Below are 71,724 nucleotides of genomic sequence, written 5' to 3'. Positions count from 1 at the left end.
TTTCCACTGTTTTTCCATCTATTTCCCATGAAGTGATGGGACCAGATGCCATGATCTTTGTTTTCTGAATGTTGAGCTTCAAACCAACCTTTTCACTCTCCTTTTTCACTTTCAACAAGAGGCTTTTGAGTTCCTCTTCACTTTCTGCCATAAGGGTAGTGTCATCTGCATATCTGAGATTATTGATATTTCTCCCAGCAATCTTGATTACAGCTTGTGCTTCTTCCAGCCCAGCGTTCCTCATGATGTACTCTGCATATAAGTTAAATAAGCAAGGTGACAATATACAGCCTTGACGTACTCCTTTTCTTAATTTTTAGGCAGTATTTATTGGGTCTTTCTGGGGCTTCCCTGGTGACTCAGATGGTAAAGAATCTGCCTGCAATGCAGGAGACGTGGGTTCAATCCCTGAGTTGGGAAGATCCCCTGGAGAAGGGCATGGCAACCCATTCCAGTATTCTTGCCTGGAGAATCCCATGGACAGAGGAGCCTGGCGGGCTACAGTCCATGGGGTTGCAAAGAGTCGGATATGACTGAGCAACTCACACTCTAATTTTCATCGGGTCTTTCTACAATGGAAGATGATTTTTTCATCACTTTCTCTTCCTTACATCTTCATGATACATGTGTACTCAGTCACTCAGTTTTGTCTGACTCTTCGATCCCATGCACTGTAGGCTGCCAGGCTCCTCCATCCATGAAATTTTCCAGGCAAGAATACTGGAGTGAGTAACTATTCTTTTCTCCAGAGGATCTTCCTGACCCAGGGATAGAACCCGAGTCTCCTGTATCATAGGTAGATTCTTTACCTCTGTGCCACCTGGGAAGCCTTCCCAATATAGTTAAATCTATATTTAAAATTTTTTTCTATTTGGTTGCCCTGTGTGGCATGTGGTATCTTAATTCCCCAACCTGGGATGAAACCCAGGTCTGCTGCATTGGGAGCACCAAGGAACCACTGGACCACCAGGGAAATTCCATTAAGTCTTTCAGTTCAGTTCAGTTCAGTCGCTCAGTTGTGTTCGACTCTCCGCGACCCCATGAATCACAGCACGCCAGGCCTCCCTGTCCATCACCAACTCCCGGAGTTCACTCAAACTCATGTCCACAGAGTCGGTGATGCCATCCAGCCATCTCATTCTCCGTCGTCCCCTTCTCCTCCCGCCCCCAACCTTTCCCAGCATCAGAGTCTTTTCCAGTGAGTCAACTCGTTGCATGAGGTGGCCAAAGTATTGCAGTTTCAGCTTTAGCATTAAGTCTTTAGTCTTTGATTAAATCAATATTCTGGCTTTATATTATGATGACTATGTATATGCTATTTATGGCCAAGTTATTTAATGTATTTTGGTTTCTTTTTCTCTCTTGTATAGCTTTTTGTTTTCTTGACAATAAATACTTTTCTTTTCTTTGGTTCTGTTAGAGGTTATCCCTAATCCAGTCACCAGCCTCTGCCAGGTGTCTAAAAATCTCCTGTAGGTACATCCAGACACTCCAGGGGTTCCAACCAGTGTGTATCTGTCCATCTTACCTCCTATCATTCTGTCTTCTGTGGTCCCACTCCCCGAGGCCACCACCCCTCCCTCTTCCTGGTGTGGCAACCACACCAATTTCTTTGTTTTTCGGGTTTGAGCTTACCCTTCAAGCTGCAGCAGCTTGGTTTTCACACACCCCACGCCTCTGCAATGGCCTGCTTGTGTTTATGTTGCTAAATCCAATGGACATTCTTCTGTTTCCATCTCTATGTTTCAGCAGCATTTCACGTGGCAGACAGCTGGCTTCCTTGAAGCAGTTTCCTCATTCTTGCTTACCGTCTGTCTCTGCTTTGGCTTTTGTTCTCCCTGAAACAGATCCTGAGACAAGGACTTCAAGTATAAGGAGGGAAGTGCAGGTATCACTGATAGAAGGGTGGGGAGGAAAGGTGGCCGATAAAGAGTGTATTTAAATTTCTAATTTAATTTTACTTTACTTTTAATTTTATTTTTAATTTCTATTTTTGTTTTGTCCACACTCTGAGCAGAATCTTAGTTCCCCAACCTGGGATGGAACCCTGGCCCCCTTCAGTGAAAGTATGGAGTTCTAACCACTGGACCACCAGGGAATTTCCATTTTATTTCCTTTAACTTCATTTTGTTTATTGATGTACATTTGATTTACAATATTTTATTCATTTCAGATGTACGACAGAGATTCTTTTTATAGATTATATTCCATTTATAGTCATTATAAAATATTATTTTATTGGCTATTTTCCCTGTGCTGTACAATATGTCCTTGTAGTTTATTTACTTTATACATAGTAATTTATATAATTTATACTGCTTTCTCCCCGATCCCCTACTTTGCCCCTTCCCCCTTTCCTCTCCCCGGTGGTAACCACTAGTTTATTCTCCATATCTGTTGTCATAGAGTCTGGAGTTGCAAAACACTCCTTAGAGGATACTCAAGACAGTGGAGTACAGTTTATTATGCTAGCAGGTCCGAGGGGAATTGGTTCCCAGCAGGACCCCGATGATTTTGGAGGACTTGGTTTTTTATATCCTCTGCTACATGTTAGCAATTAGTTTTACAACATCCAGGTGCAGAAGAATTAACAATTACAACGTTCAGGTGCAGGCGATATCCTTAGTCTAACTGACAGAGACAACCTGACCTGACCATACAATCCAACCTTTGTATGCCATCTGTGAGGAGGGGGGTTTCCTGGTTTTTCTTTAACGATGGTTAACAGGGTTCAGGCCCAGTTCACATTCTTCGTTAAGATGGCTGACAGTCTTCAAGATGGAACCCCTCTTGAGCTCCTCCCAGTGGCTCCGACACTATGAGTCTATTTCTATTTTTTGCCCATGATTTTGTTTTATATTTTAGATTCCAGAAAGGATATTTTTTTTCATTTCCCCCCAGTTTTATTGAGGTATAATTGATAAATAAAAATTGTATATGTTTACAGGGTACAATGTGAAGTTTTGATATATGTATACACTTGATGAAAGTGAAAGAGGTGAGTGAAAAAGTTGGCTTAAAGCTCAACATTCAGAAAACTAAGATCATGACATGTTGTCCCATCACTTCATGGGAAATAGATGGGGAAACCGTGGAGATAGTGTCAGACTTTATTGTTTTTGGCTCCAAAATCACTGTAGATGGTGATTGCACTATGAAGTTAAAAGACGCTTACTCCTTGGAAGGAAAGTTATGACCAACCGAGACAGCATATTAAAAAGCAGAGATATTACTTTGCCAACAAAGGTCCATCTAATCAAGGCTATGGTTTTTCCAGTGATCATGTATGGATGTGAGAGCTGGACTGTGAAGAAAGCTGAGTGTCGAAGAATTGATGCTTTTGAACTGTGGTGTTGGAGAAGACTCTTGAGAGTCCCTTGGACTGCAAGGAGATCCAACCAGTCCATTCTAAAGGAGATCAGGCCTGGGTGTTCATTGGAAGGACTGATGTTGAAGCTGAAACTCCAATACTTTGGCCACCTCATGCGAAGAGTTGACCCATTCGAAAAGATTCTGATGCTGGAAGGGATTGGGGGCAGGAGGAGAAGGGGACAACAGAGAATGAGATGGCTGGATGGCATCACCGACTTGATGGACATGAGTTTGGGTAACCCCGGGAGTTGGTGATGGACAGGGAGGCCTGGAGTGCTGTGATTCATGGGGTCGCAAAGAGTCGGACACGACTGAGTAACTGAACTGAACTGATACACTGTGAAATGATTATAATTAAGCAGAGGATGAAATGATTACATATCATCACTGACTCAATGGACACAAATTTGAGCAAACTTTGGGAGATAGTGAAGGACAGGGAAGCCTGGCATGAGGTAGCCCATGGGGTCGCAGAATCGGACACGACTTAGCATCTAAACAACAACAACAATTATTAAGTCAGTCACCTTGGGGGAGTGACTGGATCTTAATCCAGAAGGAAAACTATGGGAAACAATAAAAAACACACACCTCAGAACAATTCCACCTTAGGTATAAGGGAGTTGGGGTATTTTTTTTTCCTTTTAAAATTAAACTTAAAGTTGTCCTTTTTTGTGTATGTTTATTTATTTAGAAGAACTATTAAAAAAAAAATCTTAATGACCCGGATAACCATGATGGGTGTGAAGTCAAGTGGGAAGTCCTGGAGTGTGAAGTCAAGTGGACCTTAGGAAGCATTACTATGAGCAAAGCTTGTGGAGGTGACAGAATTCCAGGTGGGCTATTTAAAATCCTAAAAGATTATGTTGTTAAAGTGTTACATTCAATATGTCAACAAATTTGGAAAATCCCCAAAGGTTACAAGACAGGGAAAGGTCATTTTTCATTTCAATCCCAAAGAAAGGCAAGGTCAAAGAATGTTCAAACTACAAACAATTGTGCTCATTTCACATGCTAGCAAGGTAATGCTCAAAATCCTATAAGCTAAGTCTATGACCCGACCAGTAACGCTGAAGAAGCTGAAGTTGAACAGTTCTATGAAGACCTACAAGACCTTATAGAACTAACACCCAAAAAAGATGTCCTTTTCATTATAGGGGACTGGAATGCAAAAGTAGGAAGTCAAGAAACACCTGGAATAACAGGCAAATTTGGCCTTGGAGTACAGAATGAAGCAGGGCAAAGGCTAATAGAGTTCTGCCAAGAGAAAGCACTGGTCATAGCAAACACCCTCTTCCAACAACACTAGAGAAGATTCTACACATGGACATCACCAGATGGTCAACACTGAAATCAGATTGATTATATTCTTTACAGCCAAAGATGGAGAAGCTCTATATAGTCAGCAAAAACAAGACTGGGAGCTGACTGTGGCTTGGATCATGAATTCTTTATTGCCAAATTCAGACTGAAATTGAAGAAAGTGGAGAAAACCACTAGACCATTCAGGTATGACCTATATCAAATCCCTTATGACTATACAGTGGAAGTGAGAAATAGATTTAAGGGACCAGATCTGATAGACAGAGAGCCTGAGGAACTATGGATGGAGGTTCACGACATTGTACAGGAGACAGGAATCAAGACCATCTCCAGGAAAAAGAAATGCCAAAAGCAAAATGGCTGTCTGAGGAGGCCTTACAAATAAATAGCTGTGAAAAGAAGGGAAGCGAAAAGCAAAGGAGAAAAGGAAAGATATACACATTTGAATGTAGAGCTCCAAAGAATAGCAAGGAGAGATAAGAAAGCCTTCCTCAGTGATCAATGCAAAGAAATAGAGGAAAACAATAGAATGGGAAAGACTAGAGATCTCTTGAAGAAAATTAGAGATACCAAGGGAACATTTCATGCAAAGATGGGCTTGATAGAGGACAGAAATGGTAGGGACCTAACAGAAGTAGACTATATTAAGAAGAGGTGGCAAGAATACACAGAAGAACTGTACAAAAAAGATCTTCATGACCCAGATAACCACGATGGTGTGATCACTCACCTAGAGCCAGACATCCTGGAATGTGAAGTCAAGTGAGCCTTAGGAAGCATCACTATGAACAAAGCTAGTGGAGGTGGTGGAATTCCAGTTGAGCTATTTCAAATCCTAAAAGACGATGCTGTGAAAGTACTGCACTCAATATGCCAGCAAATTTGGAAAACTCAGCAGTGGCCATAAGACTGGAAAAGGTCAGTTTTCTTTCCAATCCCAAAGAAAGGCCATGACAAAGAATGCTCAAACTACCACACAATTGCACTCATCTCACACGCTAGTAAAGTAATGCTTAAAATTCTCCAAGCCAGGCTTCAGCAATACGTGATCTGTGAACTTCAGATGTTCAACCTGGTTTTAGAAAAGGCAGAGGAACCAGAGATCAAATTGCCAACATCCGCTGGATCATTGATAAAGCAAGAGAGTTCCAGAAAAACATCTATTTCTGCTTTATTGACTATGCCAAAGCCTTTAACTGTGTGGATCACAATAAACTGTGGAAAATTCTGAAAGAGATGGGAATACCAGACCACCTGACCTGCCTCTTGAGAAACTATATGCAGATCAAGAAGCAACAGTTAGAACTGAACATGGAACAACAGACTGGTTCCAAATAAGAAAAGGAGTACATCAAGGCTGTATATTGTCATCCTGCTTATTTAACTTATATACAAAGTACATCATGAGAAATGCTGGGCTGGAGGAAGCACAAGCTGGAATCAATATTGCTAGGAGAAATATCAATAACCTCAGATATGCAGATGACACCACCCTTATGGCAGAAAGTGAAGAATAACTAAAGAGCCTCTTGATGAAAGTGAAAGAAGAGAGTGAAAAAGTTGGCTTAAAACTTAGCATTCAGAAAACTAAGATCATGGCATCCGGTCCCATCACTTCATGGGAAATAGATGCGGAAACAGTGGAAACAGTGGCTGACTTTATTTTTCTGGGCTCCAAAATCACTGCAGATGGTGACTGCAGCCATGAAATTAAAAGACGCTTACTCCTTGGAAGAAAAGTTATGACCAACCTAGACAACATATTAAAAAGCAGAGACATTACTTTGCCAACCAAGGTCTGTCTAGTCAAGGCTATAGTTTTTCCAGTGGTCATGTATGAATGTGAGAGTTGGACTGTGAAGAAAGCTGAGCGCTAAAGAATTGATGCTTTTGAACTGTGGTGTTGGAGAAGACTCTTGAGAGTCCCTTGGACTGCAAGGAGATCCATGCAGTCCATTCTAAAGGAGATCAATCCTGGGTGTTCATTGGAAGGACTGATGCTAAAGCTGAAACTCCAATATTTTGGCCACCTGATGCGAAGAGCTGACTCATTTGCAAAGACCCTGATGCTGGGAAAGATTGAGGGCAGGAGGCGAAGGGGATGACAGAGGATGAGATGGCTGGATGGCATCACCAACTCAAAGGACATGGGTTTGGGTGGACTCCAGGAGTTGGTGATGAACAGGCAGGCCTGGCATGCTGTGGTTCATGGGGTCACAAAGAGTCGGACACGATTGAGCGACTGAACTGAACTGTGACATAAAATTGGAATGGTTTTTTCAAAATGTGCTTTAGTGCTTAATAAAACTATTTCCTATTTCTGAAAGTTAATCCTCCACATACATTTATTATTGCTACCTTATCAGTTGTCTTGTTGCAGATTAATCACTTAAATCTTATATTTAGACTTCAATCTGAATTTGTTTTCCATTTCTACTTTCTAAATGTTGCCAAGATCCACCTTTCCATCCTATGTTCTAACTGGACACGATTCCAACATTTTCTCAAATTCCGATTTGCTTCTAGACTCAGTGTTTTACCTCTGAGATGTTTCTACCTCCTAAATAACCTTCATTATCAAAGATTCTGTAAAAAGACCCCCAGCCCCTGGCTTTTCTATCCCTACTGGTGGGCCCCCCTTCCAATCCCACTTCCTCTTGCTCTGTCTGTGAGCAGGAAGTGTCTGAAACCAGATGTTCCTCTTTTGTAGATGCTGTCAAGATCCAGCCTCCTTCCCTCCCCTGACCATGCCCTGACACTCAGCTTTTGACCACGCGATTGCTCCAGTTTTCTGTTGCAATGGTTCTTACACTTTTCTATCTTCAGAGTAATTATTTGAGAGTAAAAACCACTATGGAACCACCTGCTATAGTTTACCCCGGCTTCTTGGGCACATTTATGACCAGGAAAAGGAGTTTTCAGTATGAAATAAGGTGCTAGGAGCTAGACCAATCCTTCTATACTACCTTCTGTTCATCTCTCCACTATTTCCACTTATTCAATCTGATTTGCTAAACTCTGTTAATGTGGCACATACCAGGCACAGTCCTGGGAATATACATTTGTATAGTTCAAGACTGTTGCCTTCACAGGTTCATAGATCTAGGGGACAAGCTAGTGGTTACCAGTGGGGAGGAGGAGAGGGACAATATAGGGGAAGGAGAGTGGGAGGTACAAACTACTGGGTGTGAGATAGGCTATGGAGATGAATTGCACAACATGGTGAATCAAGCCAATATTTTATTATGGCTGTAAATGGAGTGTAACCTTTAAAATTTTATAAAAATAAAAAGTTAAAAAAATGCCTTCAATAAACAATAGTGGGAGAAATAACCTCTTAAACACTTAATGAGATCCCAGAGTGAGAACTATTTTTATTTTTTTTTAAATTTCTGGATGTCTATATTCTTTTTTAAAAAACTATTTATTTATTTATGGCTGCACTGGGTCTTCCTTGCTGTGTGCAGGCTTTCTCTAGTTGCAGTGAGTAGGGGTGACTCCCTGGTTACGGTGCTCAGGCTTCTTATTGTGATGGCTTCTCACGTTGCAGAGCACAGCCTCTAGGGCCCGTGGGTTCAGTAGTTGTGGCATATTGGCTTAGCTGTCCCCTGGCATGTGAAATCTTCCCGGACCGGGAGCGAACCTGTGTCCCCTGCGTTGGCAGGTGGATTCTTAACCACTGGACCACCAGGGAAGTCTGAGAACTGTTAATAGAGGTGTGTAAGAGAGTCTGGGTCTGGGTAAAAAATCAGGGTAGGCTTCTCAGAAGCAGTGACAGCTCGAGTTGGCTCTTGGAGAGCAAATAGGAGTTCCTAAGGATGACAAAAGTAGGAGAAGAAAAGCATTCTAGACGTGTTCAGTGGTAGGTTGAACTAGTTATATAAAGCAGCGTAACAAATGACCCCAGACTTAGTGGCTTAAAATAACAATAATCATTGCTGATGGAAATGCCAAATGGTGCAATAACTTTTTAAGACAGTTTGGTGATTTCTTACAAAACTAAACATACTCTTACTGAATGAATCCAGCAACCTTGCTTCTTGGTATTCACCCAAAGGAGTTGAAAACTTATGTCAACACAAAACCCTGCACATGGATGTTTATAGTAGTTTTATTCATAATTGCCAAAATCTGGATACAACCAAGATATTTTTCAGGAGATGGATGGACAAACTGTTCATCCAGACAATGGGATATTATTCAGGGCTAAAAGAAACGAGTTATCAAATCGTGAAAAGACATGAAGAAGCCTTGAATTCATATGTCTCAGTGAAAGAAATCAATCTGAAAGGGCTACGTACATATGATTCCAACTGTATGATTTTTTGGAAGAGGTAAAACTACAGAGACAGTAAAAACAGAGTAGAGCTGGTTGATGCTGGGGGAGGCTTTGCAAACATAGGGTTAGGAGATGTATGAGAAATCTTCATATCTTTCTCTCAATTTTGCTGTAAACTTAAAAATGCTCTAAAAAAATTAAAGACTTGGAAATTCCCTGGCAGTCCAGTACTTATGACTCAGAGCTTTCACCATGGTGGCCCAGGTAAATCCCTGATAGGGGAACTAAGGTCCTGCAAGCTTAAGGTCCTGTGTGGTGTGACCAAAACAAAAAAAACAAAACACCCAAACTTTATTAACTTCCACTCCCCACAACCCCCGCAAACCAACACTAATTATTCCTTATCGCCCCTGATTTCTGTGGATCAGGAAATTAGGGATGGCATGAACAGTTCTGACTCAGTCCCTCTCATGAGGTTTTGATCTGATGATGTCAACCAGGGCTATAGTCCTCTGAAGGCTTGACTAGTGTTGGAGGACCCGCTTCCAAAGTCACTCACTCACTCTGAGGGTGAGTTGGTCCTGGCTGTTGATGGACGGCCCCAGTTCCTCTTCATCACGGTCTCTCTACAGTATAATTTGAGTGTCCTCACAGCATGGTGGTTGGCTTCCTCCAGCCTCCATAGAGAGAGTCATTCAAGGGAGCAAGACCGAAGCTGAAATGCCTTGAGGATCACATACATTCAGTTCTGCTGTATTCTATTGGTCACCCAGGTCAGCCATGATTCTACATGGAAGGAGGACTACTAAAGGGTATGAATATTAGGATAGAAAGGTTGTTAGCGGCCATCTTGCATGTTGGCTACCATATAGGGCACACTAAGAGTAATGGTATATTGTGCTTGGGTTATAAATGATTAGAAATGGATCCAAAAGCTATTTATGGACTAAATTATTTGGGTCTATGACTTTGGGTTTAACTGTTGGTAGGAGGAAATTATTGAAAGGTTTTTAAGAAGGCACCAAACGGGTTGGACTGTCTCTTCTTAGCCATACTGGACTGCAGGAGCTCTCCAATATGTCCAAAAAAGCCCTCTGATGTTCTCTGCGTTTTTGCTTGGGCTGTTGCATACCTCATGTAGATCTACACACACTCTGCCTTTCAGTTTTGTCTTGGACTGCCTTGTAGAAACAGTCTGTATCATATATCTGCTTGGATATGCTTCCACTTCGTAAAACTTAAAAATCTCTGAATCAGTTAGGGTGCTTTTGGTTGCAAATGAAAAATTCAACTCCAAATGCCTGCATTAAAATAGTTCATTGGTTCATGCAACTGGAAAGTCCAGAGGCAGAGAGGATTTCAGGTGAGGTTTAATCCAGAGTTTCACATTTTCAAGAGGGATCTGGCTCCATTTCTGTGATGTGTTGATTCATCCTCAGGTGGATTTTTTTTTTTTAATAATAGTAAAAATGGCTGCAGTGGTTCCAAGTTTTATATTATGCTGGAAAGAGCAGAAACACTTTTTTACTCAGATCCACTTTGATTGATCTGGCTTAGATTACATTCCCATACTTAAGCCAATCATTGATGTCAAGGTCTAGAATAATCAGATTCTTAATTTAGTTCACATGCTTCACCTTTGAACCTGGGGGTAAAGTCAGTTGTCCCCAAATAACACAGTCCTTCAAACAGGAATTAAAACTTACTGAGAAGAGGGAAATAGGACACCAGGGAGGAAACCACAAGTGTTCAAACACGAAATTAAATTGTAATGTGGTTCATCCAAACATCATTTACTAAGCCCCAGTCAAAGGTAATACTGGGCCCTGGGACAGAGCCATGAATTGGACACAATCCCAACTACGTGTATCTTCAGAACTTGGAATAGCATTTGGCACATACTAGACATCAGGAGGAGAAGGGGACAACAGAGGATGAGATGGTTGGATGGCATCACCGACTCACTGGACATGAGTTTGAACAAGCTCCGGGAGTAGGTGATGCTGGCGTGCTGCAGTCCATGGGGTCGCAAAGAGTCAGACACGACTGAGCAACTGAACTGAACTGAACTATTTGTTAAATGAATAGTATCGGGGAAAGATAGATGTGTATGTAATTCATCATCTCCTGTAAGGTCTATTTCTTGGTCTAGGGACTTTGAGAGGCTGGGGCTATGATCTATTCTCTTCTTCCTTCTATTTTTCCTTCTTTGGATTGTAGCTCCTCCAGGGGGAGAGACTGGGAGGAAGAATTGGAGAGATGTCAGAGGGTTTCTTACGTGCCTGGCTGCTTATTTGTGGTTGGAGGTGCCCGTAATCTCACTCATGTGCAGGATGGGTTCATCTCTTGCTTATGGTCCTCAGGATTTGAGGTTCAGTGTATTCCTGGAGGTGATATTTAGCTTTACCATGGCCCCCTTCTCTGCTGAGGAGCCCCTTGGAGGCAGTAGTGCCTGTCTTGCTTGGCCTCTCCAGGCCTGTTTTCTAACCCTTGTGCTTCATTTGGAACCATGAAGTCCCCATTTCTTCCTGCTTCTTGATCTTATTTAAGCCACACGAAACTTTTCTAGAGGAAAGCTCTTATATTGATACATGCAGCCTTTATTCAAACACCAAGGCTTATAAAGTGCTGAATAAGGGGGGCCCTGAAGCTGGATGTGACAATAATGATACAACATCAGGTCAAGGATCAGGCCAGGATTTGATGAACTGGAGATGTTTCATACAGAGGATGCTTAGTGTAATGCTGAGCGCCGAAGAATTGATGCTTTTGAACTGTGGTGCTGGAGAAGACTCTTGAGAGTCCCTTGGACTGCAAGGAAATCCAAAGTCCATTCTAAAAGAGATCAATCCTGGGTGTTCATTGGAAGGACTTATGCTAAAGCTGAAACTCCAATACTTTGGCCACCTCATGCGACGAGTTGACTCACTAGAAAAGACTCTGATGCTGGGAATGATTGGGGGCAGGAGGAGAAGGGGACGACGGAGAATGAGATGGCTGGATGGCATCACCGACTCGATGGACATGAGTTTGAGTGAACTCCGGGAGTTGGTGATGGACAGGGAGGCCTGGCGTGCTGTGGTTCATGGGGTCGCAAAGAGTCGGACACGACTAAGCGACTGAACTGAACTGAACTGAATGATAGTGTGGGTGACTCAGTGGTAAAGAATCAGTCTGCCCGTGCAGGAGATGTGCATTCAACCCCTGGAGAAGGAAGATCCCCTGGAGAAGGAAATGACAACCCACTCCAGTATTCTCACCTGGAGAACCCCATGGACAGAGGAGCCTGGCAGGCAACAGTCCATGGGGTCGCAAAAGAGTCGGACTTGACTTTGTGACTGATAAAGTGGAACAGAGAGCTAATTGTCTCCTAGTATCTGTCTTTCTCTTTTTCCTTTACTAATTCAGTTCCAAATTTTAGCCAAGCATGTGGCTAAATCACACAGAATGAAGACCATATTTCCCAGCCTTCTTTGTCACTGTGTTTTGCCATGTGTCTGAGTTTTGGCCAATGAAACAGGAAGGGAAATGTCATGTGCAACTTTTGGGTCATACCCTTAAAAAGTCACGCCACATTCTCTGTTTTTCCTGCCAGCTGGAGGGTGGACATGGTGGTGGGCCATCTTTGATGGAGTGGATGAAGACAGTAGCTTGGGATAACATAGCAACTTGCTAGATGGAGCCTAAGTCTCCAATACTGTGGGGCCTCTCTATCTCCCTGGACTGTCAGCAGGACAGTCTGACTTAAGTCTCTGAGATTTTGGGTCTAATTACAGCAGTTGAGGGGCTTCCCAGATGGCTTTGACAGTAAAGAGTCTGCCCACAGTGGGGGTGACCCGGGTTCAATCCCTCAGTTGGGAAGAGCCCCTGAAAAAGGGAATGGTAACCCATTCCAGTATTCTTGTCTGGAGAATCCCATGGACAGAGGAGCCTGGAGGGCTACAGTCCATGGGGTTGAGAAGAGTTGGACACGACTGAGCAACTAACCCTTGGGCAGTTTCCACGTGCCTAAGCCCATGTGTGAGTGCTCTGGGGCCCACAAGTCACTACTACTGAGTCCCTGGGCAGGAACTACTGAAGCCCGTGTGCCTAGAGCCCATGCTCTGCAACAAGAGAAGCCACTGCAATGAGAAGCGTATGCATGGCAAGCCCCTGTTTGCTGCAACTAGAGAAAGCTGGCACACAGCAACAGAGACCCAGTGCAACCAAAAAAAAAAAAATTACTAAATAATTTTTTAAAATGTCCTATAGAGCTTGGAATGAACATACACACAATACTATATATAAGATAAGTAACCAATAAGGTGCTTTCCTTGTGGCTCAGCTGGTAAAGAATCCGCCTGCAATATGGGAGACCTGGGTTCAATCCCTGGGTTGGGAAGATCCCCTGGAGAAGGGAAAGGCTACCCACTCCAGTATTCTGGCCTGGAGAATTCCATGGTCTGTTTAGTCCATGGGAATGCAAAGAGTTGGACACGACTGAGCGACTTACTTTCACTTTCTTTCAACTAACAAGGACCTACTGTATAGCACAGCGAACTCTACTCAGTGTTCTGTGATAACCTATATGAGGAAAGAATCTAAAAATAATGAAAATATGTACATGTTTACTGAATCACTTTGCTGTACATATGAAACTAACACGGCATTGTAAATCAACTATACTCTACTAAAATTTTAAAAATAAAGTCCTCTAAAGCTCTATGAAACATTTGTGCTAAGATGTTATATGACAAAACCACAAAACGCAACCAAATCTATCCTATCATGACAAACTTGTAAACAGTATCTGTGCAGAAAAGCTGATATATTATTGTGCTGGGACTTTGTGTTATTTTTTCTCATTTTCTTTAATATTGTCACCATACTGTTTGCATAGTTCATACAACTTGGAGAAAGAAATACAATTATAGTGGCTTCCTAGGTGTTGTTCTGGGGTTGAACAGTCAGGTATCTTGGGACATAGCTGATGTGATCATGCTACAGAAAAGACCTGTCCTGGGACTTCCCTGGTGGTCCAGTGGTTAAGAATGGAGGGGATTCAAGTTTGATCCCTGGTCTGGGAATTAATATCCCACATGCTAGGGAGTAATTAAGCCAGCACATTGCAACTAAAGCGCCTGTGTGCCACAGCTTAAGATCCTGCATGATGCAAGGAAGTTCCTTCTTGCCACAATTAAGACCTGAGGCAGCCAAATAAATAAATATTAAAAAAAAAAAGAGACCTGTCCTTCTGGGTTGGGGAGGTCTTTGCCCTCTGACATTTGCCTCCACCTCCTTCACCCCTGGAAGCCAAAGAAGCCTCATAAAAGAGTTTCTAGTTCTTCTCCAGTGACTGAAGCACAACTTCCTTTCTGACCGATTCCAAGAACTAGTAGTTTTCACCTCTGTTTGCTCAGGTCAGGTCCTGAGCCACTTCTGCTTTCAAGGATGGAAAGGGTGGAGGAAGTATTTCAGGGATTGTGGCAGTGAACATCTGTCCCTGCCCTGCGATTGACCTCTGGCCAACTATGCTCTTAGTGTGATTTTGGTGGAAATGTTCAAGACTCTCATCAAGTCTATGGTAGGAATTTTTCTCAGAATCTGCCGACATTTGGCTTCCTGCTTGGACAACTGGGAGAGCAGGTAGAAAAGTCTAGAATGCTTTGAATTGGGCAATAGGCAACTCTGAGGCCAATATACCCTTTATGTGTCATTGGGGCCATGACAGCTACATCATGATCAACCCAAGACCCAGCGGGTAGAATAATCACAGCTCATATTGACTAAATATTCACTAGGTGCATATTGACATCTATTACCTTATTTAATCATCACAACAACCCCAAGGGGTGAGTACCATTATTACCATCATTTCCCAGTTGAGAGAGGACAGTGGAGTCCAGAGAATAACTTGCTCAAGGTCGCAGGCTTATAGACCTAGAATTTAACTCCCAGACTAGCCCCAGACATCAAAGGCTCAACCAACTTGTTGAGGATGATGTTCAAGTGGAACTTTCCTTGGCAATTCAGTGTAATGGAAAAGCAATATTCTTTTTTTAAAAAAACCTTTTTGTAGTTCTCATCTCTGTGAAGTTGCCATCTATTCTTTTTAAAAAAATTTACATTTATTTATTTGGCTGCACTGGGTCTCAGTTGCAGCACACAGGATCTTTAGATGCAGCATGCAAACTCTTAGTTGTGGCGTGGGGGATCTAGTTCCCTGACCAGGGATCAAACCTGGGCCCCAATGGGAGCACAGAGTCTTAGCCGCTGGATGGATCTCCAGGAAAGTCCCCCCACCAAACACAATATTCTGTTGTTGATTCTTGCCAGAACCTTCTTGGAAGGGTAGATCCTGTGAGGCCAGTTCCTTTGAATGTGGTATGTCAGGTAAATTGAAGGGGTTTCGACAGAGGTAAATTGTCTGAGTAGGTGAGGGAAGAGAGATTTGGAGGGACTAGTCTGAGAAGTTGTGTTGGGAAGGGAAGAGCCATGATCCTGGGTGCTTTGTGAGGCAACGGGAGATGGAGACCCTGCTATCTTCATTCTCTTAGGAGCAAAGCCAGAAAAGCTTGGGAGACAAAACATGGCTAAGAGGATTTGTAAAGTTGAGTATAGAGAGTCATGTGATACCAAACGCACTTGTTTGAAAGAGAATAGAGTGAGCCATGCAGATATCTGGGGGGAAGATTGTCCAATCAGAGGGAACAGCTAGTGTGTGGGTCTCGAGGTAGAAGTGTGTCTGGCGTGCTTGAAGAACAGCAAGGAGGCCACTGTGGCTGCAGTGGAGGGAGCAAGGGGTCAATGAAAAGGAGAGGAGCTTAGAGTGGTAAGAGGAGCGGCGCACTGGGACGACAGATGACTCAGGGCCTGGTAGGTAATGGAAAGGGCTGGCTTGGGCTACCAGGGAGGTGAGGAGCCTTTGTAAGCTTCGGAACAGAGGAATAATATATGCTTTTTAATATAATAATAATATACCTTTTTGAAAGGATCTCTCTAGCTGCGATGTTGAAAACTGACTTTGGGGTGTTGGGAGGAAGTGGAGAAGCAGTGGGAGAGAGACAAGGTCTCATGATACAGTGCAGATGGGATGGTGGTGGCTTCCACCGTTTTGGTAACAGTGAGCTGGTAAAAAGGGGTCATATTTTTTAACATGTTTGAAGGTAAACCCGTAGGATTTCCTTGTGATTTTCAGTCTGAGCAACCAGAAGTGTTACTGGGTAGACTTCTCAGTCTTCCCCAATCAACTGAGATTGAGAAGAGGCCAGTCAGGAAACTCAGGCGGCGCTTTACTGGGGCTCCTGTGGCCACAGGAGGGATCGAAAACAAGTGACAGTTTTCCCTGCTCGCTCCCTGAGTGGGCAGGTGAGCTGGTTTCTTATATGGGATGAGGGTAGGGGTGTGTCCAGGGGTCAGGCCAGAGGGGTGGCTTAGGTGTTTTGCCCACCCCTCTGGTGGTGTTGAGTGCAGGGGGCATGCGCAGTACCCTGCTTTCTTTTGCTCCCAACACTTCGTTTCTGCTCCTAGCTCTTCAGAAGTGGCAGTTGGGTTTTTTTGTTTTTTTGGTCTTTTGTTCAGAATTTGCCCCAGCCATGCAAGCAGTTATTTTTAGGCCTGTATAGATTCTTTGTATGTTGTTGCACAGGTGCAAGCACAGCAGCACTGCAGCAAAGGATGCCAGACCCCATCCTGTCTCAGAAGGACACTGCTGCTGTCGGTTGAACGTGCGGGAACAGCTCCACCATGGTGCCCCAGCCACCTGGTACTACCACATGGGCCACACAGGCAAAGGCTTGAACCATAGCTCATCTGAGTTTCTGCAGAACATCTGTGATCTTCCTGGAACAGAGGATAAGGAGCTGCTCTGCAGTCACATCCTGCCTGCCTCCTTTCCTCTCTTGGGCTCTCTGTCAAGTGGCATGACTCATGTCCCGGGTTGTGGCTACGGATGGGCTTTCTGCCTCACCCACCACCCCCTGTCTGCCAAGAGAGCCCTAGATTAAAACTTCTCTGTCTGTTAGTCTAGGATATAGTCGTCCTTGTTTTTGAAGTATCATCCTTTTGGATGTGTGGGACAGCAACCATGGAGTGATTGGTTTTTCTATCTGAAAGTGTTAGTTGCTTAGTCGTGTCCGACTCTTTGCAACTTCATGATCTAAAGCTTGCCAGGCTCCTCTGTTCATGGGATTTTCCAGTCAAGAATACTGGAGTGGGTTGCCTTTCCCTTCTCCAGGGGATCTTCCTGATCCAGGATCAAGTGCAGGTCTCCCACATTGCAGGCAGATTCTTTACTGTCTGAGCCACCAGGGAAGCCATATGTTTGCTGCCTATGTAAGTAATAAACTGTCTGAACCTAACAGTGGTTCATTGTATCTTTACTGGTGGCAATGGGCTGGCCTAGACTTGTCTTGTTTGCTGGAGGCTGAGATGGGCCCAGATGCAGAAGCATGATCGAGAGTGATCAGAAGTTCAGGTCTAGATGTACTTGTTTTACCGGACTTGTTAGACAGGGGTCAAGCAGTTGACTACCTGAGTCTGGAGTCCAGGAGAGGTCTGGGATGGAGACAGAAACATAGGAACATTGGCATATGATGATGTTTAGAGCTCTGAGCCCGCTTAAGGACACTGTGTGTTAGTTGCTCAGTGGTGTCTGACTCTTTTGGGACCCCATGGACTGTGGCCCGCCAGGTTCCTTTGTCCATGGGATTTCCCAGGCAAGAATACTGGAGTGAGTTGCCATTTCCATTTCCTCCTTCAGGGGATCTTCCCCACCCAGGGATCAAACCTGTGTCTCTTATGTCTTCTGCATTGGCAGGCAGGTTTTTTACCATTAGTGCCACCTGGGAAGCCCCCAGGGGATTCTTTACTGTCTGCGCCACCAGATGTGGCACTTAAGGACAGACTGTAGGTAAAAAAGAGACCCAAGGACTGAGCTCTGGAATCCTTCTACAAGGTTGGGGAGAGAAGGAGGGATTGGTCAAAGAACCTGGGAGGAGCGATGGAGGTGAAGGAAGAATGACAGGGCCCTAGAGGCCAATATGCAAATTAGTTCCTGGAAGGAGTGGTTGTTGTTCAGTCCCTTGATCCTGTCTGACTCTTTGTGACCTCATGGACTGCAGCACACCAGGCCTCCCTGTCCTTCACCATCTCCTGGAGCTTGCTCAAACTCATGTCCATTGAGTTGGTGACACCAGCCAACCATCTCGTCCTCTGTTGTCCCCTTCTCCTCCTGCCTTCAGTCTTTCCCAGCATCAGGGTCTTTTCTAATGAGTAAGCTTTTTGCATCAGGTGGCCAAAATATTGCAGCTTCAGCTTCAGCATCAATCCTTCCAATGAATATTCAGGACTGATTTCCTTTAGGATGCACTGGTTGGATCTCCTTGCAGTCCAAAGGACTCTCAAGAGTCTTCTCCAACACCCCACTTCAAAAGCATCAATTCTTTGGTACTCAGCCTTCTTTTATGGTCCAGCTCTCACATCCATGGAGAATGGAACGGCAAATCACTTCAGCATTCTTGCCTTGAGATCCCCATGAACAGTATGAAAAGGAAGGAGTGGGTGAAGCTCAAAAGCTGCTGCGGAATCCCTTCAGATGAAGATTGCAAACCCACTCCCTGAGTCAATCAGGTATCCTTGGTGTTGAAAACAGTTTTGGTGCCGTGAAAGATGGGGTGGGGCAAACGCTGGATTGGAACCGGTTCAAGGGTAAGTGGGAGGGGCAAGCCCAGGCATGGCAAAAAATACAGACACATGTTTTGGAAACTGTTTTGCAAAAGGGAAGCAAAAAAAAAAAAAAAAAACAAAACTGGGGCAGTGGTTGGTGAGGAAAGTGGGATCAGATAAAGTTTGTTTGCTTTTTCATTGAGAAGCACGTTAGCCTGATGGATATCAGATTTCTATATAAACACCCAATATTCATTCCATTGGTCTTACGTATTTTCTTCCAGAACCAACACCTTTAACTTTTGCTTATCTGATTTTTGGGTAGTACTGTGATAGGGCATTTTTGGCTATGGAACAGAGTTATGTAAATAGGTTATGCTTCATAATTTTCTAGGCTATTCTTGTGTATTTTCTCTTTGAGATGAATTTTATTTATTTAAATTTTTGTTTTAAATAGGAATTTATTTATTTGGCTACATTGGGTCTTAGTGTTGGCACTCAGTATCTTTGTTGTGTCATGTGGAATCTTTCATTGTGGCACATGGACTCTAGTTGTGGTGAGCAGGCTTAGTGGTTGTGGCTCAATGGCTTAGTTGACTGGAGGCATATGGGACCTAGTTCCCCAACTATGTGATTATACTGGCATCTCCTGCATTGCCAGGTGAATCCTTAATCACTGGACCACCAGGGAAGTCCCTAGGTGAATTTTAGAATTAGCTCATTAAATTGATAATAATCCTGTTGGGTGAAGTTACAGTGAATTGCTGAGTAATCTGATGGAGAACTGATATCTTTATAATGTTAAGCCTTAACACCCAGGAATATGGCATCTCTCTCTATTCTTCTGTGTCCTTAGGAAAGACTAACAGTTAAAAAAATACATATATAGTTTCACCTATTTCGCCTTAGATTTATGCTTAGGTGTTTTATAGCTTTTTGGTGTTACGAATGGGGTTTTTCCTATTATCTTTTCTAATTAGATAATTAATCAGTCTTAGATGAATAAGAAATAAATAAGACTTTTATATGCTGACTTTGCTGAATAAGGTTAAGTTCAAGCTTTCAGTGAATGGTCCTGGGTTTTCATATTTTTTGCACATGATGACTTTTTTGCCCATTGACTCTTCTTCCTCTTTAGTAGGAGATAGAATTTTGACTGGATGTTCCTCCTGCCAATCGTTTTTGCTCTTGGAAAGGCAAGAAAAGTTTTTTCTCTTAATGGTTTCCACAGAGTTGGACTGTGGGTTCTAGATACCTCAATTTACTCAGACTCACAGAGAAAATAATTGCATAGGGTTGATATTATAATACTGGAATCTTGCATTATATACACTTGGATAGAAAATAAAAGGACAGTAAAAGAAAAATTTGCCAAATAAAGGAAATTCAAATTTCCTTCTAAAAGCTTATTTCATGCTCTTTTCAATAAGTGGAACTGGAGGGACATCTCTGGTGGTCCAGTGATTAGGAATCCACCTTCCAATGCAAGAGATGCAAATTCGATGGATTGCTGGTTAGGGAACTAAGATCCCACATGCTGTGGGGCAACTAAGCCCACAGGCAGCAACTATTGAGGCGGCAAGCCACAACGAAGACCCAGCACAGCCAAAACAAAAAAAAAGGAACTGGAAAATTGTTTGTTCATATGGACAAAAATGAAATTGGCTTTCCTATTTCACACTGTGTACAAAAAATTCAACTCTACACAAAGTAAGAAATTAAGTAACAGAAGTAAAAGAAGTATTTCAGAAGACCATATAGATGAAAAAGAACTAGGAAATTATTTGTTCATATGGGCAAAAATGAAATTAGGTTTCCTATTTCACACTGCTCACAAAAAATTCAACTCTACATAAAGTAAGAGATTAAATGACAGAAGTAAAAGAAGTATTTGAGAAGAATATATAGATAAAAAAGAGGAAACAAAATTATTACTATGGACAAAGCTGAAATTGGATTTCCTATTTCACACAGCCCACAAAAAATTCAACTCTACACAAAATAGGAAATTAAATAACAGAAGTATATGAGAAGAATATATCGATTAAAAAAAGTTTTTCTAACTCTGGAGATTTCTTAAACAAGTCACAGAAAAGGCTAATAATAAATTTGCATCAAACATAAGAATTTCTTCACAAGAGAAATAAATGACAGTTATAATTAATAATAACTAATAGTTTGAATGTGAGTATCAGAAGAGATTATGACGTGAAAGTGACCTGTGAATCACCAGGCAAATGGTAGTTGTTTTTATTCTATCCCAACAAGGTGCCTTCTTTTCTGTTTAGATGGATTTGATGTTAGGAACATCCATTCACTCAAATTACTTCAAGTTTTGAAGCTTTTGTAATTAGAATTCCATGATAGGTGTCATCAATGGACAGGTTCTTAACATTCACCTTGGTTCCTAATAGTTGTGCACAACCTGCTCCTGGGAAGCTTGCAAAGGGCCTGAAGGGTTGTTGGTGAAGGGTTGATGGCTCAGACAGTAAAGAATCTGCCTGCAATGAGGGAGACCCGGGTTTGAACCCTGGGTGGGAAAGAACCCCTGGAGAAGGGAATGGCAACCCATTCCAGTATTCTTGTCTGGAGAATCCCATGGACAGAGGAGCCTGGTGGGCTCTAGTCCATGGGTTCGCAAACTGGTGCAACTGCACTTTGGTAGCTGCTACAGTGCTAAGAGCTGAAATACACTGAAGTGAAGCACAGGTCTTTGCATAGACTCTAGAGCTCCTAAGTAGTTTACATTAGCAAGATTCTGCTGGCACAACTGCTATCTCGATGGGGAGGAAGGATTCTTGGTGCTTCCTACTCTGCCCTCTTCCCAGAATTCTCTCCCTGGTCAAATCAATTTCCCAGGGGGAAAATCTCATACGAACCAGAGTGATTAGCGAGACACACAAGAATCTCTGCTCTCTGGAGCTTTTACATTCTAACTGGGGAGTCAGAGAGTAGATAAACTAAATAAATATATAATTTAATATAATGATGAATGTTAATGAAAAAACGTCTGAATATCTGTAGCAGATGCTGCAGTTTCTCCATTCACATCCCATCAGCGCTTATCATTCTCATGCAAGCTGCCCAGGTTTCTAGCTGCCAGCACCTGCCTGCCTACAGGCTCTCTATGGCTCCTGGAGCCTTCTCTGTCTTGGGGAAGGGCAGGTTGGATGCACTAGAGAAGTAAGGCTTTCCCAGACAGCAGTCCTCCATTAATAGCTGATGTGAGTTGTGGATAAGAATATGGTCCCCTCTCCTCTTTAAAAAAAAAAAAATTGTGTTTTGGCTACATCCCAGGGCATGTGGGGTCTTAGTTCCCCAACCAGGAAGGGAGCCTGAACCCCCTGCATTGAAAGCAAAGAGTCTTAACCTCTGGACCACCAGGGAAGTCCTGCGATCTCCCCCTTCTCTCAAGTGGATAACTCTGAGGCATGTTCTACTCTTGATTTCAGATTTCCTCAGTATATTAAACTCTGATTGTTCACAGAGGGAACTTGTTTCGTCTCACCACTTTTATGAGTTCTTTCCCATCCCCATTTCTTCACCAGTGTTTCCTAGATCACCTCTCAAATAAATTACTTGCACGCAAATCCTTGTCTCAGGGTCTGTTTACGGCGGAACCAAGCTAAGATTTTGTCAAAAGTAGGACTAGGGCATGGGTGGGAGGGAATGGATAAAAGTCTATGTCGCTAGCTGCCCACCTGTGATCACGTGGTCATGTGCATGTCTAGATGGGTCATTAAGAAAGGCTGTGGGGGTTGGACAATCTTTCTGTGATTTTTCCATTGGCCTTTAAAGTGGTTCCTTGGCCACTGCTCTGGGAAAGGAGGGTCTGTGATGGCTGAGCAACTTCCTGTGGTAATCAGAGTATGAAAGCCTTTCACCAAAAATAAACTCAGCTTATTTATTAAACTATGTCCCCACACCCTTGCTGGTATCTTCTCATCCTGAGCCTATGGACATATTTGTTTCTTCTCAGCTCCCTTTCCTGCTAAAAAGTACAGGCATGGTGTCATTTATTTATTGGTGTTTTTCTTTTCTTTCTGATTTTAAGCATCATTCTTTTTTGGTATGGAAGTTTTAAGTATAAAAATATATAGGGAAGAAAATGAAAATCTCCCTGTGGCAGATTAAAAGTTGATCACAATTTCTTTAACACATTGAGAGATGAGATCTGTGCTCCCTCTCTTGGAGGCTGAGGTCTGTGACTGCTTGACCAATAGAATATGATGGAAGTGACTCTGTGACAGTTTCCAGATCAATGCCTTAAGAGACTGGAAACTTTCCATTTTTATCTCTTGAATATTCACCCTTGAGGTCTAACCACTCTTCTGTGAGTAGCCCGAGCCACACAGAGAAGCCACATGGAGGTCCTACAGCTGACAGCCCCGACCAAGCTCCGTGCCTGCAGCCAGCACTGACTTCCAGCCATGGGAGTGATCTATTTTGAAAGTCCAGCCCAGCTGAGCCTTCAAGGACTCCAGCCCCAGTCACGATCTGACTGCAGCTATCTGAGATTCCCTAGTGGGAAAGGCTGAAGCTAGACAATCCACAGCACCATGATACAATGAGAGGATGCTGTTTCAGAGTTGTCATTGCCAATGTGGAGGGGGTGGAGGGAAGGAAATGGACTGGGAGCTTTGGGATTAGCAGATGCAAGCTATTCTAAGTATGTAAAACTGAGTCACTTTGCTGTCCACCAGAAGCAAATACAACATTGTGAATCAACTATATTTCAATTAAACGAATTTAAAAAAGAGAAGTTGCTGTTTTAAGTTGCTAAGATTTGAAGTAGTCTGCTGTGTGGCAATAGAGAAGAACAGACTCATCGTCCTGTGATCAGGCAACAAATGCTGTTAATGTTTTGGTTTTCCTACGCATATATATCTAAAATTTTTAAAAAATAATTTAATTAATTAATTTATTTTTTTGACTGTTCTGGGTCTTTGTTGCTGTGTATGGGCTTTCTCTGGGCTTCCCTGATAGCTCAGTTGGTAAAGAATCCACCTGCAATGTGGGAGACCTGGGTTTGATCCCTGGGTTGGGAAGATCCCCTGGAGAAGGAAAAGGCTACCCACTCTAGTATTCTGGCCTGGAGAATTCCATGGACTATATAGTCCATGGGGTCACAAAAAGTTGGACACGACTAAGCAAATTTCACTTCAGGGGCTTTCTCTAGTTGCAGCGCCCAGGCTTCTCATTGCAGTGGCTTCTTTTGTTGCAGAGCGCAGGCTCTAGGGCATGTAGGCTTCAGTAGTTGCAACTCCTTGGCTCTAGAGCCCAGGCTCAGAAGTCGTGATGCCAGGCTTAGCTGGTCCATGTCATGTGGGATCTTCCTGCATCAGTGATCAAACCTGTGTCTCTTGCCTGGGCAGATCGGTTCTTTGCTGCTGAGCTACCAGGGATGCTCCCACACTCATATCTTTAAACAGGTAATTTGAAAACAAAATGTTCAGAATTTTAATGGAATTTTTTTCAGAGAGTAGGCTTCCCTGGTGGCTCAGATGGTAAAGAGTCTGCCTGCAATGCAGGAGACCCCGGTTCAATTCCTGGGTCAGGAAGACCTCCAGGAGAAGAGAATGGCCACTCATTCCAATATTCTTGTCTGGAGAATTCCATGGACAGAGGAGCCTGATGGGCTACAGCCCATGGGGTTGCAAAGAGTTGGACACAGCTGAGCGACAAACGCACATTTCTTTGCTCTAGTTATTAAAGCAGAACTAGGGCAAGAGAGAATACATTTGAGAGAGATTGAAAAATGATTGGCTTGGGGACCACGTTAGCGGACAGACACAAGGTATGGTTTGGGGTTCTATATATTTCATGAAAATTATGCTCCTGTGTCCTTGAAAACAGTTTGTGTAGACATCTTTGACTGTACTTCTCAGCTATTTCTTAGGATAAACTTAAAAAAAATTAGAACAAATTTATTCATTTGGCTGTGCTGGGTCTTACTTGCAGCACACGTTTCCTTAGTTGAGGCATGTGTGATCTAGTCCCCTGACCAGGGATCAAACCTGGGCCCTCTGCATCATTGGATGTGCAGAGTCTTAGCCACTGGACCAGCATGAAAGTCCCAAGATAAATTCTTGGAAGTGAAAATTCCTGGGCAAAAATGTTTGAGACTTTTTTTTTTAAGCAAAATAATATTCAAAAATCACCAGATGTCTGTGTACCTGAGTTGTCCTTATTGATGGCCACACCAGAAGACAGCTCCTCGGGCGGGAGGGAGGAACATTTTGCAAACTGTGCTTCAGGGAGACACGTTCTGGGAGGCAGGTCCTCAGTTTATTCTTTGGTTTTCATAATGTTTTGGGCAACTCTAGAAGCAGGTGGGCAAAGATAACTTTGGGATATTGACTTGATGGCTTGGGCCAGGGAGCTGGGTAGGGAAGCAGCCCAAGCTGTGTCCACACAGCCTGGAGAGGAAGGTCAGGCAGGACTGTGTGCTCATCGAGCCTCCGCCCTCTTCCTTTGAGTCTGACAGACTTTTGCCTCCTACTTCTCTTTTTCTGTCCTTCCTGGCTTTGGTGGCTTTCTTGAAGTGGCTCAGTGGTGCCTGCAGCCTCACGGTTCCTGCTGCCTCTAGCTATGAATCACAGAATCCTTCTACTGACAGGTGCGCCTGGAGCTGGGGGTCCTCGGGGGAGGAGGAGGGGAGTTTTTGAGTTTGTGAGTGGAGAGAAAGGGTCCAGAATACTTAGAAGTGAGACTGGGGAGAGCCAAAGGGGATCGGAGGAAGGTGAAGGGATTCACCAAGTAGAGCTAGACTGAAATGGGATGACCACAGAGGCTTGGATAAATGACTTGGCTCATAGAGAGCCCTGGATTTGGTTGGTTCCATCTTCACGGATGAGGAAACTGAGGTGTAGAGAGATGAAAAGACATATTGAATGGGGCACAGTAGATCTTGGCTTCTCTTCTCAGAATGATTTTTTTCTTGGTTTCCGCCTCACCTCCTATTTGTCTCCTCTTTTCCAAGGACCCAAGTGTAAATGTTTGTCAAATGACGGACTAACTGAAATGGTTCAAGTTCTTTTCCATTTTTGTCTGTATTTTGTGGCATGTGAGTCAAAGAGGGGAAAGAAATGCTTGTGAGTTGCACAGGGAGGAAATTACCTAATGGAGTCTTTAGGAGCTTACTGTTGGGCAAATCAGTGGAGTGGGAGCCTAGGGTGAGGCTCAGAGAGGGGCTGAATGTACCTGTTGTTGGAACTAATCAATAAACAAGAAAAGAGGTTTGTTTGTTTGTTTTTTGAGTCAAACTGAGGACTATAGCCCAGAAACAGCCTCCTGAGAACTCAGAGGAACTGCTCCAGAGAAGCAGAGTTTTGGGCATAGTTTTAAATTTTGTCAGAAGAAAGCACGTCAAACCAGGGATTCATTCTTTCGAGGTTTCAAAAGACACGAAAGTCAAACAGATCATCAAGTACACAGAAAGTTGGTATGGCCTTGGCACCTGGGAAGGGAGTCTTATCATCAAAGCAGGAACAGCACTGGCGTCCCAGGAAAGGAGGCATTTCATCTTTGTTTCTTTATTTAAAATTTTTTATTTAGTTTTGACTGCGCTGTGTCTTCACTGCTGCTGCATGCAGACTTTCTCTAGTTGTGACAAGCAGGGGCTACTCTCTAGCTGTGGTGCGAGAGCGTCTCATTGTGGTGGTTTCTCTTGAGGCAGAGCACAGGCTCTAGGGCACATGGTTTCTGTGGTTGCAGTGCATGGGCTTAGTTGCCCTGCAGCATGTGGTATCCTTCTGGACCAGGGATCAAATCTGTGTCTCCTGGATCAAACCTCCTACTGGAAGATCTCCTGGAGGAGGACATGGCAACCCACTCCAGTATCCTTGCGAGAATCCCATGGACAGAGAAGCCTGGGGGGCTACAGTCCATAGGATCACAAAGAGTTGGACACGACTAAAGTGACTTAGCATGCACAGAAGCCAGAATGACATCCCATAGCCCAATATATCAAAATTTCATCCTTTATACCCGATATTGTGTTCTAAGGCCAGGAGTTAGCAAACTGTAGTCTGGGGACATAATTTGAGGACTCCACCATGTGTTTTTGTACATGGGTCCCAAATGAATATTTGGAGACATGAGATTCATATGAATATTTATAATTGATCCATGACAAGGAATACTAACTTTAAATCCCAATGAAGCAAAGTGTTAGTTCTCTTGCAAAATTCCATCTGTCTCATCGGCAAAATTGTATTAAAAGAACTTTTACTCAATTATTATATTTTGAATTTCCTTCATGAAAAATGCATTTTTTCTTTTCTTGAAAGTGAAAGTGTAGTCGCTCAGTTGTGTTCAACTCTTTGGACTCCATGGACTGTAGCCTGCCAGGCTCCTCTGTCGATGGGAGTTTTCCAAGCAAGAATACTGGAGTGGGTTGCCATTCCCTTCTCCAGGGGAACTTCCTGACCCAGGGATCGAACCCAGGTCTCCCACATTGTGGACAGATTCTTTACTGTCTGAGCCACCAGAGAAGCCCCTTCTTTTCTTATATAAATACATACATAATTAGATTCCATTTGCCTCTTGGTCCCCAAAGCCTAAAATATTTACTATTGAGCACTTTATAGAAGGCTTCCCAAGTGGCACTAGTGGTAAAGAACATGCTTGCCAATACAAGAGATGTGAGAGACATGGATTCGTTTCCTGCTTCAGGAAGATCCCTTGAATAAGGGCATGGCAGCCCATTCCAGTATTCTTGCCTGGAGAATCCCATGGACAGAGGAGCCTGGTGGGTTACAGTCCATGGGGTTGCAAAGAATTGGACATGACTGAAGGGACTTAGCATGTACTCCTTTATAGAAAGAGTGTGGTGACCTCTGCTCTAGGCTGGGACCTGGGGGGAACCAATCTGCATGTAGGGTTAGAGTGAATCCTGACAGGAATATGCTTGGGGCAAGAGAGCAGGCTGCTTTCTTTCTTTTTTTAATCTTTCTTATTTTTTAATTTAATTTAATTTATTTGCCAAGCTCTGTGGCATGTGGGATCTTAGTTCTTCAACCGGGGATGGAACCTGTGCCCCCTGCATTGGAAGCTCAGAGTCTTAACCACTGGACCACTAGGGAAGTCCCAGGCTGCTTTCTAAACTGTTTCCATATCACCTCCTGACTTCTACCCCCTTGTTCTCCCTCCAGCCTTGGCCTTATGTCATGGGTTCAACCTGGACACGGAAAAACCAGTCATCTTCCAAAACAACGCAAGGGGCTTCGGGCAGAGCGTGGTCCAGATTCAGGGATCCCGGTAAGGGCTGCAGGGGCACTCCCTGCCCACACGCTTTCCCTGCAAGATTTAACATACCTAGCTAGGACATGGAAGCAACCTAGATGTCCATTGACTGATGACTGGATGAAGAAGATGTGGTAAATGGATACAATGGAATATTATCTAGAGCCTATTATACAGAGTGGAGTAAGTAACAGGAACACATATCTTATATTAACACATACATATATGGAATCTAGAGAGACAATTACTGATGAACCTATTTGCAGGGCAGCAAAGGAGATGCAAACATAAAGAACAGACTTGTGGACACAACGAGGGAAGGATAGAGTGGGACAATTTAAGAGAGTAATGCCGAAATGTATGCATTGCTGCTGCTGCTGCTAAGTCGCTTCAGTCGTGTCCGACTCTGTGCAACCCCATAGACGGAAGCCCACCAGGCTCCCCCGTCCCTGGGATTCTCCAGGCAAGAACACTGGAGTGGGTTGCCATTTCCTTCTCCAATGCATGAAAGTGAAAAGTGAAAGTGAAGGCGCTCAGTCGTGTCCGACTCTTCGCGACCCCATGGACTGTAGCCTACCAGGCTCCTCCGTCCATGGGATTTTCCAGGCAAGAGTACTGGAGTGGGGTGCCATTGCCTTCTCCAAACGTATGCATTACCATATGTAAAATAGACAGTGGGAATTGGCTGTATGACTCAGGGAACTCAAACCGGGGCTCTGTGACAGCCTAGAGTGATGGGACATGCTGGGAGGTGGCAGGGAGGTTCAAGAGGGAGGGGACATATGTATACCGATGGCTGATTCATGTTGATGTATGGCAGAAACCAACACAATAATATAAAGTAATTATCCTCCAATTAAAAAAAGAAGACAGCATACCTGAAAAAAATAGAAATTTCCTTGATTTGCTTTTTTTCTTAATTTATCAGAGTAATAAATTCAAAAGATACCAAAGAGTGTGATAGAAAACCTCTTCCTCCCTCTCATCCCCCATTTCCCTCCCCAGCAGGGTCCCTGTAAGTGGTTTCTTGTGTGTTCTTTCAGAGGTGTACTACACTGCATAGACCACATTTTTCTAACCCCCATCCTGCACACGATTTGTAGCACACTTTGTACTCAAACCGCAGGCTGCTGCCTATTTTTGTCAATACATGTTATTGACAATCGGCCACCCCACCCCCTACTTGCCATTTATTATTATTACTATCATTGTGATTATTATTTTCTAATACTTAAATTTTTTATTGGAGTATAGCTGATTTACCGTGTTGTGCTGGTTTCAGATGTACAGAAAAGTGGTCTGGTTATACATGTACATATATTCATTAGTTTTGAGACTCTTTCCCTATATAGGTTATTACAGAAAATTGAGTAGAGTTCATTGTACCATATACCATAGGTCCTTGTTTTGGTTATCTAATTTATATACAGCAGTGTATGTGTGTTAATAGTAAATTCCTAATTTATCTCTTCTGCTTACATTTCCTCTTTGGTAATCATAAGCTTGTTTTTGAAATCAGTGAGTGTGTCTATTTTGTAAGTTCATTTTTATACCTTTTTTTTTTTTAACTGGAGTCCACATATGAGTGATATTGTATTTTTTCTTTCTGACTTCCTTCACTTAGTAAGACAATCTTTAGTCATTTATTATTTATGGCAACTCTGGAGTGCAGTAGCAGAACAGGGAGGCTGGGACACAGGCTCTATAGCCTGCAAAGCCTAAAATATTTACTTTTACAAAAATAATATTCTTTATGGAAATAACGCCATTTTTCGAGAAAAAATTTGCCAGCTTCTGCTCTAAACTGTCTTCTGCAATTTTTTTTTTTAATTAGCAGTGCTTGCTGATTTTATTGAATAAGTGTATAAAGAGCTTCCTTGTTCTTTTTTATGCTGACATCATATTCTATTTTTATTATTATCTATTATTTGGAAATACTGTAATTTACTTTTGTGTTACATTTAAATCTCTTCTGAGCAGACATTGGATTGTTTCCAAACTTTTGCTCTATAAACAATGCTGGCATTTTGTACATAAGCAAGTATATTTTGGAAGTAAATTCCTAAAACTAGGATCGCTGGATCCGAGGTGTCATGTGCATATGTAATTTTAATAGATTTTTCCAGATTACCTTCTATGATGGTGGTAACACTTTGCACTCACACCAGAAATTTGTGCAAACACTTCCCCAATTAGCCAACCCAAAGTGTTAGCAAACTTAACCGATCTTTGTAAATCAAATAGGGAAGAAATGGTATCTCAATTTAGTTTTAAATTGCATTTCTTCTTTTAAGAGAGATTTATTTCCTTTTCTGCAAACACTTTTTTCCTCCTTATCTGCGGCCCATTTCTCTCTCTTTTTTTTTGCCTTCTTGATTTGTGGGAGATCTGACTACTGCGGAAATAGTCCGGGTGTTCAACCTCCCTCCCTCAGTTTATCATTTATTTTTTGACTTTGTTTTTTGTAGTAGATCACATATAGAAATTTATTTTAAATGATTGTTGGTGGGACTTCCTTGGGAGTCCAGTGCTTAGGACTCTGAGCTTCTGTGGCAGGGGGCATGGGTTTGACCCTTGGTTGGCGAACTAGGATCTCAAATGCCTTGTGGCATGATCAAAAAAAATAAAAATAAAAAACTTGTGGGGTTGACTGTATTCATTTAAAAATGACTTCTGGATATATTATGTCCTCCTTGGAGGGACTCTTCTCACCCCAAGATTAAACAATCTCCTATTTTAAAAAATTGAAAAAAAAATTTTGGCTGTGCCATATTGCAAGGAAGATCTTAGTTCCCTGACCAGGAATTAAACCCATGCCCTCTACAATGGAAGTGCAGAATTTTAACCACTGGACCGCCAAGGAAGTCCCCAGACATTTTCCTGTTTGGGAACTGTACATGGACTAACTCGTTTAATCATGATAATAACTTTGAGGTTGGTACTACTGTTCTCTGTATTTTAGAGATGAGAACATTGAAGAATAATAAGGTAATTAATTCAGTCCTTCAAGATCGCACAGGAAGTAAGGGTGGGACTGAATTTTGATTTCAGACAGTAAAACTCCAAGGCCTCTATTCCTTTCCACTCTGCAATGTTGCATCCTTGCCTGACACAGGAAGAAGGAAATGCTTTCAAGTTAGGAAAGTAGACTGTCTACCTTCATGACTTAGAAATTCTTGAACTTACTGAAGTGACCCTTGGGACCATAAATTCAAATGACTGGACTACGAAAATATTCACAATAAACAAACAATGGTTAAAAAATAAATTCCTCATTTTTTTCTTTGTTGAGTCTTCTTCCTGTTGGGGGGAGATGGGGAATCCCTGCGAGGGTGGCTCCCCCACTTTTCCTCTGAGTGGCAGAACTTCATCATTGGTCTCCTCCCCAGTTGTCATCGTGTCCTCTTAACTCTGTGGTGACCTGTTTCCCCGTTTCCCCCCAGGCTGGTGGTTGGAGCTCCCCAGGAGGTAAAGACTGCTAATCAAACGGGCAACCTCTACCAGTGCGACTACAGCATGGGCAGGTGTGAGGCCATTTCCCTGCAGGGTGAGTCATCGCTGCCCCTGGCCGGGACCCAGGGCTAGGATTCCACCTCTGCACACACCTGGACTTGTCAGGCCTTTGTCCTGGGGTCTGTGGTGAGGGTCTCAGGGGGGCAACTCCTTGGCCTCTGAGCTGTATGCAATCACTCTTAGGCACCCCGCTCCTTGTCCCTTTCTATGACCTATGATCTGTCAGACCTCCGAATCTCCCAGGATGAGGTGACCCCTGTCCAGCTCTTGTTGTTTAGTCGCTAAGTCATGTCCAACTCTTGGAGACCCCATGGACTGTAACTTGCCAGGCTCCTCTGTCCATGGAATTTCCCATTCAGGCATACTGGAGTGTGTTGCCATTTCGTCCTCCAGGGGATCTTTCTGACCCAGGGATCGAACCCCGGTCTCCTGCATTGGCAGGCAGACTCTTTACCACTGAGCCACCAGGGAAGCCCATCTAGCTCTTATAGAGTCCCTTCCATGTGTATATCTGTCCTCTCAGTTCCCCCGGAGGCTGTAAACATGTCCCTGGGCTTGTCTCTTGCATTTGCTGCCAACCCGTTCCGGCTGCTGGTGAGTTGCCTTGGGTCATGGGAGCGTTCCGAGGGAAGGAGTTGGGGGCCCAAGGCTGCTGGGCCTGGGGTCTTGACGGGTGGAGGTGCTGGGTTGAAAGGACGGGGAGCGGAGATAGCCCCTCCCACTGTTTCCCTGCCCCCTAGGCCTGTGGCCCCACAGTGCACCAAATTTGCAAGGAGAATACCTATGCAAATGGCCTCTGCTTCTTGTTTGGATCCAATCTACTCCAGCAACCCAGGAGGATCCCTGGGGCTCTCAGAGGTGGGTACAGAGGAGCAATGTGAGACTGGAGGGCCCTGGGCAGGACTGGACTGAGGGACTTGTAGTCTGGGGGGTTATTTACAAATCTTGGTGCAGAAGGGCGAGGAAACTGGGTTCCAGTGTTTCTCTTCAGTTTTCACTCTTACACATTCCAGGCTTTTCTTCTTTTTTAAGAAAATTATTTATTTTTGGCTGTGCTGGGTCTTCATTGCTGGTTGGGGGCTTTGTTCTAGCTCCAGTGAGTGAGGACTAGTCTCTAGTTGTGGGGCTCAGGCTTCTCATTCGAGTGGCTTCTCTTGTTTTGGAGTGTGGGCTCTAGCTTAGGAGTTGTGGCATATGGGCTCACTTGCCCCGCGGGATGTGGGAACTTCCTGCCCCAGGGATTGAACCCATGTCCCAGTGGGAGGTCAGATTCTTAACCACTGGACCACCAGGGAAGTCTGCAAATTATTTCTTATTCTTCTATGAGATAGCTGTGATAACTCTACTTTCCCTGCCTTGAGCAGAATGAACTAAAGTTTCCCACGCCACTTTGTTTTTATTTAGCTAGGCGCATGGTCGTCATCTTGTCTACCTTTCATTCTCATTGCTCAGCAGACAGCTGACTTTTAAAAAAAATGAACCCGAGTCTCTTGTACTTAATCAGTTCCTTTTCCTTTTCCCCCAGGGTGCCCTCAGCAAGACAGTGACATTGCCTTTTTGATTGATGGTTCTGGTAGCATCGACCCAGTAGACTTTGAGCGGATGAAGAAGTTTGTCTCAACTGTGATGGGTCAATTCCAAAAGTCCAAAACCTTGGTGAGTGCAAATGGGTAGGTTAGGGAACAGCCTGCCTAAGGTGGGTCCTGTCCTACTTCCTGTCCAGATGGTGCCAAATTGCCAGTTGATCAGCATTTTCTTTCATGATTTGCTGTCTTGCTCTGACTGGATGCAGCTTCAACCTTCTTCCAGCCCTCTGTAAAGCAGGCACAGTAACTGATAGGGGTTGGTGTGGGACATGAAACCCATATGTCATCTCTGGCTAAGTTCTAGTGCTGAGAAGTGAGAGCTGATGGCCAATCGCTGTCCTCCTGGTGAGGCAGAAGGGCTGGGATGGGGCAGAATTTGGAGCCTGGAGTATTTCAGGATTTATGGAGAGCTTTCTGGGAGATAGCTAGGTGGGAGGAGGGGCACCTTCTCCAGTCTAATACCGGGTGCCTGTTCCCAGTTCTCTCTGATGCAGTACTCAGATGACTTCAAGACTCACTTCACCTTCAATGGTTTCAAGAGAAACTCTGTCCCGGAATTACTGGTGGGTCAAATAGAACAGCTGTTCGGGAGGACACACACAGCCACGGGGATCCGCAAAGTAGTGTAAGCTCTTCCCTCTTTGCTTAGGATGAAAGGGGGAGTTTTTTGTTTTGGCTGAGCTTTGCAGGATAAAGGGGTATTGTTCAGAAAGGGCTGGGGTAGAGGGTATTTCCAGTAGATGGGGCGGTTTGAGTTAGGTGTGGAGGAGGGACTGTGCCTAGTATGTTCATGATATACAAATTGTGAGTAAAGGAGAGAGTAAGGGCTTCCCTGGTGGCTCAGCGGTAAAGAATCCGCCTGCCAATGCAGGAGGCATGGGTTCCATCCCCGGGTCAGGAAGATCCCCGGAGAAGGAAATGGCAACCCACTTCAGTGTTCTTGCCTGGGAAATCCCTGGACAGAGGAACCTGGAGGGCTATGGTCCATGGAGTTGCAAAGAGCTGGACATGACTGAGCGATTAAGCAACAACAACAAGGCAGGGGTTGGGGGAGAGAGGGCAAGGCTGGAGGGAGTGTAGAAAGATCAGTTGAGGCCAGGTTAGCAAGGCAACTGAAAAGCCAATGGATCCATTGACGTTTTCAACAGTGGGGAGATGTACCCATATCTTGTTTTGGAAAGTTCCCTCTGATCTGTATATGTGTGTGTGTGTGTGTGTTTAGAGGCAAGGGTAGGGGTTGAGACAAAAGTGCAGGAAGATGAAGATGAGCTGGAAAGCCACCAGGAGAGGTGTGATGAAGGCATAAATAAGCTATGAACTTTTTAATTTAGAAGGAATAATACTCAATTTAAAAAATCAGCCTATGCCAAAGAATATAAAAGCAATGAAGTCTTCTTTTCCTTCCACTTTCCTGTTCTTCTGCTGCCCTTCCAGATCTTGGGGCACCTACAGATCAGTGTTTGTCCCAGGGGAGCACAAGCACCTTCTAGACAGAGTCCAGTTGCATCTGTAACTGCTGATGTTCCTTCCCTGGTAATAAGCGCATCTCTGTCTGCTCGAATTTGACTTTTCTCTCCCTTACCCTGGATAGAAGAGAACTGTTTCACAGCAGCAGTGGAGCCCGGAATCATGCCCTTAAGATCATGATTGTCATCACAGATGGGGAAAAATATCTCGATCCTTTGGAGTATAGAGATGTCATCCCTGAAGCTGATAGAAAAGGGATCATTCGCTACGTCATTGGGGTAGGAAATGTGGCTCTCTGACTTAATACTTGTGTGGGTTTCTACTCAAACACACCCTCCTTTGAACTTGCAAGCATCAATAAAGTCAAAATGGGGCCAGGGTCATCTCTGCTAGCACAGATGCACCTGTGTAGCGAACTATTGTTGCAATGATGCTGGATAACAAATGATCCCAACATTCAGTGGCTTAAAACAGTAAGTGAGTCTGTGGGTCAGGCTGGGCAGTTTTTCTGGTCCCAGCTGGACTCACTCACATGTCTGTAATCAGTCGCAGGCTGGTTGGTGGCTCTGCTGATCTTGACTGGGCTCTCTCCATGTCTGAGGGTTGCCATGTTTGTCTCCTGGGGCCTGGGTAACTTGATGCTTCTGTTCCATGTCTCTTCCTCCAGTGGGCTAGCTGGGCATGTTCTCATGGTGAAAGCAGAGGAACAAAAGAGCAAGTAGAAATGTTGCAAGCATTTTTTTCAAGTCTCTGTTTGTTGTATCACATGTGATAACATCCGAGAGCTAAAGCAATATACGTGGCAGAGCCCAGAGACAATGAATGGAGCAGAATACTCTGCCAGGAGGAGGAGGGCACAACAAAGCTTTGGGGAAAGGGCTTGGATACAGGAAGGGGTAAAGGGTTGGGAGCATCAGTGTCATCAAACTACTACAGTATCTTGTATGACATAGAAAGATGTATCATCTGGGGTCCCTGGCTCGGCAAGTGGGAAACAACTTCATATTAAGGAGAAAGCTCCTTGTCTTCTAAAGAGAGGTCAGTTCTATGCCAGGAGGCATGGCACAGCAAATGGACCAAAGGCTGAATTTCAGCCCCAATTTCCCCCTTGACAGAATGTGGAGTGTATAACCTGCTCCACCGTACCTGGCAGCCCTGTCCCAGGGGCCTTCTGGTACATTCCTTCCTTGGCCAGATATTTTCAGATTCTTTTCCCGTAGAATTTTCTTTGCTGGAGGAGAGTGCTACTTCCAGAAATTGTCTGATTCGACCTCTGTTTTTTGGTAACAGGTAGGAGATGCTTTTAACAATAAGAACTCTCGAAAGGAGCTTGATACTATTGCATCTAAGCCGCCAGCTGATCACGTGTTCCAGGTGAATAACTTCGAAGCTCTGAAGACCATTCAGAACCAGCTTCAGGAAAAGATCTTTGCAATTGAGGGTAAGCTAAGGTTTTGTAGTCCTGGAGCAGCTCCAAAGGCAGTCCCTTACCCCCAAACACGTATTTCTCTCTAGAAACAAGGACCTCCTAGCCCTTGGCATTCTGACCCTCATCATCAACTCTCTTCTTCCTCCAGTTCTCAACAACTCTGGCCTCTCGCTCCATTTCATTGAAATAGAAAGATCTAATTTTGCAAGTCTTGGCTACAGGCTGCAAAATTAAAGGGTAGGGGAGACAAATCCCATATGGTATTTTCCCCAAATTTGGATGTGTTGCCAACATTTGTCTGCTTGGTTCACTGCTGTATCTCCAGTGCTTAGAATAATGCCTGGTACATGACGCATGTTCAATAAATGTTTGTTGAAGGAAAGAATTTAAAAATTGGGGGAATGTTCACATACAGTCTGAATTTATAGTTTCTCTTGAAAATTTGAAAGATTAGACACCTTGAGGACCATATACCCACTGGACAAAAAATAGTTGGAACCAAATAGCCACCATCCCTTTAAAAGGGGCATATACGGCCTTCCCTGGTGGTCTAGTGGTTAAGACTCCATGTTCCCAATCCTGGGAGCCAGGGTTTGATCCCTGGTCAGGGAACTGGATCTTGCATCCATATCTAAGACCCAGTGTAGCCGAATAAATAAAAATAAATATTAAAAAGGGGCCACATGCCAACAACGGTCCATATAGTCAAAGCTATGGTTTTTCTAGTAGTTGTGTGAGAGTTGTATCATAAAGAAGGCTGAGCACCAAAGAATTGATGCTTCTGAATTGTGGTGCTGGAGAAGACTCTTGGGAGTCCCTTGGACAGCAAGGAGATCAAACCAGTCAATCCTAAAGGGAATCAACTCTGAAAATTCATTGGAAAGACTGATACTGAAGCTGAAACTTTAATACTTTGATCACCTGTTGAGAAGAGCTGACTCATTGGAAAGACCCTGATGCTGGGGAAGATTGAGGGCAGGAGAAAGGAGTGACAGAGGATAAGATGGTTGGAGAGCATCACAGACTCCATGGACATGAATTTGAGCAAACTCCAGGAGATAGTGAAGGACAGGAAAACCTGGTGTAGTACAATTTATGGGGGTGCAAAGAGTTGAACACAACTTAGTGACTGAGCAACAGCAATACGGCTAGATAAGCAACAAAGATATAAATTATAGCCATTATCTTGTAATAACCTATAAAGGAGTACAGTCTGTGAAAATACTGAATCACAATGCTGTTCACCTGAAACTGACATTAATATTGTAGATTAACTATAACTTAAATGAAAAACAAAAGAAAAGCATAACAGAGGAAATGTAAAAATAAGGGGAGTGGGTTGTATGGCTCTCATCTGAGGCTCCTTTTGTCTGGTTGCTATAGGATTTGAGTTTCCAGGCCCTGTTCTCGGTTCTTCTGCTTTCATTAATGTAGAGTGTTCTTTTCTTCACAGGCACGCAGACAGGAAGTACCAGTTCCTTTGAATATGAGATGTCTCAGGAAGGTTTCAGCGCTGCCTTCACCTCTGTAAGTGGCCTTTTGTTTAACTGGAGTTGAGGGGTGAGACAAAGCAGGAGAAGTGGTGCAAAGGTTTGGGGGCTATTCTCTGTGATGGGTACCTGCTGGGAGGTACATCTTTTGTTCTTTCTTTAAAATTGAAGTATGGTTAATTTACAGTGTTGTATGAATTTCTGGTGTACAGCAAAGTGATTCAGTTCACTCTCTATATATATACATATGTATATATATATATTTATATTCTTTTTCACATTCTTTTCCATTATAGGCTATAATAAGATATTGAATACAGTTCTCTGTGCTATACAGTAAGACCTTGTTGTTCATCTGTTTTATACATAGTAGTGTGTATCTGTAAATCCCAATTTCCTCATTTATCCCTTCTCCCCCTTTCCTCTTTGGTAATCATGAATTTGTTTTCTATGTCTGTGAGTCTGTTTCTGCTTTGGAAACAAGCTCAGTGGTATCATTTAAAAGCTAATTTATTTATGTTTGATTGTGCTGGGTCTTCGTTGCTGCACACAGGCTTTCTCTAGTTGTGGCGAGTGGGGGCCACATTCTAGTTACAGTGCACAGGTTTCTCATTGCAGTGGCTTCTCTTGTTGCAGAACATGGGCTCTAGGTGCACGGGCTTCAGTACTTGAGGTGCACGGGCTTAGTTGCTCTACAGTATGTGGGACTTTCCTAGACCAGGGATCGAACTTGTGTCCCCTATATTGGCAGGAGGATTCTTAATCACTGAACCACCAGGGAAGTCCCAGCTACCTTTTCAAGTTAGTATTTTCATTTCTTTTGGATATTTACCCAGAAGTATGATTGCTGGGATCATAGTAGTTTTAATTTAAAATTTTTGAGGTGCCTCCTTACTCTTTTTCATAGTGGCTGTACCAATTACTTTTCCACCAACTGTGTATAAGGTTTCTTTTTTCTTCACATCCTCAGCAACACTTATTTCTTCTGTTTATGATGACAGCCACTCCAACAGGTGTGAAGTGATAGTTCATTGTGATTTTGCTTTGCATTTCCTTGATGATTAGTGATGTTGAGCAATTTTTTCATGTATGTCTTAGCCATTTGTATGTCTTCTTTGGAAAAATGTCTTTTCAGATCTTCTGCCCATTTTAAAGTCAAGTTTTAAAACAAACTTTTGAGTTGTATGAGTTCTTTATATATTTTGGGTATTAACCCAAATATGGATATATGATATGTTATTTGAAAATATTTTCTCCTGCTCTATAAGTTACCTTTTAATTTTGTTGTTGGTTTCCTTTGCTATGCAGAAGCTTTTTAGTTAATGTCGTCTCACTGCTTTTTTTGTTTTTGGTGTTAAATTCAAGCAATCATCACCAAGACTGATGTACAGGAGATTACTACCTAGGCTTTCTTCTTGGAGTTTTATGGTTTCTGAGTTTATGTTCAAGTCTTTTATCCATTTTGAATTGACCTTTATGAATAGTGTAAAATGGTCCAGTTTCATTCTTTTGCATGTGGCTGTCTAATTTTCCCAAAACCATTTATTGAAGAGACTATCCTTTCCCCACTGTATATTATTCTCTCCTTTGTTGTAAATTCACTAAGTCATGTCCAACTCTTTTGTGACCCCATGGACTTTAGCCTACCAGGCTCCTCTGTCCTTGGGATTTCCCAGATAAGAATACTGGAGTGGATTGCCATTTCTTTCTCTAGAGGATCTCCCCAGCTCAGGGATTGAACCCGTGTCTCCTGCACTGCAGGCAGACTCTTTACCACTGAGCTATCAGGGAAGCCCACGATACATAAGAACAACATATGTATGGGTTTATATACATACATATATAAATGGCTCTCTGTTCTGTTCCATTGACTTCAGTCAGTTCAGTTCAGTTCAGTTGCTCAGTCATGTCCGACTCTCTGCGACCCCATGAATCACAGCACGCCAGGCCTCCCTGTCCATCACCAACTCCCGGAGCTCACTCAAACTCATGTCCACAGAGTCGGTGATGCCATCCAGCCATCTCATTCTCTGTCGTCCCCTTCTCCTCCTGCCCCCAACCTTTCCTAGCATCAGAGTCTTTTCCAGTGAGTCAACTCGTCGCATGAGGTGGCCAAAGTATTGCAGTTTCAGCTTTAGCATCAGTCCTTCCAATGAACACCCAGGATTGATCTCCTTTAGAATGGACTGCTTGGATCTCCTTGCAGTCCAAGGGACTCTCAAAAGTCTTCTCCAGCACCACAGTTCAAAAGCATCAATTCTTCGGCGATCAGCTTTCTTCACAGTCCAACTCTCACATCCATACATGACCACGGGAAAAACCATAGCCTTGACTAGACGGACCTTTGTTGGCAGAGTAATGTCTCTGCTTTTTAATATACTATCAAGGTTGGTCATAACTTTCCTTCCAAGGAGTAAGCGTCTTTTAATTTCCTGGCTGCAATCAGCATCTGCAGTGATTTTGGAGCCCCCCAAAATAAAGTCTGACACTGTTTCCACTGTTTTTCCATCTATTTCCCATGAAGTGATGGGACCAGATGCCATGATCTTTGTTTTCTGAATGTTGAGCTTCAAGCCAACCTTTTCACTCTCCTCTTTCACTTTCATCAAGAGGCTTTTGAGTTCCTCTTCACTTTCTGCCATAAGGGTAGTGTCATCTGCTTATGTGAGGTTATTGATATTTCTCCCGGAAATCTTGATTCCAGCTTGTGCTTCTTCCAGCCCAGCGTTCCTCATGATGTACTCTGCATATAAGTTAAATAAGCAAGGTGACAATATACAGCCTTGACATATGTGTCTATTTTTATGACAATATCATACTGTTTGATTACTATAGCTTTGTAATATAGTTTGAATCCAGAAAGTGTGATGCCTCTAGCTTGTTCTTTTTCTCAAAATGCTTTGGTTATTTGGGATCTTTTGCGATTCCATGCAAATTTTAGGATTGTTTGTTCTATTTCTGTGAAAAATGCCATTGGGATTTTGATGGCACTGAAGTTCTAGATTTCTTAACCTTATTCTGCCTTCTTTCCCAGGATGGTCCCTTGCTGGGTGCCGTGGGGAGCTTTGACTGGGCTGGTGGAGCCTTTCTGCATACATTAACGGGTAAAATCACCTTCATCAATACAACCAGGATAGATTCAGACATGAACGATGCTTACTTGGGTAAGTAGAGAGAGCAGAGTTACTCTAAGAAGGGGTCAGGATATGGCATAATTCAACCAGTGTAGATGTCCTTGGATCTTTCACAGGGTCTTGGGATAGGTTTAAAGACAGAAATATCAAAACTCGATTTTAATTATGCTAATGAAGAAGAATGGGCTTCCCTGGTGACTCAGAGGTAAAGAGTCTGTCTATGCAGGAGATTCAGGTTCAATCCCTGGGTTGGGAAGATCCCCTGGAAAAGGAAATGGCAACCCACTCCAGTATTCTTGCTTGGAGAATCCCATGAACAGAGAGGAGCCCGGCGGGCTACAGTTCATGAAGTCGAAAACAGTTGGATATGATTTAGTGACTAAACAATAACACCACTACCAACAGCAACAAATGAGGAGGAATACAGTGCCGGGTTCAGTTACCTCAATCTCACAACCGTGGGGCAGCCCCATTGCCCCTCCTCACGGGACAGTCCTGTTGGTGGGGGAGAGTCTCCCAGGGAAAGCACTTTCTCCTCTTAATTCGTCATCTTCAGGTTATGCTGCCGAAGTCACCTTGCGGAACCGGGTGCAAAACCTGTTTCTGGGAGCGCCTCGATATCAGCACATTGGCCTGGTGGTGATATTCAGACAGAATGCAGGTGTGTGGGAGAAAAATGCTGAAATCAAGGGAAGCCAGGTGAGTGCTGAGTGTGTGGGGCAGAAGTACCCTTGGGACTGAGGGCTTCCAGGATGGGCATCACCAGGTGCCAATAGGGCAGAGTTTTTTTTTTATTAAACTTTTTATTTTGTATTGGAGTATAGCTGATTATCAATGTTGCAATAGTTTCAGGTAGACAGCAAAGGGACTCAGTCATACATATAAGCTGTGGCAGAGTTTTGTAAAGCAGATTTCAGGGGGCTTTAAGCTAGAGAGCAGTGGGACCAACTTTGGGACAAACTTACATTTGAGAATATTGTGTCCTCACTTTTCTGATAATAGTAAATGCCAACACTTGACCTGTCCAGAGCTCTCTACAAGTCTATCTGTACACAAAACTTGCATTTGACCAGTTCATAACCAGGATGAGCTTCCCTGATGGTTCAGAATCTGTCTGCAATGAGGGAGACCCGAGTTTGATCCTTGGGGTCGCAGAGAGTGGGACATGACTGAGTAATTAACACTTTCAGTTTTTCTAACAAGTAAACCATATTAGTTATCAAAATATTGAAATAATTCCATATCTGTCAATAAATGGCTGCTTTGTGGAGACATCCTCCCCTTTCTCTCTCCCCACCCGCACCATGCACTCTGGTCCCCTCACCCAGCACTCTTCGAACTTCGCCATAATCTAGCAGCTCTGACGTCAGAGATGACCTGACTCAGAAGACTTCTAGGACCCACTTCAGCTAAGCCTGTGGTTGCTGCCTGAGCAGTCCTATGAGTTCAATATTTTGAATATCACCCCTGCAAAAATTGTTTTTAAGAAAGTGTTAGCAACTTGAATTCAGCAATCTATAAAAAGAATAATACATCATGACCAAGTGTGGTTTATCCCAGAAAGGTAGGGCTTGTTCAACAATGTTGCAGAAATGCGCCAATTGATTCTAAAGTTCATATGAAAACTCAAGAGATCCACAGTAGCCAAAATAGTCTTGAAAAAGAAGAATTAAGTTAGAGTAGTCACAGTTTCCAATACGGAACTTACTTTAAAGTTGCAGCAATCAAGACAGGATGGTACAGCTAAGGACAGACCTATAGATCAATGAAATAGAACTGAGAGTCCAGAAATAAACCCATATAACTATGGCCAGTTGATTTTCAACAAAGGTATCAAGTTCATTCACTAAGCAAAAAAAGATTTTCAACAAAGATGTTGGGTTAACTGGATATCCACATGCAAATGGATAAATTTGGATCCTTACCTCACAATATACAAAAATTAATTTAAAATGGATCAAAAACCTAAATGTAAGAATAAAAGCTACAAACCTCTTAGATGAATTCTTAGGTGAATTTCTGTAACCTTAGATTTGACAATGAGTTTTTGAACGTTCCACCATAAACACAAGCAAATATAAAATAGGTAAGTTGAACTTCATTAAATTAAAAACCTTTGAGCATCAAATTACACTGTAAAAAAACAAAAACAAATTACACTGTAAAGAAAATGAAAAGAATGGGAGAAACTATTTACAAGTCATATATCTGATAAAGATCTGATATTTACAATATATAAAGAACTTTTACAATTCAACAATAAAAAGACAACTTCATTTAAAAATGGGCAAAGGATTCAGATAGATGTTTCTTCAGATAAGATATACAAATGGCCAATAAGAACATGAAAAGATGTTTGACATTACTAGTCATTAGGGAAATGTAAGTCAAAATCACAATAGAGATAGCGCTGGAAAGGTTTTTAAAAGAAAAAAAAAACAAATGAAAAATAACATGTTGGTGAGAATGTGGAGAAATTGGAACCTTCATACTTTGCTGCTGGGAACGTAAAATAATACAGCTCTTATGGAACACAGTTTGGCAGTTTAAGTTAACTATAGATCTACCATTCTTGTTATTGTTTAGTTGCTCAGTCATGCCTGACTCTTTTGTGACCCCCACCATGGACTCTAGCCTGCCAGGTTTCTCTGTCCATGGGATTTCCCAGGCAAGAATACTGGAGTGGGTTACTGTTTCCTTCAGGGGTTCTTCTCAACACAGGGATTGAATCTGCATCTCCTGCGTTGGCAGGTGGATTCTTTACCACCGAGCCACTGGGGAAGTCCCTAGATTTACAATATGCCTCCAAAATTTTGCTCCTAGGTGTATACCCTTTCCCAGAATGAAAACAGTTGTTCAAACTAAAGCTTATACATGAATGTTCATAGCAGCATTATTCATAATAGTTAAAATGTGGAAGGAACCTAGATGTTCATCAACTTATGAACAGATAAACAAAATGGGGTATATCATATAGTGGAATACTATTTAGCCATAAAAAGTATGAAGTGTTGATGCATGCTACAACATGGATAAACTTGGAAAACTTTGTGCTAAATTTAAAAAGCCAGCCACAAAAGACCACAAATGGTATGATTTAATTCACCTGAAATGTCCAGAGTAGACAAATTCATTGAGCCAGAAAGTAGATTAGTGGTTGCCTGGATATGTTGAGGGGGGCAGATTGGGAGTGACTTTTAACAGATATAGGGCTTCTTCCTGGGGTGATGAAAATGTTTTGGAATTTGTGGCGATGGTTACATAACGTTGTGAGTATACTAGAACCCACTAAATTTTATACTTTAAAATGATGAATTTTGTAATGTAAATTTTATCTCAATTTAAAAGAGACATTCTGGGGAAAAAAAATCAATGTAATTCACCATAACAACAGACTAGAGAAGCAAAATGTAGTAATCTTAACAGACATGGAAAAGAATTTGACAAAATACATGCTTTCGTGATGTTCCTAGCAAACTAGGAATTAAAAGGAACTTCCCCAACCTGAGAAAGAACATTAAAACAACAACAGCCTACAACTAGCATCATATTTAAAAGTAAAAGAGAGGGACTTCTCTGGTGGTCCGGTGGCTAAGTCTCTGTGTTCCCAATGCAGGGGGCCCAGGTTCGATCCCTGGCCAGGGAACTAAATCCCACATACTGCAACTAAGACTCAGCACAGCCAAATAAAAATAATTATTAAATAAATAAATAAATAAAAGTAAAAGAGAATTTTTTTCCTAATTGGAAACAAGGCAAGAATATCCACTTTCACCACTCTTATTAAATATCATACTGGAAGACACAGCAAGTGCAATAAGGCAAGAAAAGAAAAGAAAAAAGAGCATGCAGAATGGAAGGGAAAAAATAAATGTCTCTATTTACCAATGACATGACTGCTTGCCTGGGAAGTCCCAAAGAATCTACTAAAAAAAATTATGTAACTAATAAGTTATTTCAGTAATTTCTCAGGATACAAGATCAACATGTAAAAATCAGTTGTGTTTTTAGGCCTGCAATGAATATTTGGAAATTTAAATTAAAAAAACCAGTATCATTTACATTAGCACCAAAGACCATGAAATGCGTGCATGCATGCTAAGTTGCTTCAGTCATGTCTGACTCTTTGAGACCCTATGGACTGTAGCCTGCCAGGCTCCTCTGTCCATGGGATTCTCCAGGCAAGAATACTGGAGTGGGTTGCCATTTACTTCTCCCGGGGATCTTCCCGACCCAGGGATTGAAACTGTGTCTCCTGAATCTCCTTCACTGGCAGGTGGGTTCTTCACTATTAGCACCACCTGGGAAGCCCAGACCATGAAATATTTAGGTATAAATCTAATAAAATGTGTACAATATCTTTATACTGAAATGTACAAAACACTGATGAGAGAAATCAAAGGCCTAAATAAATGGAAAGATAAACTGTGTTCATGGATTGGAAGACTCAATATTGCTAAGATGTTACTTCTCAAGTTGATCTATAGACGTAATACAATGCCAATTAAAATTCTAATTTATTTGTAGAATTAATGAGCTGGTTCTAAGAGTCATATGAAAAAATCAAAGAAAGTAAATATTCAAAGCAGGTTTGAAAAAGATCTTAGGTAAATACTATTAGGTATTTAGTAGAAGAGTCATAGACTACCTGAATTTTAAGACTTCCTATAAAAGTTGCAGTAAGCAGAACAGTGTGGCAGGAATATCAGAGAAACAGAATAGGTCTCAAGTAAACAGACACATATATAGTCAATTTCTTGTCAATAAAGACACAAAGACAATTCAATGGAGAGTTCAATGGTGCTGAAAACAATTGAACCCCCATAGTAAGAATACAAAACAAAACCTTCTACACATATCTTGTCAACTGATCCATGTTAAGATGAATTCAAAATAGATCATAGAGCTAAATGTAAAATCTAAAACTATTATACTCGTGAAAGAAAACATTAGGAGAAAATTTTTGTGACCTTGCATTAGTCGAAGAATTCTTAGATATAACAGTGAAAACATGGCCCATAAAGAAAAAAAAAATGATAACAAAGAAAAGTTTTGCTCTGTTTATTAAGAGAATGAACAGATAAGCTACAGACTGGAAGAAAATATCTGCAGATTTTCCTTCCTTTTTAAAAATGACATATTTGAAATAAAATAAAATTACATGTCTGACAAAAGACTTATATCCAGAATACGTAAAGGATTCTCAAAACTCAACAACAAGAAGTCAAATAATTCAATTAAAAAATAAGCAGAATATTAACAGACACTTAACCAAAGAACATATGTGAATGGCAAATAAGCACATGAAAGAATGTCCCCTAAATCATCACAGAAATGCAAATTAAAACCATAGTGAGATACAATTGCACACCTATTAGTATGATTAACATAAAAAAGAAATAAACTTGCAATATCAAGTACTGGCAAGGATGTGTGGCAACAAAAACACCCATACATTGCTGTCAGAATGGAAAAATGGCAATGGAAAAAATGACTACTTTGGAAAAGTTCATCAGTATCTTATAATGTTCAATATGCAGTTGCTATAACTCTCTTAGGTATTTATCCAGGAGAAATAAAAATAGACATTCACATGAAAACCTATGTATAAATGTTTCTAGTGGCTCTATTCATAAATGCCCCAAACTGGAATCAACCCGAACATCCCTCAACTGGGGAATGGATAAACAAACTGTGGTACATCTGTACAATGGAATACTGGTCAGAAATAAATCAGAGCAAATTACTGATACATGCAGCAACATGGATGAATCCCAATTGCTTACTCTAGTTGAAAGAAGCCAGATCTGAAAAGCTACCTACTGTATAATTCCCTTTATGTAACATTCTGGAAAAGGCAAAACTGTAGGGACAGAAAACAGATCAGTGGTTGCCAGGGGCTGATGACTGAGGAAAGAGGTTGATTACGGCAAAAGGGAATATTTTGGGGGTGAGGAAACTGTCCTGAATCTTGACCACCGTGGTAATTACATGACTTTATGTGTTTGTCAAAACTCATAAAACTGTAATAAAAAGGTTGAATTTTATTATGTGGAGATTATACCCTATAAACTTGACCTAAAAGCAAAAAAAAAAAAAAAAACAACCCCAAAACCTATTGACTTTATGATGAAGCTTAAATGCCTTTATTGAACTATGGGGGATGAGTCGGGGGCGCGGGGGCGGAGCTTCTCCGATGCTCTCAGGAGTAGAGAATCCTCCCGCAGTGCAAGAAACACAGGAGACATAGGTTCGATCCCTGAGTGGAGAAGATCCCCTGGAGGAGGGCATGGCAACCCACTCCAGTATTCTTGCCTGAGAAATCCATGCAAGAATCTATTAAGATCTCCTGGGGAATCCAGGCAAGAGTCTCCTCTGCATGGAGAGAGGAGCGTGGCGAGCTGCAATCCATAGGGTGGCAAAGAGTCGGACACAATCGAAGCGATTTAGCATGCACGTGCACGGACTATCAGGAGGCTTCCCTCAGAGGCGTGTGGGACAGAAATCAGACAGCCGTGAGTTACTGTCTTGATGCCATCTGCACTTTTCCTTCCTAGAACTTGCCCCACAGATTAGAAATTTCCATATACATCTCCCTTTTATCTGGTACTGTTCTCCCTTCCAAACTCCTGAACCGAAAGCCTTGAAGGCACCGTCTCCACTACCCAGCCTCTCACTCAGCGAAGAGGAACCCTTTGTTTGTTGAATGAATTAATGAATGAATGACTAAACGGGTGATTTCTGTGGATGAAGTCTACCCATTTACAGAGACCATATCTTGATATGTTTTGGAACATATTTTAAAACTCTTTTAAAACGTAAACATTATTTCTCAATGTCATGAAAAAAAATTCCTGTAGCAGTAGTTCTTTTCCATCCAAGCCAGTTCATTCCTTGTTAGCCAGACTGCCAACTTTGATTTACTCCCTAAAGACTTGCAATGTATTGAAAGGATATCCTGTGTGGTCTTCCAGGCTTTTCTCTCCATATTTTCTTTTTTTTTTAATTTAATTTTATTTTTATATGTATTTTATTTTTGGCTGCTCTGGGGCTTAGTTGCAGTGTGTGGGATATTTCATAGCAGCTCGAGGACTCTTTGTTGCAGGTTCAGGCTTCTCCTTAGTTGTAGGGTGCAGCCTCAGTAGTTATGGTACTCGGGCTTAGTTGTCCCACAGCATGTGGGACCTTGGGTCCCCAACCGGGGATGGAACCTGCTTTCTCTACATTGGAAGGTGGATTCTTAACCACTGGACTACCAGGGAAGCCCCTGTCTGTATTTTCAAATCCAACTTCTTTGCTACCTTAATCATCTCCCTGGAACACAGTTTAGGGTGAATCTTCACCATCGCCCATCAACTCTGTAACAGGCTCTTCGGCTGGCAGTACATTCAAGCAAGGATTGATCATGAAACAGGGAGAGGATCTCATCCACTCCAAAGGGCCTTCCTCAGCAGGCGTGATTTTATGTCCCAGGGAGAAAACCCCCATGCTCTGTTTTAAGTGGGAAGAGGTATGTGATCTTGGCCTTATCTCTTTCAGATTGGCTCCTACTTTGGGGCCTCCCTCTGCTCCGTGGATGTCAACAGAGATGGCAGCCCCGACCTGGTCCTCATTGGGGCCCCCCATTTTTATGAGCAGATGCGAGGGGGGCAGGTGTCCGTGTGCCCCTTTCCCCGGGGGGTGAGTAGTGATGAGACCTGGGCTGGGTGGGGTCTGGCTGTGGGATGGAGGGGTCGCCTGGGGTGGGACCTGACACTGTTTTCTTTCTGCAGAGAGCTAAGTGGCAGTGTGATGCTGTCCTGCGAGGGGAGCCGGGCCACCCCTGGGGCCGCTTTGGGGCAGCCCTGACAGCCCTGGGGGATGTGAATGGGGACAGGCTGGCGGATGTGGCCATTGGGGCCCCGGGAGAGCAGGAGAACCAGGGTGTTGTCTACCTGTTCCACGGAACCTCAGAACTGGGCATCAGCCCCTCCCACAGCCAGGTGAGGCTGGGTCATCTGTCCCTTTCTAAATCAACATTCCCGCAGCTGCCAGATCAGTTCTCCCAGAAGCCCTTTTCAGAACCTTCAAAAATAATACACACGTCACAGAAAAGATTGATTCTGACCACAGCTAGAGGAGGTGCATAGGGCCAGCATCACTGCTGCCACTTTACAGGAGGGAAGATGAAGGCTCAGAGGTAATGAATGGTGAGCCGGAAGTGTTAGGATGTAGACATTCTTCTCCTCTGAATCTCAGTCTTCATAGGATGACCAATAGACCTGGTTTGCCCCACATCTGTCCTGGTTTGGGGCTTTCCTATGTTGGCTCAAATGGTAAAGAATCTGTCTGCAATGCAGGAGACCCGGGTTCAAGCCCTGGCTTGGGAAGAACCCCTGGAGGAGGAAATGGCAACCCACTCCAGTATTCTTGCTTGGAGAATTCCATGGACAGAGGAGCCTGGTGGGCTATAGTCTGTGGGACTGCAAAGAGTCAGACAAGACTGAGCAACTAACAGTAACTAACTAACCTCCTGATTTTAGCAGTGAAAGTCTCACAACACAGGAAGCCCTATGGTTGGTCATTCTACCAGGACTGCATGCTTCACAGGTGTGTGACCTGTGTAGTCACTCAGGGCTCCTCTCTTAGAAGGGTGCTGTGCTTAGATTAATGCTCTGCTCCGGCCGTCTTGAAATTCTTAACAACTTTTGAATAAGGAGTCCTACATTGTTTTTCCCCCATGGGGTCCTGCAAATTGTGTAGCTGATCCTGATGGCTGGTCACTTGCAATGTTGATTGCCACAACTGATTTCCTCCTGAAGAGGCTCCCTCTTTCCTGCCAGATGAAGCCCACTGTCTAAAGGGACCCCCACAGTCTGGCTTTCTCCCTTACAGCCCACTGAGGCCATCCATTCTTCTGGTCTCTGACTTTTTTCCAGTATTTCTCCCCCCAAATTTTTCTCATGTCCTTTCTCTGTTTCTTCATCACTCCTGCCAAATCCCTCACAAGGTTCAACCCTACTAACATCACCTGAAGTTCTTAAAAAATGGGTGCATAGGCCCTGCCAGTAAGGGTTCTGATATAATTGGTCTGAGATCAGGGCTCCAGGGGCTCCCCAGGTGGCACCAGGAGTAATGAACCCATCTGCCAATGCAGGAGACATGGGTTCGATCCCTGGATCGGGAAGATCTCTTGCAGGAGGGCATGGCAACCCACTCCAGTATTCTTGCCTGAAGTATCCCATGGACAGAAGGGCCTGGTGGGCTACAGTCCATAGGGTGGCAAAGAGTCAGACACGACTGAAGCATGTATGGACAGAGCCCCAGGCATCAGTAAAATTTTTCCATTTTATTAAGAAAAATTTCAATGTACAGCGAACATCCATGTCTTTATAAGCTAAAATCTACTATGAATATTTTATTGGATTTACTTTTTCACATCTCCATCCTTGTATTCGTCCTTTTCTACCTGTTCATCAGTTCATCACATTTTAAAATGCATTTCAAAGTAATTTACAACACCAGTCCAACTTCACCCCTAAATACCTCACCATGTATATCATTCAGTTCACTTCAGTTCAGTTCAGTCGCTCAGTCGTGTCCGACTCTCCACGACCCCATGAATCACAGCACGCCAGGCCTCCCTGTCCATCACCAACTCCCAGAGTTCACTCAAACTCATGTCCATCGACTCAGTGATGCCATCCAGCCATCTCATTCTCTGTCGTCCCCTTCTCCTCCCACCCCCAATCCCTCCTAGCATCAGGGTCTTTTCCAATGAGTCAGCTCTTCGCATGAAGTGGCCAAAGTATTGGAGTTTCAGACTGGTCTCCTTTAGGATGGACTGGTTGGATCTCCTTGCAGCCCAAGGGACTCACAAGAGTCTTCTCCAACACCACAGTTCAAAAGCATCAATTCTTCGGTGCTCAGCTTTCTTCACAGTCCAACTCTCACATCCATACATGACCACTGGAAAAACCATAGCCTTGACTAGACAGACCTTTGTTGGCAAAGTAATATCTCTGCTTTTTAATATGCTATCTAGGTTGGTCATAACTTTCCTTCCAAGGAGTAAGTGTCTTTTAATTTCATGGGTGCAATCAGCATCCGCAGTGATTTTGGAGCCCCCTAAAATAAAGTCTGACACTGTTTCCACTGTTTCCCCATCTATTTCCCATGAGGTGATGGGATCAGATGCCATGATCTTATTAACTAGAATTTAATATTTGCCTACTGTTATTTTTAAGATGAAATATATAGACAGGAAATGCACAGATCTTTGGCCAGTCAATGAATTTTGAAAAATATAACCCACAATCCTGGGAATTCTCTGGCAGTCCAGCGATTATGACTCAGTGCATTCACTGCCATGGCCAGGGTTCAATCCCTGATTGGGGAACTAAGACCCTGAAAGCTGTGTGGTGTGACCAGACAAACAAAAACCAAACAAACAACCCCCAATAATTCTATGAAGGTATATGCCTGTAAAATTCCATGGACAGAGGAGCCTGGCAGGCTACAGTCCATGGGGTTGCAAAGAGTTGGACCCAACTGAGAAATTTCACTTACTGTACCAAACATCATTATCACTTTAGAAAGTCCCACCTGTCCCCTCCCTGTCAATTTCTGACCCCACTCCATCCTAGAGGAAACTACCGTTCTAATTATTTTCCGCCATAAATCAATTTTGCTCATTCTAGTGTATGGACTATTACGCTATGTCAACCCTAGTATTTTTCACAGACTCCTTTAAAAAGAAATAATTTTACTTATTTATTTATGGCTGCACTGAATTTTCATTTCTTTTCCGGTTTTTCTCTAGTTGTGGCCAGCAGGGTTATTCTCTAGTTGCAATGCATGGGCTTCTCATTGCAATGGCTTCTCTTGTTGCAGAATACAGGCCTCTAGGGCTTGAGGTCTTCAGTAGTCACACGTTCTTTAGTTACAGCCCGGCACTCCTCACGTTCTTCCCTCTGTGTCACGGAACTGTTTCCACAATTTTGTGAATATTATAGTTAAGCCTTTTTCTCATTGGCATCTGTTGTTTCTTTGTGTAAGTGGGATTTGAAGGCTCTGGTTTTACTTTATTTTTATTACAGCACTTTACATGCTTGTATAAGTTAAAAGATCTAAAGTAAACAGCAAAAGCCCTAGCTCCTTCTGCCCTTTTATCTTTACCAGAACTTGCCCTGGAAAGGAAAACAAGGGGAAGGGGAAGGTCCACACATTCACCCACTCTCACCCACACCCCTGTACACCCATCCCCACCCATACTCACACCCACTGACACCCACATTCATACCCACTCACACCCCCTATACACCCATATCCACTCACACCCATACACACACTCCCACTCCACTCACATTCTCCTCCCCACATCACGGACTTTGGAATTAAAAATAAATGCAAAAAGGATCATGCAAGCTTGTTGTTCTACTGTTTGTAATTTTTACTTGTTCTTTTTCTATGACTGGAACTGGGGGTGGTCAGTATTTCAACAAGCAAATGTCCTGTGGATCTCCCAACTACCATATTATATAATTTCAAAACAAAACTTCCTCCCAATAGGATAAAATAATTTTTTCTCAAAAAAATTTGCAGTATAATGTATGTTCAGTAAGCACACAAATCTTTTTTTTTATAATTTTTTTTCACTTTTTAAACAAATTTTTATTTTTATTGGAGGCTAATTATTTTACAATATTATATTGGTTGGTTTTGCCATACATTGACATGAATCTGCCCCGGGTGTACATGAGTTCCCCCTCCCGAACCCCCCTCCCACCTCCCTCCTCCCCTTATCCTCCCTCAAGCACACAAATCTTAAGTGTTGAATTTTCACATCTGTAAACCCAAGTAAGCACCACCCAGATGAAGATATAGCACATTTCCAGTGTCCTGCACTTCCTCATTCTTCTTTCCAGTTGACAAATTCACTTAAAAAAACGGCAGTAAAATATACACGACCTAAAACTCACCACCTTAACCATTTTTAAGTGTACACACTTCAGTGGCATTAAGTACATGACAAAGTCACTTTTAAAATTTCTTAATATATTTGGCTGTTATCCTTTCAGTTAGACTTTATTTTTGGGGGGGGGGGCTCCAAAATCATTGCAGATGGTGACTGCAGTCATGAAATTAAAAGATACTTTGTCCTTGGAAGAAAAGCTATGACCAGCCTAGACAGCATATTAAAAAGCAGAGACTTTACTTCACCAACAAAGGTCTGTATAGTCAAAGCTATGATCTTTCCAGTAGTCATGCATGGATGTGAGAGTTGGACTATAAAGAAGGCTGAGCACCGAAGAATTGATGCTTTTGAACTGTGGTGTTGGAGAAGACTCTTGAGAGTCCCTTGGACTAGAGATCCAACCAGTCCATCCTAAAGGAAATCAATCTTGAATATTCATTGGAGGGACTGATGCTGAAACTGAAACTCCAATATTTTGGGCACCTAATGTGAAGAACTGACTCACTGGAAAAGATCCTGGTGCTGGGAAAGATTGAGGGCAGGAGGAGAAGGGGATGACAGAGGATGAGATGGTTGGATGGCATCACTGACTCTATGGACGTGAGTTTGTGTAAGCTCCGGGAATTGGTGATGGACAGGAAAACCTGGCGTGCTGCAGTCCAGGGTTTGCAAAGAGGGGGTTGCAAAGAGTTGGACACGACTGAGTGACTGAACTGAACTGATCCTTTCAGTGTTAAACTTCCACAAAGACTGAAGAGTCAAAATTGTTCCTAACAGCTTATTATGAAAAGTAACAATTTTCATACCCACACTGTGATTTCCTCTTTGTTTTTCCTCCTCTTGAGGAAACCACTTTCAGCTCTCTCAATGATTCTCCATACTTCCCAAGGACACAGTTATATTGCTGCTGCTTGATTTTTGTTTTTGCGTTGACTTCCTACTGTGGAAGGTGAGGACTGAGCTCTCTTTGAGGCCTCTCTTTTCAGATATTCACATGCTTTCCATCCCACCCACCCCCCACATTAAATTTACATGATAATTTTGGTTAGGTCAATACAGAGTGTTTGCATTTTCCTGACCACGTAAGAGAGATCCAACTGAGTCAAAAGATTCAGCTGAGTCAAATAGTATACTGTCTCTTCCTTCCTGTGAAGCTTCTTGTTTTCTCTGGAAAACCCAGCAATTATGGAAATTTTTGGTATCATCTCAAGGTTGCAGTTTAAAGCTGAATCAGTTCAGTTCCCTAATTTTGAAAGAAATTGTGGGATGTGTGACTTGAGTGGAGCCCAGACAATCTATCCTTGGGTCACCCTGGGAGATTGAGAGTTACTCTCTTCTCTGTTCTTTCCCACCTATTTATCTCCTCCTCTTTTCTACCCTCAGCGGATCACAGCCTCACAGATCTCCCCCAGGCTTCAGTATTTTGGGCAGTCACTGAGCGGCGGCCAGGACCTCACAATGGATGGACTGGTAGACTTAGCTGTCGGGGCTCAGGGGCATGTGCTGCTGCTCAGGTGAGAGCATACCAGGTTTCTTCTTTTTAAGGAGTGTGTTTGCTGTACGATGGCCCCTGATGGCCCTCTGGTGTCCCCCCAGGTCACAGCCAGTGCTGAAAGTTGAGGTGATGATGGAGTTCACACCCAAGGAAGTGAAGAGGAATGTGTATGAGTGTCGTGACCCAGTAGTAAAAGGCCAGATTGCTGGGCATGTCAAAGTCTGCCTCCAAGTTCGCAAGAGCACATGGGACCGGCTGGGAGAAGGTGAGTCTGGGTGGGTGAATTTCAAGAGGTTAAATGACTGGGGACATTGATGGGCTTTGATAGCCTTCTTCAAGCTTGGATGGAGTAAGCAGATGGTTCCCCTGCTAGGGCATGGGTGGGGAAGCCCAGAAAACACCCCCAAAGAAGTAAGTCTCTGGCCCTTCTTTACAATCTCAGTTCTCTATAGAATGAAGGGCCCCGCCCTGTGAACTAACCAGATATATTTTTTTAACTGAGAGATGGGCAGAGGAGCTTGGCAAGCTACATAGTCCATGGGGTTGCAGAGTTGGACACGACTTAGCAGCTAAACAAAAACAATAATTTGTTCAAAGGGGAGATTGAGTTGATGAAGCTAAACACAAACTCACAAAGCATTCAGACATGTATTTTATCACAACTAACTTGACTTCCTCCCTTGTCTCTGTTATGAGTGGCATTGTGCTTGGGGAGAGAAAGAGGAATGGTGGTTCTAGAGAGAAACAAGGGGAGGAGATAAAGTTAGTTTTCTAGCAGTAATCTTACTGGACTGAGGAGATAGCAGTCAAGGTTTGGGGCAAACAACATGGCTAGAAATTGAGAGTGAAGTCTTGGAGAGTAGAGAATCACAGAGAAGATCCCCCAAAATCTACGTGGAAATTCCATACAAGTCATTGGCCGACTTCTAAGTCATGCATGTCCAGGTCAATACTTCCAGAAACTCAGTGGAAGACAGCAACTGGAGAGCTAATGAGGTGAAAAGAAATCCAGCTGCTGGGGAAGCAGAGATTTGAGTGGGGCCTTGAAAAACACCTTGGTCCTTCTATTGGGAAAATGTCCATTGAGACTGGCAAGCAAGAGAAACAATAGACAATAGATATAGACCCACAGATGATTCAGATATTAGAATTATCAAAACCAGAATTTAAAATGAAGTCGCTCAGTCGTGCCCGACTCTTTGCAACCCCATGAACTGTAGCCTACCAGGCTCCTCAGCCCATGGGATTTCCCAGGCAAGAATACTGGAGTGGGTTGCCATTTCCTTCTCCAGGGGATCTTCCCGACTCAGGGATTGAATCTGGATCTCCCACATTGTAGGCAGACACTTTACCATCTGAGCTACCAGGGAAGCCCAGAGAATTTAAAATATAACTAAAATTAATATCTTCAAGGAAAAAGAGGAAAGGATGGAGAATTTCATAAAAAATCTGGATTTCGTGAAAGAGTTAAATGGAGACACTAGCACTGAAAAACACATGGAATGGAATTGAGAATTCAGTCCATTAAAGGAGGTCAGTCCTGGGTGTTCATTGGAAGGACTGATGCTAAAGCTGAAACTCCAATACTTTGGCCACCTCATGAGATGAGTTGACTCACTGGAAAAGACTCTGATGCTGGGAAAGGTTGGGGGTGGGAGGAGAAGGGGACAACTGAGAATGAGATGGCTGGATGGCATCACCGACTCGATGGACGTGAGTTTGAGTGAACTCTGGGAGTTGGTGATGGACAGGGAGGCCTGGTGTGCTGTGATTCATGGGGTCACAAAGAGTTGGTCTCGACTGAGTGACTGAACTGAACTGAATAGCAGATTAGGAGCAGAACAAACAGATATACATTACTATATAGAAAATAGGTAAACAAGGATTTACAGTATGGCACAGATAATTATATTCAATCAATATCTTGTTTAACCTATAATGGAAAAGAAGCTGAAAAATATGTATATGTATAACTGAGTCACTTTGCTGTATACTTGAAACTAAATCAACACTGTTAATCAGCTATGCTTCAATATAAAATAGAATTAAAAAAGAAATGGTGGTAAAGACTTTTCTAAAACTGGTGAAAGGCATCAAGATTCTCTACCAAGTCAGAGCAAGATAAATATAAAAGGAACCATAAATTGGTACATTACAACAATGCCCACAACACTAGACACTGTACCACCCCAAGGTACAAACTGCTGAAGAAAAAAGACAAAGAGAAAAAAGTGAAAAGCAATATACTTAAAAAATATATTTAACTTTCTAGCTTGTAACAGAATAGCTATTATTTACTGGGCACTTATTTTCTAGCTTAGTTTTCTATAAAAATATACTTAATTTTCTAGCTTGTAACAGAATAGCTGTTATTTACTGAGGACTTATTTTGTGGTTGGGCTTCCCTGGTGGCTCGGGAAGATCCCCTGGAGAAGGAAATGGTAACCCACTGCAGTATTCTTGCCTGGAGAATCCCATGGACAGAGAATCCTGGTAGGCTACAGTCCACGGGGTCGGACAAAGAGTCGGACACGACTGAGCGACTTCACTTCTTCACTTCTTATTTTGCGGTAGGCACTATGCAAATGCTTCATAGGCACAATTTTATTTTCACTGTTGGGAAGATACAATTATTATCTTCAATTTAAAAATAAGGAAGAACTTCCCTGGTGGTCCAGTGGCTGGGGCACTGCGCTTCCAATGCAGAGGCCAGGGTTCGATCCCTAGGCAGGGAATTAGATCCCACATGCTGCAACTAAAGACCCCATTGTTGTTGTTCAGTCACTAAGTTGTATCTGACTCTTTGTGACCCCATGAACTGCAGCATGCCAAGCTTCCCTGTCTTTCACCATCTCCCGTAGTTTGCTCAAATTCATGTCCATTGAGTTGGTGATGCCCTCCGAATATCTTATCCTCTGTCACCCCATTCTTCTCCTGTCCTCAATCTTTCCCAGTATCAGGGTCTTTTCCAATGAGTTGGTTCTTTGCATCAGGTGGCTGAAGTGTGGGAGCTTCAGCATCAGTCCTTCCAAGAGTCTTTTCTAGCACCACAGTACAAAAGCATCAGTTCTTCAGTGTTCTGCTTTCTTTATGGTCTGAGTCTCACATCCATGCATGACTTCTGGAAAAATCATACCTTTGGCTAGATGGACCTTTGTCAGCAGAGTGACGTCTCTGCTTTTTAATATGCTTTCTAGGTTTGTCATAGCTTCTCTTCCAAAGAACAAGCATCTTTTAATTTCACGGCTGCAGTGATCTTGAAGCCCAGGAAAATAAAATTTGCCACTGTTTCCACAACTAAAAGATCCTGTGTGCTGCAATTAAGACCTGGCTTAGCCAAATAAATACAGAAATAAGTTTTAAAAATAAGGAACTGAGAGACACAGAGAGGTCAGCTAATGTGGCCAAAGTTGGACAGTTGGGGAGCAGAGAAACAGGGCCTCCACCTCTTATCAGTCTGACTCCAAAGCCAGGCTCCTTACCACCATTCTTCCCTGCCCCTTCAGGAGATACCCAGAGCACTATCACCTATGACCTGGCTCTGGACCCAGGTCGCCCGCACTCCCGGGCCATCTTTGATGAGACACAGAACAACACACGCAGACATGTAGAGACGCTGAGGCTGAATCAGAAATGCGAGACCCTGATGCTCCGGTTACTGGTGAGCAGGGGGTGACCACCCTCCTGGGTCCTCCAAGCAGGGGGTGGGCTTGTGAAGCTGAGAAGGCTGGACCACCAACCCCCCACTGTCTCTCAGGATTGTGTGGAGGACTCAGTGACCCCCATTGCTCTGCGCCTCAACTTCTCTCTGGTGGGGGAGCCCACGCACAATTATGGGGGCCTCAGGCCAGTGCTGGCTGTGGAAGCTCTGAGACTCTTCACAGCCTTGGTGAGTCGGGAAGATCCCCTGGTGCAGGAAAGGGCAGCCCACTCCAGTATTCTGGCCTGGAGAATCCCACAGGCAAGAAGAGCCTGGTGGGCTGCAGTCCATGGGGTCCCAAAGAGTCGGACACAACTGAGCAACTAACACTTTCACTTTATTTCAAGATTTCACTTTATTGTTTCGTTTCACATCCTGTCCTGCTTTCCTTTTGTTTTTCTCATATTCCGTGTTTGGCAGCTTCCCTTTGAAAAGAACTGTGGCAATGACACCGTCTGCCAGGATGACCTCAGCATCACCTTCAATTTTATGGAGTGAGTTCCCTGTCCCCGTTTTTACCCCCAAACCTGCACCATGACCTGGCACTCTGTTCTCCTCCTGGCCTCCAAGGGAGCCTGGCGCAGAGCAGCTGCTTCCGCCTCATCCACTGTCTTCTCTCTCCCAGTGTCTTAGCCTCCTTCCCTCCAGAGCACATTCGCTGCAGGGAAGCCCCCAGCCTCTCATGGCCTGGCTTCTTCCTTCCACAGCCTGGACACCCTGGTGGTGGGTGGTCCCCGGGACTTGAACGTGACGCTGACTGTGAGAAACCAGGGCGAGGACTCCTACAGAACTCAGGTCACCTTCTTCTACCCATCCGGCTTGTCCTACCGGAGGGTGTCAGGCGGCCAGGTAGCCAAACCCTTCTCAGGCTCTGATTTTGCTTGTCCCGCCCCCGTGGCTGCTGGTTGACTTCACCAGCCCTGCCTCCCTGGCCTTCCAGAACCAGCGCTCACATCGATCCTGGCGCCTGACCTGTGAGTCTGATGTCTCCACCGAAGGGTCTGGAATCTTGAAGAGCACCAGCTGCAGCATAAACCACCCCATTTTCCCAGACAACTCAGAGGTCAGACTGCTGGCTCCTCCTCCCTTTTGCTCCTTTGTCTTCTTCTGAATTCTTCCCTAGTTCTTCTTCTTCTCCTTCTTCCCGCAGTGCATGGCTTGTGGAATTTTAGTTCCCAGACCAGGTATTGAACTCAGTCCCTTGGCAATGAAAATGTGAAATCTTAACCACTGGACAGTCAGGGAATTCCCTTCTCCTTCTTCTTTTTAAAAGTAGATCTTTCTTTCTTTCTCTCTCTCTTTTTTTTTTTTGAAAAAAAGTTTTGCTGAGATAAAATCCATCTACCATTACAATACACCCATTGGGCTTCCCTGGCAGCTCAGACAATAAAGAATCTGCTTGCAATGCGGGAGACCAGGATTTGATTCCTGGGTGGGGAGGATTCCCTGAAGAAGGGAATGGCAACCCACTCCAGTATTCTTGCCTGGAGAATTCCATGGACAGAGGAGTCTAACAGGCTATATAGTCTATGGGGTCACAAAGAGTCAGACATGACTGAATGACTAACACAAACATTTAAAGTATATGGTCCAGGGACTTCTCTGATGGTCAAGTGGTTGAGAATCTGACTTGCAATGTAGGGGACACGGGTTTGATCCTGGGTTAGGGAACTAAGATCCTATGCCACATGCCACTGGGCAGTCTAAGCCCAAGTGCCACAGCTAGAGAGCCCACACACTCCAAGACCTGATACAGTCAAAAATGAATAAATAAATTGAGAAAAGTATACAATCCAATGGCTTTTGAAATGTTCACAGAGTTGTGCATTCATCAGCGTGATCAATTTTAGAGTATTATGTTTTTAATTTAATGCTTAAAATATTACTTATTTGTTGGGCTGCACTGGGTCTTAGCTGTAGCATGTGGGGTCTTCGCTGCATCAGGCAGGATCTTTCACTGCAGCTCATGAACTCTCTAGTGTGGTCCACAGGGTCAGTAGTTGTAGCACTTGGGCTGAGTTGCTCCAGGGCATGTGGGATCTTAGTTCCCCGACCAGGTATTGAATTCGAGTCCCCTGCATTGCAAGGCAGATTCTTAACCCCTGGACAACCTGGGAAGTCCTAGAGTATTTTATAACACTCCCCCAAAAAAAACACCTTGCTACCCTTGGCCATCAGCTCATGTCTTCCCATCTGTCCCAATTCTAGGCAACCACTAATCTATTTTCTGTCTTGAGATTCACCTGTTCTGGATATTTCATATAAATGGAATCATACAATACGATGGCTTCTTTGAGCATCACGCTTTCAAGGGTTACCCATGTTGTAAGATGTATTAATACCCTGATTCTTTTTATTGCTGAATAACACTCTGTCGTACGGATGTACCACATTTTATTTACCCATTCTTCTGCTGATGAACATCTGGGATGTTTCTTCTTTCTTACTCTTGTCACTGTCTCTGCTTTCTCCAACTCCAGATCACCTTTAATGTCACATTTGATGTGAACCCTGATACTTACTTTGGAAACAAGCTACTTCTCAAGGCCAATGTTACCAGGTGAGCTATGCCTGGCTTCCCACCACATCATCAGTTTTGAGGTCCCAGCCCCGTGCTGATGGTAGACCATTGCCCTCTCCCCACTGTTTCTCCCTTCAGCTCATTCATTCACTCAAGACATGCCAACTGAGCACCCACCACATGCCAGGCATGTTGCCCAGGGTTGATGGGACAGCATTGGACAAGATGGCTGTGGTTCCTGCCTCATGGAGGTTATAATTTAGTGGCAAGGATGGACAGGAAAGTTGATGATTACCATACAGTATGAAATGAATGATGTCCAGTGTTCTTGGGAGTTTGATGTTCAGAGAGAAAGATTCATTTGGGCTGTGAGTTAGCCAAAAAAACTGAAAGAAAGTGTTAGTCGTTCAGTCACGTCTGGCTGTTTGTGACCCCATGACTATAGCCCACCAGCCTCCTCTGTCCATGGAATTCTCCAGCCAAGAATACTGGAGCAGGTAGCCATTCCCTTCTCCAGGGGATTTTCCCAACCCAGGAATCAAACCCAGGTCTCCTGCATTGCAGGCAGATTCTTTACCATCTGAGCCACCAGGGAAGCCCAGCAAATGAACAAATTGAGGGTGGGTATGAATGCAGAGAGAAGGAAGTGTGGACCAAGCCATGCCTGGATACTGTAAACGTCAGGCTAAGTTTGAACTCAGGAGGCAGAGTTGAAGGACTTGGTTAGATATGGCCCATTTCATGTAATGACCGACAGGTGCTATTAGGGAGTTTGCAGTTGAACTTGGGAGGGACAGGACGTGATCACCTTTGTGTGCTAGAAAGATCTCTCTCCAGGAGGGCGGGGGATTAGGGCGGGAGTGGTTTAGAGTTCAGGGGACCAGTGAGAAAAAGAAGGTGCTCCAGGCATCCATCCAGGTGAGTTGGGATGGGCCTGAACTCCATAGGGCAGCCCTGGTCTTCCCTACAATCTCTATTTCCTCTGTTGGATTTAAAGGACAGTGTTTAAGATGCTGAGAGGACAGGACTCAGTGGTTGGTTGGTGCTAGAGGGTGAGGGAGAGAAAGGAGAAGGAAAGGCTGATTCTCAATTCTCAAGAGCTGGTCAGAGCTCTCTGTTTCCCTTCAGTGAGAACAACATGCCCGGGAACAGCAAAACTCAATTCCAGCTGGAGCTGCCTGTGAAATACGCTGTGTACATGGTGGTCACCAGGTACTGGCTTCCGGGGATTTTTGCTCTGCCATCATCCCGGACATGGTGCATCGAGCATCTGTGTGCAAGTCTGTGCACGTGTGCCTGTGTGTGTCGGAAGTTATGTGTGCACAGGTGTGCATTTGTGTGTGTTGGGGGGCCAAACTGGCCCACGACGCGGGTCCCCCGACACCATCCTTGCACACCATCTTGCCCTCGCTCTCTGTTGCGTTTCCTGTGTGCCTGCTCACCCCTTAACACCCTTATCCCGAGACCCCCCCTCCCAGGACTCCCCTGATGTTCTGTCACCTCCTGCCCCTTCTTTCTCCCGTCAGCCTCGAGGCCTCCACCAAATATCTCAACTTCACAGCCTCAGAGAAGACCAGACACGTTATGGAGCATCAGTATCAGGTGGGGAGTGGAGAAGGAGCCTGGGGAGGGAAACCAGGATGATAGGAAAGAACAATGGGAGGGACTTCCCTGGGGTCCAGTGGTTAAGACTCCGTGCTTTGACTGTATGGGACACAAGTTTGATCCCTAGTCAGGAAACTAAGATCCCACATGCCTCAGGGCAAAAAACCCAAGCGTGAATCAGAAGCAGTATTGTAACAGATTCAATAAAGACTTTTTTAAATGGTCCACATCAAAAAATCTCTTAAAAAAGTTCCACTCTTCCACTGCAGGGCACACGGGTTCGGTGCCTCTCAGGGAACAAAGATCTCACATGTTGTATTGTCAAAAAAAAAAGAATGATGGGAAACATGCATGAGGTGCCTGCTTTGGGCCAGGCTCTGTTCTAAGCTTGCTCTGACTCCACACACGCACACAAGCACGTGCATCACTCATGTACACACACATATGTGTATACATGGGACTTCCTCAGTGGCTCAGCAGTAAAGCACCTGCCTGTGATGGAGGAGACCAGGTTCAATCCCCGGGTCGGGAAGATCCCCTGGAGGAGGGCATGGCAACCCTCTCCAGTATTCTTGCCTGGAGAATCCTCATGGACAGAGGAGCCTGGCAGGTCACAGTCCATAGGGTCGCAAAGAGTTGAACATGACTGAAATGGCTGAGCTCGCATGTGTATACACACGTGTATGTAATTACTTTTTTCTTCATCTTCATAATGACTCTGTGTCGGAGGCACTGTCGTCTCCCCCAGTTTATAGATGAAGAAACTGGGGCTCAGAGAGGTTAACAGAACACGCCCCCCAGTGTCACCCTTAGTAAGTGGAAGAGATGCTGCTTACGACAGCCTGTCTGGCTCAGGAGTGGGTATTTAACCATTACACTCTCCTACCTCTCAGAAAGCATCAGGAGGCAGGGTGCTTGGGTCTGGGAGGCCTTATTCAGTCCTGGGCCCCCTCCCAGGACTCCCATGATGTTCAGGAGTGGGGAACCTGATTCTAGTTGCTGTTGGGGGTAGAAAAGCCAGAGCCCTGATACCCACCCTTCCCCCACCATGCAGTTTAACAACCTGGGCCGGAAGAAACTGCCCATCAGTGTGGTCTTCTGGATCCCCATCCGGCTGAACAAGATGACCGTGTGGTCCCAGCCCCAGGTCACCTTCTCCCAGGTAAGCCCAGCCGGCTCTGAGGAGTGGGCCCAGCTCCTCCCTCCACAACCCCCTGGTCTTTCCTAAAATCATTTCTGCTTCTCCTGTTGGATTGTGGAGCCACTTCCGACCCTCTCCTGACCTGGAGGGTGGACCCAGGAGCCTCACGTCAATCCCTTCCTCACCGTGTCCCTTTTCCTCAGAGTGTGTCCGCTGGATGTCACACCACGGAGGTTGCCCCTCGTCACTCTGACTTCCTGGCGGAGCTTAAGAAGAGCCCAGTGCTGGTGAGACTAAGCCCCGGGCTCGGGGCTGCACGCAGGCTCTGCCGCCCCCTCACTGTGCCCAGTACCACGGGCTCAGAGGGCATGTCCCTCATCCAGTTTTCCTGCTCACCTGTCTCTTCTCCTCCCTTCCCCAGAACTGCTCCATTGCTGTCTGCCAGAGAATCCAGTGTGCCATCCCATCCTTTGGCGTCCAGGAGGAGTTCAAGGTCACCCTCAAGAGCAACCTCTCATTTGACTGGTACATCAAGGTCTGTAGGGGCCCGAGGCTCAGCTGGGCATGAGTCATGGTCCTTCAGGGCCCAGGGGTCCAGCTCCCATCCTCTCTCTCTCCCACAGACTTCACACAACCACCTTCAAGTTGCGAGCAAAGCGGAGATCTTATTTGATGAGTCAGAGTTCACGCTGCTTCCAGGGCAGGACGCGTTTGTGATGGCCCAGGTATGTGTCCGGGACACAGAGCAACCATTAGAGGCAGGAGAGGAGGCTGGGCTTGTGGGGGAGAGAGAAGGATGGGCAGGAAGAGTGAGGGCTGGGCCTGGAGGGGTCAGGGGATAGGGAGGGGTGGGGTTCAGGGAGCACGCAAAGTCTGACTGGGGAACCCCCAGAAACCCAGAGTCTTTCTCCTCTGATGTTCCCCCTCCCCCTCTCCCTGCTCCAGACAGAGACCAAGGTGGAGTCCTACGAAGTACATAACCCTGTCCCGCTGATAGTGGGCAGCTCGGTAGGGGGGCTTGTGCTCCTGGCCCTCATCTCTGCCGGCCTGTACAAGGTAACTCCCCTGGGACCCCCTACCCCACCCCACTGATTCTCACTCAGCTCTGCCTTCCTGGGCTCAGCTCCCACTTCTGCTGCCAGTTGGGTGACCTGGGGGGAGGTATCACAGAACCTCAGTTTCTTCAACTGTACAATGAGACTAAGTATAAGTGAAAGTCGCTCAGTCTTGTCCGACTCTTTGCCACCCCGCGGATTGTAGCCCACCAGGCTTCTTTGTCCATGGAATTTTCCAGGCAAGAATACTGGAGTGGGTGGCCATTCCCTTCTCCTTCTCAACCCAGGGATTGAACCTGGGTCTCCTGTATTACAGGCAGATTCTTTACCATCTAAGTCACTAGGGAAATACCCGTTTTGTGGAGGTCATTGGGTTCATAACTCTAGAGAACTTAGAATGGTCTCTGGTACAGTCGCTGTATAAGGAGTAGTCCTTCTGTTTTCTATTTATTTCCTTCTTTTCTTTCCCAATAGCAATGCCCTTCCTGTTCCACTTTCCCCAGGGCTCTTCTACACCCCACCATGTTTTTTCTTTGCATCTCTTGGTCCCACAGTCTCCCTGCCTGTCCTGCATGGCTTTTACCCACCCACTTCCCCCAGCCTGGGTGCCCTCACTCACGTGCTTCTGCCTCCACAGCTTGGCTTCTTCAAACGACAATACAAGGACATGATGACTGAAGCTGGTCCCGATGTGGCCACTCCCCAGTAACCGCTCCTTTCCCACAAGTGGCCTCCCCTGCAGCAGACAGGACGTGATGGGACCAAAGAGCGGGTGCCCAGGCTGCTGGATGGACACCTCTGTTAGGAAATCAGGGCTGTGACGTTTCACTCAGGAGCGACCTGCGTGGGTTGCCATTCTCATCTGTGTGCACAGGTGTGTGTGTGTGTGCGTGCACATGTGTGTGTGTGTGCATGAGTGTGAGTTGTGTGTGTGGCTCAGATCTCTCTTGAACCAAGAAAAGTGCCTTCAGCACAAGGTCTGGGGCCAAAGGGAGTTGCTTGGGCTTCCTTGTGTGTGGGTGAAGGTGCCACTGGTTCTTCTTGAGGGCAGAGGTGATGGCAGCTCTTGTGGGTGAACACAAAGGGAAGGCCAGCAAATCCTCCCCCGCTCTCCCCTGAAGGAAGTAGGACCTCCTTTGGTGGGTGAGCCTGCAGGCTGGCAGGAGCCCGAGCGGCTGGGGCTGAGCCCACCAGCAGGAGCCCGTCTGACCATTCCACACTAGAGCTGATGTATCCCGTGCACAATGGGGCACCTCTCTTTGTGTATTCACTTATTTATTATTTTAATGGCACTTTTATTTTTTGAATCAATGGACCTGTCTGTAGTATCAAAGTCAAAAAACGTGCAAAGGTATATGATGAAAAGGTTCTCCTTTCCACCCTGGTCTCCCAGTCATTCAGTCTCTTGTAAAGTGTAGTCCAGGTTATGTGTTTGGAGGTCTCCTTCGCTAAGATTCTTCTTTTTCTCTTTTTATACAACGATTCTAGGGATATGCAAACACACACACACAAATTTTTTGCACAAATGGCAGCATGCATTATTTATATTGTTCTGCATCTTGCTTTTTTCGTGAATATGGCTCATTGTTTTTTATGACATAAAGTACTTTCTCATTCTTTTATATAGCAGCTCTGTATTTCACTGTGTGGGTGAATCCTAAGCCCATCTCCTTCTGGTATATTGTTTCCAACCTCACAGTGACAAAAATGGTGAATTAATAAATTGAATGTATGTGGTTTTTGCATATGTGTAAGCTAATTTATAGGCTACATTCTCAGAAGTTTGAGTTCTCTGAGAGGCAATCCCAAGAGAAGAATTTGAGTGAAAGATGCTTATTTAAGAGAAATACCAATAGGGGAGGAAAGTGAGCTGGGAGGGAAAGGCAGACAGTAAAGCGTGTATTATCAACAGAGGTACCACTATGAGCTTGTCGAGTGTAACTCAGCTGGGGAGGTCTAGGAGATAAAGTAGAACACCCACCTGGACACTTCCTACCTGTGCAGAGAAGGTACACAGAGAGATATACCATGTTGTTGTTCAGTTGCTAAGTTGTGTCTGATTCTTAGCAACCCCATGGATTGCAGCAGCACACCAGGCTTTTCTGTTCTTCACTGTCTCCCAGAGTTTGCTCAAACTCATGTCCATTGGGTCAGTGATGCCATCCAACTGTCTTGTCTTCTGTCCTCCCCTTCTCTTCCTGTCTTCAATTTTTCTGGCATCAGGGTCTTTTTCAATGGCTATACCATGCCCCATGGTTATTGGCTGAGCGTTGCTCTTAGTGGAGAAGGAAGTGTTAATTCCCTGACACTTCCAGCCAGCCCTGAATGTGGGCAGAGAGGGCTCTGGTGACTAGAGAAAGGGCTGCAGATGCTGCCGTTGGGAGTCCGCCAGAGGAGCATAGCCCAGGGGCAGGGCACCAATAGCACTTGCTTTCCTGAGTGTGTACAGGTGAAGTTTTGTTACCTGCTTCTAGATAGCCTTCCCTCCTCTGGGGAGTTCGCCCACTGCCCTTCTCCCAACCTTTGCCAATGCAGCACCCACCACTCTGCCCTTAGCACCCACCCTACTTGTCACACCAGTCCTGCTAAGCGGCCATATCTTGGTATTTATTCTGAATTTCACTTTTGAGGAAGCTGAGGCTTTGCAAGATTATTCTAATTGCTTGAGGTCATACGCTAAGTGAGGCTTCCCTGGTGGCTCAGATGGTAAAGAATCTGCCTACCATGCAGAAGACCCAGGTTCGATCCCTGGGTTGGGAAGGTCCCCTGGAGAAGAGAATGGCTACCCACTCCAGCATTCCAGCCTGGAGAATCCCATGGACAAAGGAGCCTGGCAGGTTACAGTCCATCGGGTCACAAAGGGTCGGACGGGACTGACACTTTCACTTTTCATATGGATAAGGAAGGGATTCAAACCTGGTTCATTCTGGTTCCATAGCTTTTCTCTTTTGCTGTCCTGACGGCCTCAGAGAAATGGCCTGCAGCAGGCGGGAGGGAGGTTGATAAAAATGGCAAGTACATGCAGCTCATTGAGAGAAAAGGAACTTGTGGCTTAGATGGACATCTGCAACAGATGTGGAGGACGGAGGGCAGGAGAGGGAAGATTCCTGGGGGAGGCGACCCCTGACTCAAGCAGGGGCAGGAGGCTTCCAGTCAGAGGGCAGCAGAGTCGGGGCTGGAAGAGTGGGCGGGAGCCTGGGCGTATGTGCTTTGTGAGCCAGAGTGAGGAGTTTCAGTTTTATTCAAAATGCAATGTCATCGAAGGGTGACCCATAAGACAATGGCCCTTTGTATCTTTGTTGCTATTTGGTCGTTAAATCATGTCTGACTGTTCGCAACCCCATGGACGATAGCTCTCCAGGCTCCTTTGTCCATAGGATTTCCCAGGCAAAAATACTGGAGAGGGTTGCCATTTCCTTCTTCAGGGAATCTTCCTGACCCAGGGATTGAACCCATGTCTCCTGCATTGGCAGGCAAATTCTTCACAACTGAGCTACCAGGGAAGTCCACCTTGAAATGGTTCTACACAATTTCTTTTTCTGACTTCAGAACCCTTAAAATGACTTTCTTCCTCCTTGAAAGAAAAAAGACCTCAAGATCTCCAGAGTCCTTAACTGACCCAGGAAAGGAGAGGGCCTCTGTATCTCCAGGCAGCAGTCCTTGGACAAGCAAACAAGGCTCAAAGTCCACATAGCCTCTTTGTGTTGGAAGCTTATGTTGAATTCAGCCAGCTAGGAGCTTAATGATGGGTTAAAAAGTAAACTATTTCTAGTGACAAATTACCCTAGGATGACCCCAAAGTTACTAATAAACAGGGCCATAAATCTCTGGTGAAGAAGCAGATAAACCTGGGCAAGTCTGTTCTTGGTTTTACTTTTGGGGATCCCTTGGTTCAGAATAAATCTCTGCAACCTCCACCCTTCTTTTCTTACTTAGCTATTGTTTAGTTGCTAAGTCTGACTTTTTGTGACCCCTGCAGTATGCCAGGCTCCTCTGTCCTCCAGTATCTCCCGAAATTTGCTCAAATTCATGTCCATTGAGCCAGTGATGGTATCTAACCATCTCATCCTTTGTCACCCCCTTCTCCTCCTGCCCTCAGTCTTTCCCAACATCAGGGTCTTTTCGAATGAGTTGGCTCCCTGCATTAGGTGGCCACAGTATGGGAGCTTCAGCTTCAGCATCAGTCCTTCCAAGGAAGTAATATTCAGGGTTGATTTCCTTGAGGATTGGCTGATTTGATCTCCTTGCAGTCCAAGGGACTCTCAAGAGTCTTCTCCAGCACTACACTTTGAAAGCATCAATTCCTTGTTGCTTAGCCTTCTTTATGGTCCAGCATACGTACATGACTACTGGAAGAACCATAGCTTTGACTATATGGACCTTTGTCAGCAGAGTGAAGTCTCTGCTTTTTAACACGCTGTCTAGGTTTGTCATAGCTTTCCTTCCAAGGAGCAAGTGTCTTTTAATTTCATGGCTGTAGTCACTGTCCACAGTGATTTTGCAGCCCAAGAAAATAAAATCTGTCTCTGCTTCTACATTTCCCCCATCCACTTGCCATGAAGTGATGGGACCAGATACCATGATCTTAGTTTTCTGAATGCTGAGTTTCAAACCAGGTTTTTTACTCTCCTCTTTCACCCTCATCAAGAGGTTGTTCATTAGTTCCTCTTCCCTCCCTGCCGTTAGAGTAGTATTACCTGCATGTCTGAGGTTGTAGATTTCTCCTGGCAATCTTAATTCTAGCTTGTGATATTAATACTTACAGTTTAGAAAAGAGATTTCTAACTGACAATCCTTGGGCCAAATCCAGCCTTCAGATTTTATTTAGCACTCATGGTTTTGTTTACTTGTTTTTGATTAGTTCCCGACCTTTTAAAAGGGAAAGGTTTCTCAGGGAAATCCAGATTTATGGTTTCTCTTGAAAAATGGGAAATGTTTGACAAAACAAAGTGACAGCCTGGCAGAGTCACCCTGTAAGCAGGACAGCTCACTCCATGTAACACTTGTGCCTCTGAACCCGAGCCTGTTTTTAAGGGGACCTCTGAGGCCCTGTGTGCCCTGGCCTCTGCTTACCTCTATAGCTCACCTGCTCCTGCCCTCCCCTCTCAACCTCGTATTTCTCAAAGGCACCTTATTTAGGCTGACCAACTAGGACTCTTTTGAAAGTGAAGTGTGTTAGTTGCTCAGTCTTGTCTGAATCTTTGCAACCCCATGGACTATAGTCCAACAGGCTCCTCTGTCCATGGAATTCTCAGGCAAGGATACTGGAGTGTGTTGACATTCCCTTCTCCAAGAGATCTTTCCAAACCAGGGATTGAACCCAGGTCTCCTGCATTGCAGGCAGATTATTTACTATCTGAGTCACCAGGGCAGACTTGAAAATAAAAGGGAATGTGATTAGTAATTACATTGGGATTGAGGCCTCGACACGATCCATTGGGACAGATCAGCGTGTACCTGTATCCCCCACACTCGCTGTCACATCCCAGTCTTTGCCCACACGGCACCCTCTGACCAGACTCACTTCCTCTCCTCCTTCACCTGACTCTTGTCTTAGCTTGAGTGCCACTTCCTCCAGGTCCTTCCAACTCCCTGGCTGAGAAAAGCTGTACTTCTTACATGCTGTCACAGTAACCTGTGTTTCTTCCTCTGGACACCATACCTTCCTGGAGGGCAGGAGTCCTTAGGACAAGATCTGGAACCTGGAACAAACAATTGCTAAATTATGTGTTGAGTAAATCAATGAATAGGTTTGGATTACCCAGTTTCCTGTTCTGAAGCTCTCTGCCAGAAGACAGAGCTCTCAAAAAATCTGTTCCCCAGACTTTCCTGGTGGTCCAGTGGTTAAGTGGCCTGTCAATGCAGGGGACACGGGTTCCACCCCTGCTGCAGGAAGATTCCACATGCTGCAGGGCAAATAAGCCTGTGTGCTACAACTGCTCAAGCCTGTGCCCTGGAGCTTGTGCTCTGCAACAAGAGAAGCCACAGAAATGAGAAGCCAGCGCACCACACCTGGGGAGTAGCCCCCACTCACCGCAACTAGAGGAAGCCTGTGTGCAGCAGTGAAGACACAAAGCAGCCAAAAATAAATAAAAACCTATTTTCCTGCATTCTAATACATTTCTTCAGGCTCATATAGTATCTGAATATATGCGCGTGCATGCGTGTTTAGTCGCTCAGTCGTGTCCGACTATTTGCAACCCCATGGACTATAGCCCACCAGGCTCTTCTGTCCATGGGAATCTCCAGGCAAGAAAACTGGAGTGGATTGCCATTCCCTTCTCCAGGGGATCTTCCCCAGCAAGGATCAAACTCGGTTGTCCTGCATTGCAGGCGGATTCTTGACCATCTGAGCCACCAGGGAAACCCTACTATATGTGACCACTTCATATTTCCTAAACACTGAGAGACTGAATTCACAAATGGACAGTGGCTAGACACAGAACTCTGACCCCACAATCTGTAGCAACCAGCTCAAAAAACTCACCCATCATCTAGAGGAACAAGTTCAGGAAGCCAGCCTGCTACCTGTACGTCAGACTAGACGATCATGCCATCTCACCTCTGTGGGCCGCAGCCATGGCTGGGAACTGAGGGCTGACTGTGGAGCCTCTAGATGGGAGCTAGAATGGTCTCTTGAAGAGAAATCCAGGAGATAGGCAAGGCTTACCACCAACACTTCAGACGCAACCCCTCTTACTCAGACCACCTCATTTCTGCTCTTTCCTGTTTCCCAATGACGGGTTTTCATTTCCCTTTTTCTTTTCACAGAATTTAGCTATAAATGAAATATTAAGATTTTGTTTTTATTCCAGTGAAATCTCTTGTCAGCTGTGAGTGAAAGTTTGAGCAAAGACAATCCTTTTGCTCTCTCTGGGTTGTTTTTTTTTTTTTTTTTTTGGCCAATGCACAAGTACCCAGCTTCTTCCTCTTTCTTCACTCATCCTTATCTTTCTGGCACTTTCTTCCTCCACCAGGTACGTGTTTGCTGTGTTCCCTAACATCCTTCTATTCCTCCACTTAATTGCTGCAGCCTTAACTCAGCCTAAACATATCCGTCTTAGCCCAAGTTTGCCCCCAAATTCAAGTTAGTCTGCTTCCTGGAAAGGCTGCTTCTGGCTTGTTCAGAGGCAGCTTTCTGATTTTTTTCAATTACTGGGCAGGCTTCAGGGGGATCTGGGCTGAGCACTCGGTCCATGAACATCAAATCTGTGCAGATGCCCCTGGTGTGGACCTACCCACCCAACCATCCATGGGCAAATTACCTGCCCTTCCATTACCCATCCATCCACACACCCAACAGTAGGACCTCCTCCAGTTCTGATGCCCATCCTTGGTGAGACATAGAGAAAGAGCATCTTCTCTCAATTCCCAGCCAGAGGGCATCACCTTTGATTCTCCACAAAGGAAGACAGACTGGGAGCCCTCCGCTCCCCATCAGCTGATAGCAACTGCAGCATCAGAGGGGAAGCAGTGCTATTTTCCTCTCACATAACTGAGCTGCAGCAGTGACTAGGATGAGAGAGAGTGAATGCGTGAAAGTCGCTCAGTCCTGTCCGACTTTTTGCGACCCCATGCATTATACAGTCCATGGAATTCTCCAGGCCAGAATACTGGAGTGGGTAGCCTTTCCCTGCTCCAGGGGATCTTCCCAACCCAGGGATCGAACCCAGGTCCCCTGCATTGCAGGTGGATTCTTTACCAGCTGAGCCACAAGGGAAGCCCAGAATGGGAACTGTTACAAATTCTTTTCAAGGGAACTCATTC

General features: G+C 44.2%; 1 protein-coding gene and 1 non-coding gene across 2 annotated transcripts; both read left to right on the top strand.

Annotated features, from left to right (window-relative positions):
- Positions 1-25,107: 25,107 nt before the first annotated feature.
- Positions 25,108-65,693, top strand: ITGAM (integrin subunit alpha M). The gene is made up of 30 exons (XM_055409925.2): positions 25,108-25,238; positions 27,775-27,880; positions 31,309-31,412; positions 31,902-31,972; positions 32,119-32,236; positions 32,904-33,034; positions 33,444-33,589; positions 34,556-34,709; positions 35,722-35,872; positions 37,314-37,387; positions 40,385-40,514; positions 41,041-41,183; positions 48,024-48,164; positions 48,257-48,466; positions 53,824-53,954; positions 54,037-54,200; positions 57,442-57,596; positions 57,693-57,824; positions 58,056-58,129; positions 58,343-58,484; positions 58,576-58,698; positions 60,116-60,195; positions 61,285-61,368; positions 61,683-61,758; positions 62,816-62,923; positions 63,106-63,189; positions 63,324-63,437; positions 63,526-63,627; positions 63,848-63,958; positions 64,595-65,693. Exons 1-30 carry the CDS (start codon positions 25,211-25,213, stop codon positions 64,664-64,666), a joined length of 3,459 nt encoding a protein of 1,152 aa, XP_055265900.2. The 5' UTR covers positions 25,108-25,210; the 3' UTR covers positions 64,667-65,693.
- Positions 65,694-66,645: 952 nt separating this feature from the next.
- On the top strand, positions 66,646-66,717 carry TRNAG-ACC (transfer RNA glycine (anticodon ACC)). Its single transcript has one exon. It is a non-coding gene; the product is annotated as a tRNA-Gly (tRNA).
- The last annotated feature ends 5,007 nt before the right edge of the window (positions 66,718-71,724 follow it).

The sequence above is a fragment of the Moschus berezovskii genome, chromosome 27, assembly GCF_049115385.1.
Source record: "Moschus berezovskii isolate FMDL1 chromosome 27, NW_MosBer_1.0, whole genome shotgun sequence".
Taxonomy (NCBI): domain Eukaryota; kingdom Metazoa; phylum Chordata; class Mammalia; order Artiodactyla; family Moschidae; genus Moschus; species Moschus berezovskii.
This window is presented reverse-complemented; position numbering and strand designations above follow the sequence as displayed.

Excerpts from the sequence above, each read along its gene's own strand:
- ITGAM (XM_055409925.2), top strand. The coding sequence starts at position 25,211 with ATGAATCACAGAATCCTTCTACTGACAG. Across the intron at positions 27,881-31,308 it reads GTCCAGATTCAGGGATCCCG|GCTGGTGGTTGGAGCTCCCC; the intron begins GTAAGGGCTGCA and ends GTTTCCCCCCAG. Across the intron at positions 63,190-63,323 it reads TTAAGAAGAGCCCAGTGCTG|AACTGCTCCATTGCTGTCTG; the intron begins GTGAGACTAAGC and ends TCCCTTCCCCAG.